This window comes from Saccostrea cucullata, unplaced genomic scaffold (assembly GCF_032062105.1).
Source record: "Saccostrea cucullata isolate Sc308-1 unplaced genomic scaffold, CSIRO_AGI_Scuc_v1 ctg14, whole genome shotgun sequence".
NCBI classification, from domain to species: Eukaryota; Metazoa; Mollusca; class Bivalvia; order Ostreida; family Ostreidae; genus Saccostrea; species Saccostrea cuccullata.
In genome coordinates, this window is record NW_026941090.1 from 317,511 (window position 1) to 375,439 (window position 57,929).

General features: G+C 33.7%; 4 protein-coding genes across 9 annotated transcripts; 3 read left to right on the plus strand and 1 right to left on the minus strand.

Annotated features, from left to right (window-relative positions):
* The first annotated feature begins 256 nt into the window (after window positions 1–256).
* Window positions 257–3,955, plus strand: LOC134257083 (uncharacterized). The gene is made up of 4 exons (XM_062739726.1): window positions 257–1,691; window positions 2,868–3,067; window positions 3,451–3,482; window positions 3,602–3,955. Exons 1-4 carry the CDS (start codon window positions 301–303, stop codon window positions 3,803–3,805), a joined length of 1,827 nt encoding a protein of 608 aa, XP_062595710.1. The 5' UTR covers window positions 257–300; the 3' UTR covers window positions 3,806–3,955.
* A 1,796-nt stretch (window positions 3,956–5,751) lies between these two features.
* On the minus strand, window positions 5,752–13,263 carry LOC134257170 (speckle targeted PIP5K1A-regulated poly(A) polymerase-like). The gene is made up of 12 exons (XM_062739815.1): window positions 13,165–13,263; window positions 10,381–10,490; window positions 10,118–10,187; window positions 9,825–9,943; window positions 9,497–9,587; window positions 8,934–9,139; window positions 8,563–8,628; window positions 8,250–8,399; window positions 7,942–8,139; window positions 6,833–6,996; window positions 6,327–6,535; window positions 5,752–6,100 (listed from the first exon to the last, which is right to left on the minus strand). Exons 1-12 carry the CDS (start codon window positions 13,256–13,258, stop codon window positions 5,772–5,774), a joined length of 1,806 nt encoding a protein of 601 aa, XP_062595799.1. The 5' UTR covers window positions 13,259–13,263; the 3' UTR covers window positions 5,752–5,771.
* Window positions 13,264–13,458: 195 nt separating this feature from the next.
* On the plus strand, window positions 13,459–22,940 carry LOC134257153 (uncharacterized). Its single transcript, XM_062739794.1, has 10 exons — window positions 13,459–13,635; window positions 15,715–15,917; window positions 17,053–17,448; window positions 18,072–18,186; window positions 18,564–18,673; window positions 19,350–19,591; window positions 19,798–20,027; window positions 20,385–20,471; window positions 20,602–20,723; window positions 21,095–22,940. Exons 1-10 carry the CDS (start codon window positions 13,593–13,595, stop codon window positions 22,364–22,366), a joined length of 2,820 nt encoding a protein of 939 aa, XP_062595778.1. The 5' UTR covers window positions 13,459–13,592; the 3' UTR covers window positions 22,367–22,940.
* Window positions 22,941–24,449: 1,509 nt separating this feature from the next.
* On the plus strand, window positions 24,450–57,334 carry LOC134257120 (oxidation resistance protein 1-like). 6 transcript variants are annotated; one of them, XM_062739763.1, is made up of 17 exons: window positions 24,450–24,561; window positions 27,513–27,622; window positions 36,497–36,543; window positions 36,836–37,008; window positions 37,554–37,661; window positions 40,107–40,208; window positions 40,835–41,041; window positions 44,378–44,556; window positions 44,724–45,811; window positions 48,134–48,175; window positions 51,530–51,692; window positions 52,298–52,475; window positions 52,567–52,677; window positions 53,057–53,209; window positions 54,644–54,739; window positions 55,018–55,091; window positions 55,401–57,334. In XM_062739763.1, the coding sequence occupies exons 2-17, from the start codon at window positions 27,558–27,560 to the stop codon at window positions 55,540–55,542; spliced, it is 2,928 nt and encodes a 975-aa protein (XP_062595747.1). In that variant the 5' UTR covers window positions 24,450–24,561; window positions 27,513–27,557; the 3' UTR covers window positions 55,543–57,334. The 6 variants fall into 6 exon arrangements, with proteins under 6 accessions (XP_062595747.1, XP_062595746.1, XP_062595745.1 ...); XM_062739762.1 differs by having other exon boundaries at window positions 24,464–24,571; XM_062739761.1 differs by having other exon boundaries at window positions 24,473–24,567.
* The last annotated feature ends 595 nt before the right edge of the window (window positions 57,335–57,929 follow it).

The window sequence follows — 57,929 nt, forward strand, 5'->3', positions numbered from 1 at the left end:
AGTTTTTTCTACAACTTAATTAGCATGTTAACGGTGAAACTAACAAAAAAATTCACTGAATATTTAATAATTATGCAATCCTGAATCCTTTTTCCGGAAATTTCTTGTTAAACATCATGTCCAAGAAACACCAAAAGAGAACTGCGGAAATGTCCTTATGTCACGTGTTACAAAAAATTCTTTTAATCTGTCAACAATTACAGTTTAAAATTAGTCCAAAACAACAATACATAAAATTTCTTTGTAGGTGTGTTGTGTTAAGAATGCAAATGATCTGATTTCGTGTGAAAAGAGAAATGCATGAACGATAATGATAGAGGCGTTTGTCAGTCCAACGCCAACGCGACAGTGATGCGTAATAAGAATATTTTCGCACTTTTAATATCATTGCAAGTTATAAGAAGTTTGGCACAATATGTGATCGAAACTCGAAATGGTAAGATTCAAGGACTGGCAGACCGATGGGTGACGTCATTTCTTGGAATACGCTACGCTCAGGCTCCTGTAGGAAGCAGACGTTTTGCTCCGCCTGTACCGATACCAGCATGGAACGGAACTTTAGAGGCATTGAATTATGGTCCTATTTGTGTGCAGGCTATGGATATTCTAATGCACAAGTTTTTGAACAATCTGAAAATAAGTGAGGATTGCCTGAATTTGAATGTTTTTGTTCCAGAACAAAAGGATAAGACAAAACGTCCAGTCCTTATTTATGTACATCCTGGCCAGTTCCAGTACGGTGCTGGGGCTATTATTAATGGTTCCTTTCTTGCATTGGAAACAGGATCAATAGTGGTCACAATCAACTATCGTCTGGGAATTTTTGGATTTCCATTGATTCGATCTCTTAATTTTAAGAATTTGGGAATACAAGACCAAATTCTAGCCATCAAATGGGTCAGAAACAACATTGTCGCTTTTGGAGGTGATGAGGACAATATTGCCTTTTTAACAGACTCTGTCATAGCTAAGATTCTTTATTCAAGCACGAAAGAAGCTCTATTTTCCAAAATTGTCTCTCTGCCATTTGATATTCCCTATTCACCTCAGAAAGCAGACACAAGGCAGAATTTTATCAAGGAAACTAAATTAAAAACTCTTTGCAATTCCACTGGTTTACTGACATGTATTAAAGAAATGAGTCCAGATTTTCTGCTCAATGTGAGTTTGAACCAGTCCCCTTGGACCTTACCCCAGTTTCGACCAGTTCAAGATGACGATATTGTGAAAGGTAAGGGCAGTCAAAACCGTAGGTATATTGAACAACTTCACCTTAATGTGGTTGCTCCATCTTACATCTATCGAAAAAAGTCGGTGATAGTTCAACAGCGACAGTACCCATGCACCCAAGAAATTCTTAAGAAGGCCATACATATGGTCTCATCAATGACATCATCTAATGCAAGTACCTTGCTGGAGACATTTTACTTTCCTGATGATGTCACTGCAAATAGTATATGCAACGAAGTTTTACGTCTCCTCTATGATTACACTTCTGTATCCTCTGTAAACAATCTTAACCACCTCAGTGGATCAGTCCTACTGTTTCTAGCTTTGTTGGAGCCATACTATGTGTTACAGGGTGGAACCAGTGATCCATTGTGTATATTCAGTGGAGGAGGAGAGGGGTGCGATTCTGATGCTAAGTCCGTCTTTGTGCTGACAGCTGTTAAAAATTTTTTGCAGCATGGGTTAGTGGGTTTCTATCAAGTTTTTTTCTTCTTTGTGAACTTTATCTTAAATATTTATTCTTTTATTACCAGTTTCATACTGCAAATATGCATACTAAAGTACAGTGTATTTATGCCACAGGTGCTTGGGAAACAACCCCCCTTCGTTCTGTACCCTGACCTTTTTTTAACTAAAATATTTTTCTATGATATATTCACAAAGTATAACAACTGAAAAATCCAAAATTTCAAATAAACAATCATTTTATAAGAATTATTACTCTCTGAAACTAAAATTTTAGTTATATCAGAGAGTACTATGTATTTTTACGGAACAGGGAGGGGGGGGGGGTCCATTCCAATGCACGTTGTTTAAAATTACAAAAATTACAAGCAAGACCACTATGCCTGTTGTTTCTTTCCTTCTTTGACACAGAAAATATCTTTAATTTTTTAACTGCATAATATAAAGTATGTATACAGGTGTCAGTAAGGGGGGGGGGGGGAGGTTATGCAAAAGATTTGTACTTTTTAAAGCTTATTTAACTACCTTGACACAAATTCCATGTTTACATTTGAATAAAATGGTCACCACTTCAGATCATAGAAGGTTAATGCACCATACTTACCATCATGATTTGAAAGGTCCATAAGCCAGAAATCCCCTATTCGACAAACTTGTTTTTCATTTACTCCAGAGAAGTTCAAAGTCCTTTTCCCCCAAATTAGTAGCTATTGATATTGTCATGTCCCTTCTAGGGAAGTGTTTATTTGTGCTCTTAGTATATTAATATCCCCCCCCCCCTAAAAAAATCAAAAAATTATATTATGATAACTCAAAAATTAAAAAAATTATACCGGTATTATGATAACTTTCCTGAAAATTCCTGTAAAAAGAATTCACCCAAAAATGAGCAGACTTGGCTATTTTAAAAAAAATCATAAAGAAAATAACAAGACTAAGTTTAAGTTTCTTTGATCATCTTAACTGATAAGTTGTCAAAACAGGTCAACATCTTTTAGAACCATTCTTATCTACTGCAGAAATATGAACTGAACACATAATTCTTATAGAATCAGGGAGAGAGAGAGAGAGAGAGAGAGAGAGAGAGAGAGAGAGAGAGAGAGAGAGAGAGTTTTATATGGTTTTTAAATAGATAAAAAAAAACAACTGTTTAAAAACTTAATTTTTTCCAGCTATCCCAGTTCAGATATTCAAATAACATGGCGTCCATATACCAAGCAAAGCAAAAATCACTTGATATACAATGGTTACAAGACATCAGCAGCCAATAAAAGCAAATGGCCTCTAGTTCAACAAGAAAATATATGGTTGAATTTAGCACCAGAATTTAAAAAGACTGATTACATCCAAAGAGAGTCCTGTCAATGTGCAGGTAAGATACATGGTTGAGTATACATTAAATCATAGAAAATTAATCTAAACATATATACTTGAAAATCAAAACTTTTGAAATGATGGACATATAACATATGACTGAATTTTGAGTAATGAAATGTCTGAGAATTGTAGCCCAAAGGCCTCTTGTTTTAGATGCAATTGGTTAAATTGGTAAAATGCAAATCCATCTTCAAATTTCAATTGTGCATTATGTCGAATCTGTGAGTCTGTGACAGATGATAAACTATTAAGAGGCAGTTATCATTTCATTGATATGCATTGCAAAAAAAATTGATAATGATAATGATAATCAGATTTCAGAGGAATAGACGATTGATTCATTAAATTTTTCTTTGTTTGATTTGTTTTATTTCACAGCCACAACAGATTGGGGGATGTCAGAAAAACAGGTCAGTATATAATTCTTCCCACAATAGTACCTCCCATTCATATATGTTTCCCCCAATCTTCTTTGACTTGACAATGTTTTGTGTCTACTGATAACCATCAACATCACTTTTTATTGTAGCTGGAGATTTTGCTGTACTGCCTTGTGTTTTGCTGTTTATTTCTGACCTTTGTAACACTGACGTTGACCCGAATTCTGTGCTACATAAACAAAAGGGCAGTTAAAGCAGCGAGAGCTCAGAGAAATCTAAAGCCGGTCAGTTCTGTAGATGTTGGTCATCATAATGGTGCTTGTCACCAAGAAGTGGAGGATTCTAAATTTTAATTTCCCTTCTGTACAATGTTGAAGTTAATTCATGTGGTGCTCACATAGGGAAACTTTTAGTCATTGTTAATAGTAGGCGACAATATTTTCGAAATGAATAAACAATACTTAGTATTTATAAATGTTATAAATAAATACTGATAGATTATATCCCTTCATGTTCTAAGCATTAATTTCTGCAGTAAACAGATAACATTGGAGATATTCTGTGCAGTACGATATATTAAGGTGGAATGCCACACCAACTTTTTATTTTATAGATCTTTGAGTCATCCTTTTTAAACAATGGCAATCAGCATTGAAAGGCCAATATTAGCTCTTGATTATTTTATATGAATTTTTTTGTATTTTTTCGAAGAAAATGAAAAAAAATTATTTACATCCAAATAAGTTGTTTTTGAGTTAAAAGTTTGCTGTAAATGAATGCATCATATGAATATCTAATATAATATGTAAAGAAAGGCTGGTTAGACTTTTTAATTTTTTTTATAAAAAAATTATTTATGAAAATAAAAGACATTATTTGTGAATATTTTTTAAACCTATGGTTAAAAACACCATAAAACTAGTCACAACCGAGGAAAACATGTTTGTCAATCATATTTTAAAAAGAAATTGAAACGAAATTGAGAAATTTTAGAGAAATTAATTTTTTCAATATTTGGACCTAACCCGATCAAAATTAAATTGATCCCGATCAAAATTAATACAAAATGAATTAAATACTAATTTATTGCCTCTTCATGTATTTACAATGAAGAAATCTATTTTATTGTCAAGTTAATAATGTTTTAACCCTTATTACACCCAATCAGACTAGTGTTCTTGGGGAAATATTTTTTCCAATAATTGTACAATTATGGTTGGGATCGGTTTAATTTTAATCGGGATTGGCCAAAATTTAAAAAAATTAATTTCTCTAAAATTTAGCTATTTCGTTTCAATTTCTTTTATAAACATGATTAACGAACATGTTCTCCCCAGTTATGACTGGTTTTAAGAAGATTTTAACCACAAGTTTAAAAAATATTCACAAAGTATGTGTTTTATTTTCATAAATATTTTTTTATTTAAAAAAAGATTAATATCTATAGGGCTTTTCTTTACATACTTTATTAGGTATTCATGTGATGCATTCATTAACAGCAAAATTTTTACAAGAAAGCATCTAATTTTGATGTAAATAATTTTTTCCATTTTCTTTGAAAAAATACAAAAAAATTCATATAAAATAATTAAGAGCTAATGTCAGCCTTTCAATGCTGAAACCATTGTTTAAAAAGGTTGACTCAGAGATCTATAAAATAAAAAGTTGGTGTGGCATTCCTCCTTAATCATTATTGTTTTTTAGGTCAATATTGTATTTTGAAGATGGTTAAATCCAATTCCAAATTTTATTTTGGAATGTAGGGGGAAGTTAGTTTCATTAACAGTGAGTGGTAGCCTTTCAATGAACATTTTATGGTAAATTAAAGGTAAAAATTTACAATTACATGCAAAAGTGTGGGAAGGGGGGCATCCCCCCTTACCCCCCAACCCACCCCATCTTAGATTGTACAATTTTGGATCTCAGCCAATCAATGATCGAGATATGAATTCTTGAATGGTACAAAAAAATCAATTTGCCCCCCCCCCCCTCCTAAACATTACATCTTCTCTGTTCAAAGATTTGTAATCAGACTGACGATTTCCTGTCTCTTGGCTTTGTGTTTATGAAACAAATAAACACTTTAGTTTAATTCTCAGATATATCTATGAAGTACATAGGGCACTGAACAAAGGTACTGTGATATCTTAAACATGACAGATCTGATAAAATAACTGTCATATTTGACTAATAGGATACAGAGTACCCGAGAATGCAGGTTCTACTGACATTTCCTGGATGTGACAGTCATTAATGCTTATGATATGTATCAAACCAAAAACACGGATAAATTTCTTTTAATTTTTTTAGCACAATTTATCATAGATTCCTTCTTTTGCCTAAAATGAAAGAGTTTGGTGAATTTGTTAATACTCGTAGTGATTCCTTCATACTGCTCTGAATACCGCTAATACTGTCTTCATTTAGTCTGCATATAATGTCTTCATAGCTGTTAATCTCACCATTCGTAAAAGGATTCACAATCTTGTTATCAAAGAACACTCTTTTTGGGATGACTGTACCAGTTTCTAAACAGATTTCATTGTGATGGAAATCAAACTGTCCATAAAATTTAAAGTAGCCATAGAGTAAATCTTCTGGTGACACCCCAACATCACATTCCCATTTTCTGGACCCCAATGAAGGTTCTGAAATGTTAAAAGGGAAAAAAAACACTAGACATATCAAAGAAGGGAGTCAATTAATTTTGAGTATTCATCCATCAATCAATAATAATTCTACAAGAGCTCAAATCAAGAATTAATGTTCATAGTTCTTACATATTCCCATCAAGAATCAAAGTACTGATAGATTTTATCAAATGAAGGCTCTTGCCATTCAGATACATGCCACATACAATAGAGAAATAATTACCAGGTTCAATCTTGAGACTTCCTACTGGTGGAATGACCTGGCACTGTTGTAAATAGAACAGAGCTAGGGCCGTGAAGACAAACTTCTGAGGGAACCAGTTCACATAGTGTGTCGCCCATTGCTTGACTGTCAGTATGAATGGTACTACACTCGGTGAAAATACACTAATGGCATTCAGATATATGGATGCATTTATTCCAGTATTGTTCCTGAAAGATAAAATGAAATACTCTTTGCAGCAAAATATGATAAATATACATTTTTCATTTGAACCACATTTGATTTGAGTACATGTATATCTTTGACATGGTAGGCAAAGACAGTTGTTAACAATTCAATGACAGGCTACATGCTGGGTGTAGAGTGGGGCAAATTAAATTTTAGCGGAGTTGCTAAATGTGTGAATTGAGTCTGAGATATTTTTGAGAAATGTTAACCTAGGAAATGAGCTGCAAGACAGGACAATAATGTTTCACAAACACATCTTTATTACATTAGTAACTTACCCATAAGAAATATCACCGTGAACTCCTGTTACAGGATGATGGAATTTGATAATTGGAATTCGAGCATTTAATATAGGATTGATATTCTTATATGAGTGAAGTCTCTTTAATGCTGTATGTATTTTCATCAGAAGTTTGATTCCTTCATCTTTTTTATTATGGCCCTATAATACAAGGAATAAAATAAGTTCCAATTTTATCAACAACATGCACTGTACATACATGTGATATAAATGGATTAATTTACTAGATGACAGTATAAAATAAACTGACAAAATCTGATGTGGGGATATGTAATAATGTAACAGACACTTGGCTAGCAAATATGTACCCATAAATCATTCAGAAAACATAAGTCAAATCTAGTATCTGAAGAAAGTTTTACAATGCACTTTTGTTCAGCCTTATAGTTTTTTGGTAATGGACCTGGTCAGTTCCAGCAATTGAAGCAAACCTGACAGTGTGCATCCTTAGATGCATCATTCAAGAGAGTTTGGTCAATATAGGATTTATATATACATGTACTTGGAAACTTGACCTGCTCTAAAAACCTCAACCTGCTCAAAAAACATTACCGGAAATGTGTTCATTCTTTCACTGAAATTAGAGCATCTGAAAACTTGACTGGTACAATAAAACATACAATAAGCATAATCCATGTTTCTCTGATTAATGTTGGGCAAAGATGTACTTGAAAAGAAAACTGTCCCTAAAACTTTAACCTGAAATGTCAAAGCCAACATTGAACACAAGGTAGTACATGTTTTTACATTAGCCCCCCTCAAGCTTTCTGGCTCGACTGTTCTTGAGAAGACTTTCAGATAACCCAACCTTATATTTGCCTTTTCTTGATTATCTCCCTTAAGAAGAAGGGAGGGGTTGGATGGCCTATGTTTCAAAAAAATCTGAGTACCGGGGTAACCCTTTACCAAAAGATGCATTGTGCTAAGTTAAATTCAGTTGGCGCAATGGATCTGGAGGAGAAGATGAAAACGTGAAATGTTTACACGCCAACAATGATACCAAAGGTGATGGAAAATTAACAAATTTTGATCAAAAAAAGCTTACTAAATCCTTTAGCATGAGCTCATATAATGCGATATCCCTACCTCTTTCACTACAACCAGATCTAAATCACTGTTTTCTGTGGTGAATCCATTGACAACTGATCCAAAAGGTAACACTTGATGATCAGGATGAGTGAGGTCGACAATGTCTTGTATACACTGGGTGATAAAGAACCAGACTCGTTGTCTGTCAGTTATATTACCCCCTCTCTCTCCTAACACTCTCATCTGATCTCCAAGCTGAAAAATAGAAAGTCAAATGTAAGGTAAATTCCAGTGAATCACATGTTCTTAGAATGATACTCTTAGTCAATCATACCATTTCAAAGAGCTAGGTACTGTGTCCTTACGTTTTTATTTTTTAACTTTTCGTAGAGATTTGTTTGTGACAGCTCATTCACATTCTGACATTTTGGCTCCTGATTAGTGGCTTTCCTTAGTGTCTTCTTTGTAACCTTAAATACCCTTTTCTCAAGCTGCATCATATTAAAAGTGTTGGGCTGAAGAAAAAAAACAAAACTGCCTTTAAGGCAAGAGAGAGAGAAAGAGAGAGTTTTTTTTTTTTTATGAAGTGCAAACCAAAGGAAAAATGACAAAAAATTCAGATACATAGATTTTCTTAAATGATTTTTAGATGAAATGAATAGGATACAAATTACTCACATTTTTATTAACTTCAGAAATCATTTTTGTGACATCACTCGCATTTTCATAAGTAACTAAAACAGTCTACAAAAGAAAAGAATATTTATCCTGTTTTTAAATAAAATAATAATAAAATAGTGTATGGCAAAATACTCCGTACAAGTACCTATATTAGAAATAATGTTCAGCTTTCACACTTCAAATTTCATTGAAATTATTAAATTTCTAGGATGAGTTTGATTCTTTTCTTCACAAGTAAATGAAAAAATATGTATACTTGTATCAATGCAGTTTGCTTCAGGTCAATTTCTTTCATGGAAAAGCTCTTTAAGTCTTAAATTTTCTTTAGAAAATGACAAGTTTCATAAATCTGAATTCTTGATACTGACTTTACGGTTTACGATGACAGCCCTGGACACTGTACCCAGTCTCTCACACATTGCTATAAGATGGTAACACGTATCCGGATAACAGTGAATCAAAACAGAGCCCTGGGCCTCGGAGATAAATGTCTGAACTTCACTGGACCTGTAAACATTGGGAATAGACCAGATCTGTTTCACCTGGGGCCTGTTGGTCTGAAAATCTTTACCTACTGAGAGAAGACAAGAAACTTAGAGATCACATTGCTCGATGGGTAACTCCACTGTAATATAATTAAGTTAGTAAGTCCAATGCAGATCAGGGAGCCATAGAATAGTTTTATACTCTGTTTGTATAAAAAAAAACGTGTCAGAAAGATTGAAACAGGGGTGACATAAAAGAAAGTCTTTAAGGAAGTAAGTGAAATATAAATTCACTAAATAGCAACAGGAAGGTTGGTTAGTTTACTTTATATTTTACACCTAAAAGTCAATACATATCAAAATATAGACTAGCAAAATGGTAATCTGAAATTTAAACTAGATTGAACTTTCACAATGTATTCATATTAACTCCTAATTTTACTTACTATCTGTAGAAGCTTCATCAAAAGAAGATGACTGGACGTTCCTTCTGACCCACCTTCCCTGACCATCCAGGACCCAAACTTTCAATGTGTGCTACAAAGGAAGGAAAATAAAAAGCTTTCATTCAAGGCAATTGGAAAGTAAAATTCACAAGAGTTGTTTCCCTTATGAAAGTTGAAAACCATACTGAGTCCAGTACTGAGTATTACCTTACACTTACATAGAATGTGACCTGGCGTGAGGGCTTTTCCTGAGACACAGTTCAATTATTCTAACTGGCATACACTGTGGATTGATGCTGTATCATTGTCTAGTGTGTGATATACTCACTGTTTCTGTATTGGACAGGGAAGAATTTAGACTTTCTGTACCATATTCTTTAGTAGCTTCTAAACCATCTGTGATGCTCATTGACTCATCCATGTCATTTCTGCTTTGTTTAGAAGTTACTGGTAAAGAGATAAATTTATCTTTAGAAATTGAGCATTCATTGGGTAATTTATAATTGATGCAGTAGAATGTCTTAAACTGTCACCATCAAATAGGATGCTCAAAATAGTATAAACTTCATGTTATTGTATGTCACAGTATGAAATCATACCAGTCATATAAAAGATAAATACCTGTAGATTGAGTCTCATTTTTGTTGGCACTTTTCTTTTTCCTCTTTTTTGAGCTAGATTTTTCTGCAGTCTGAAAATAATCTCAATATGTAATTGTTTGAAAAAAATCAACAACAATAAAAAAAAAAATAAATAAAAAACAAAAAACCAACAAAGTAAAAAACAAAAACAATTGCACAACTGAGGACAACCTGTTTCACAGTATGAATAAGCATAATTTAAATATGTCTCATTTACTTGAGAGTCTTATCTTTTTTTTGTACCTTTTTAGAACTTGGTATTTTAATTTTAGAAGATGACTGGTCTCTAACTGTGAAAGCAATAGTCCTAAATGTCACTGTTGTGTTTCTATGAAACAAGTCCATACCATTTTCTACAATAGAAGTAGAACAAATTTTGAAAATCAAATATTTGCCTTTGATGGTGGTTACTTGCACAAAGGCATACTTACATAGGGTCCCGAACTGATGTGGTCTTTTTCCTTCTAGCAATCCTTAAAAATACAAGATGCCAAAGGGTCTTAATTGTCACCTGAGTATCTAATATGCAACGTATTGTACAGGATCCACCGAAGTATCAAACTGGAGGTACGGAGAGTGAGCTCAAAGAATAATACCCCTGGATACAAATGTCCAATTAAATTTTTTGAATTTGCCAAAAAGACCATGGTTGAAAAAAAACACCTCCTCTAGTAATAAGTATTTTATTAGCGAAATATGGACATCTAATGTTTCTCCATTTGCCCCACATGCTCTGACACTGATAGTATCTCTACCTCAGAAGGGAGACAATGTGATATTGTAAAATACATGGCATCCTATTAAGTGTATTAGCCCAAGTTAGTAAGTTTGATCAGCAGAGCACTGGTTTCCCTTGCCAGATATTCTGGGTTTAGATTCATTTGGAAGCACACACTTGTCTCTCTTTATATACACAATATAATTGTGATGTTTTTGGGTTTATCTTGGCAATATCTCTTGGAATTGGTCCCTAATAAGTGACTGGAAATTATTGAAAGTACCAGCTTTACAGGATATTGTGGATCCTGTGTTTTAAATTAAGAACTCTGGATCTTTCATCTTTATAATCTAATACCAAATTTTGATTCAATGAGCATATTAAATGTTTCCAGTCACAGTTTAAATATTGAGTACAAGCTATATCTTTGTTCATTATCTCTCTCCTTATATAACCTGTCTGGAACCTAACATCATAAGGTTCACCTCACTGTATGGGCATTAGACTTCAAAGTTATGGCACCTGTTATCAGTGTAAGGGAATTAGATTACATAGTGAGGGCACCTGTTAAGGCATTAGACTCTGTAATTTAAATTAATTAGAGCACCTGTTAGGGCATACTTAGTCTAACCTTCTAGGCAATAGGCTCCAAGTATTAGCATCACTACAGCATTGTTAGGTGTCAAGGCACCTAATACACTTAAGGCTTCTGTTAGGCTCCAAAATTAGGGCAATAACTGCATGTGCTCCAAGTTTATAGCACTAATCAAGCTCCATGTTAAGGGTCTTTCATACAACTATGGCGATCAGCCAGGTATTGATCGCTGGTGGCCAGAGAGCTCAGTCAGTAGAGCACCTGACTGAAGATTCAGGGAGCCCAGGTTCAAATCCCAGTCTGGTCTGCTGCATTTTTCTCCTCTCCCATTACATTTGGTGCTGTGTCATGCCCTGTAATTGACAGGTGAGAGGCCTGCCGGAGATGTAAGGGTGAAACGATTACACGTGTAAACGGCGACGTTTCGATTAAATGTTCTAAACGTTTACAAACTGAGTAAACGTTTACACGAAGGTTAATATCAATTCTATCAGAAAAAAACCTTTCATCCAAACAAGTTGTTTTATTTCATATTTACCAAAGAAAACACACTCTGTGTCTGTTACAAACATTTTTTTCTGTTATAATCGATACCCGAAACATAAAACAAAACTATCTAGAAACCAATATGGTCTAACATATTTAATTCCGATTTACAAGTAGTGAAAACTAGCGATGTATTATTTTAATTTTTCAAGTATATGTTCTAAAATAAATAACCACTGTTGTTGCTTTTTATTGATTAGGAAATAAAAAGTATCATGCTTATAACGGTATAATGATGAATATAAAGCTTTGAAAAATTGAACGTAAACCGAAAACCCTCAATGTTATCGTATTATATTTTTATATTACTATCGTATCATATTTGTATATTACTATCTCCTTTCAGTTTTTGACACTTCCTACTCTTTCGTCATAAAAACCAACAAATAAACAAAAATGACAACTCATACTTACATTAAAGAGAAAGAATGGTTTATTAAATTAGTGTTTCATGAGTAAGTAGCCATAAAAATTCAACACATAAAATTCTCACGTTTAAACGGTACCGTTTCGTTTACTGCTGTTCGTTTAAACGTTTACAAAATTCAGTAAACGTTTCACCCTTACGGGGATGAGCCTCGGTTGGGGTCTTTGAGGGACCAAAGACCTTTGAGGAGGGAGGAGTGGGATTTCTGGTGGCCAGATAGCTCAGTTGGTATGGGTAGAGCACCAGACAGGAGATTCAAGGGGCCCAGGTTCGAATCTCAGTTATGTTTGCTGCATTTTTCTCCTCTTTCGTTACACAACAAACTTGTTAATCCTAAATTCCTTTGAGTCTATCCCCTGCTTTTTATGTTTTGACATGTGCAGGGGATATCCTACACATGCCACAATATAAAAAGCAGGGCCTGGGGATAGAGTCAGAGGAATTATCTTGGATTACAAACTTGTTAGAGCCATAACATATATTACATAATCTTTTTAGAAGTCTGAACTCTATAAGTTTTATAATTTTTTAAGTTTGACATTAATTAAATACTAACGTCTAAATAAGTCGAAATTCGAAAATACAAAGTGAGAAAATAGAATCTTGATCTTTTGAGGCAATCAAATTGATTATCCTTAACATTGTGTAACTCGAATTTCCTCTATGGTTAAAGGCATAATTTTTTCAATATTTGACAGGGTGTCAATTTGTTTCACTGAAGAATTAGGTATTTTAACGTACTTTTATTGGCCTTTGGTAAACTTTGAATAAAACCTCTCAGGACATGCGGTAAAAGCCATGTCGTTTGACGAACTTTTCCAATGAGGGCCGCCATGTTGCAAATTAATCTAGAATCCAAAAGCCTTTCATAACTTAAAATTCTTAGGTACATAGGCCCCCTATATACTTAGTTGAGGGGATAAATTTGAGGGTATAAGTTGATGTTTTATGAATTCGTCTTATTAGTAATCTGAAAATATGAAATCTGTTTTCAAGAAAAGAAATAAAAATCGTTTGCTTTAAGGATAAATTTGACTGAACATGGCCGCCTGATCATGGCATGAATTTTACTTTTTAAAATTTTACTATTTTAGCCTTAGTGAGGAGTGCAAGTTGCCCTACAATAATATTTAGTCAAGGAGTTTGTGAAAAGCTTCCCTTAATTAGAAATGTTTGTTATTTGCGATATCTGTCAGTGTGAAATTTCGTCAGGTAAGGGGAAACAAGATCCTTTGGTAGAAACTGAAAGTTGATTAGTATTCTAAGAAATCATGTGTAAAATGAGAGTCCAGACTTCTTATTGAGCTTATATTACTTTTTAACACATCATGTGTGATTTGCATTCACACCACAAACTTTTTTGAGAGTCCATTCGGACAAGTGACCAAGATATTTACTTGTCCGAACTTCAACTTCACTTGTCCGAAAATTTTTCAATGAATGTCTTGTTATGTCAACTTGAAAACAATTAAAAAATTAAATGTGCTTGATTTATAAGTGTTGTTATTGATAAATAAGACAAACACATATAAAACAAAATTTTATCTAGACTTCCTGTCCTGACAACAGCATAAATGTTCAAAATGTAATATCAATCAAATATATTACTTTTTAACACAGCGAAATTCAGGTTTATTACTGCTTCCATTGATAAACTTTACAATAGTTGTTTCTATGATTATTATTATTTGGTTAGAAAAATCAGTCAAGTACCCAGCAATATTCACTTGTCCGAAATTTTTTTTCATTGGTACCGGACAAGCGGACAAGCGTTAATGTCGAGCCCTGCACAATGCCAAATAAGTAGCAACAATTAGGAAGTAAATCATGTAAATCCTGTATAAAATCATGTAATATGTTGAAGCTGCGACCTTTAGGGTGAGCACAGATACTAATTCAGTTTAAATTCAAATCAGGCTTGTCAAACAGCACATGACATTTGGTGAGTGTAGACTCTGATGTCACGTGACAATGTATTTAATTGCATTACCAAACAAAAGCCTGGAAAGTGCCGACTTTATCGAACATTTTATTAACTATTTAGGAACGACTTTACTTTACCGGTCCCCAGAAAAACGCGCTAATATGTAGAATCGCCGAAGGCGACTTCAGTATATATATGAGATCGCGTGAGCGATTGAAAAAAATTTAAATACGAGGTTTTTTGGCCTTTTGACCCCAAAATTGAATTCTACGGTTAAAAGTTTAGTTTAAAACTTTGTTTTTAAACAAAGTTTTTAACCTCGTTCATTGAAAAAAATTAATAAATAGTTGTTTGTTCAAGGAAAAAATTGACAAAGAATAATTCTGAACGAAGCGCATGCTTAGTGTCATTTCTTTCGGACTTAGCCAATCTTCCATGTAAACAAACGAAGGAAATGCCTATGAATCTGAATTATGATCTTGGAAAAATTACAGAAACAACTGAATTTCTTAACTTAACTAAAAGAACGATTCACTAACCCTAATCCATCGTATGGTATGCAAGGACTAAGACGTTCAGACGAAATCTCCCGGGCGGATGCTAAAATAACCCTAATCAGTCGAATAATGTGCGAGGACTAACCCTAATCTCTCGGATGGACGCGAGGCTAACCCTAATCAGTCGAATATTAGTGCAAGGACTAACCCTAATCTCTCAGGTGGGTGCAAGACTAACCCTAATCAGTCGAATAGTGTGCAAATTTTTTGAGTTGAGTGACGTAGTTGTTACGTCATAGTCCAATGAGCGCGAGGATCTTGCGGACCTGGGGACCGGTAAAGTAAAGTCTACCCACTATTTATCTGCAATATTTCCATGAAATCAAGGAGATTTTATTTTTCATTGAACTTTTGTTGTTATTCTTGCTAGAACATAACTTAAACAATCCATGCAGGATACTGCGGAAAAAAAAATGTTTGAATGGATGTGCAAATCTGAATTTTATCTTTCACCCAGGTGTTGTCATTAGAGCTCACTATTAAGTATATATTCCGTAGGTCCGTGGTAAATACACTAAACATAATTAATTCACAACTTTATGATGAAAAAACTGATTTAATACCATCAGCAGTTCAACACTCAATTTAATTACTTCTCCTGAAGCTAGGATAAGCCTTACTGTGAGACCATAATAAAGGTTCAAAGATTTAGACAGGGATAAAAAATTTAATTTTCTTTACAACAGCAGGGCCACAGTTTATTTTTATAATAAATGTGTACATGAAAAATCTAAAAATGCTCTCTAAGTACATAAAGGCTTAGATTGTTTTAGAGAATATTTTTTGTAATGGGCCTCTTATTTTTCACAGCTGACCTGTATGACTACCACATCAATGGTAAGCGACATCAGGTTCAGCTCCGACGATACCAGACCCGCAGAGATGAAGCCCTGAGAAGTGTGTATGTCAGGGGATTCCCACCCGCTACACAGGAACATGAGCTGCTCGCTTATTTCTCCATGTTCGGACCAGTGGGAAAAATTATCTATGATGAGAAAAAATCCGCAAAGACGGTATTTACAAAATAATTGCTCTTCAAATTGACTAATAACTGCATAACAGCATTCTTTTATTACAAGAACTTATTTTTTAGCTGTGATGTTAGATAATGCTTATAGAATTGTACTAGTTGAATTCATATTATGATCTTTGAGTGCACTAGTCTGAAATCTGATAATAATGCAAAACTAGCCAGGTTTTCTCTTTTTAAAGGATGATTATATTTGCTTTATTGATACTTATTTCATATATTTATTATTAGTGATGGAACGATTGTCGGCGACAATCAATTGTCGGTCGTTAGAAGCTCTTCGATGCTACTAATCGATTATAAAATAATTGTCACCGACATCGCTAACAAAAATTAAAATTGTCAAACTTTAATTTTATTACCAAATCCAAGTGCAAAGAGCATAAAATTAGTGATGAATGTTGAAAACATGAAAGGATCCCGTGCCTTGTTGATACTTTTACCGCCATGATTAAATATGGGGTTAGACTAATACCAGGAAACGGTAATATTGCAAGTAAAGGAAAACATAATTAGTCTAGTCAATCTTTAAACGTAATTATAATCATAAATACAAGTCTAACATGAGGATAATTACTTTTAACACTTGCAATTTTAACTAATCAAAACTAATTTTAAGAAATAAATACGTACATGTATTAAATGAAAGGTGGGACTAATATCAGTAAAATACCCATTGCATGGACTTTATAAAAAAAATAAATTCCCATTCTGTTTCAATAGTCCTATATTGTTTAAAGTAGACAAAATACTATTTTCCACTTTTTAAAAAAGAAATTTCAATTAAAATTTTTGAATATTTTATGTAAGTAAATGTTTTTTTATGTAAAAGTCTGACAGAAATCTGAATAAGTTTTAACTTTTCTATATTAATTTTATTGAAGTTCAAAATTTCGATTATAATCGATTATTAATCGATTATGCCCAGCCGATTATTACCGATAATCGATTATGATTTTTTTCCGATTCCCCATCACTATTTATTATAGGGATAAATCCATATAAAAAATGTTTATAAACAGATACATGCATTTTGATTATTTCTTTTAGTTTTAGACATGTAAAGATTATGAAAATTTAAAATACATTTATGTTGTTTATTTATTGTTTCATGTTAGAAAGTACCAGCCTTTGCAATTGTGGAATTTGTGTCACCTGATACAGTTAAAACCGTTACAAGTTACGGACAACACGTCTTAAACAGCCAACACGTAGAAATCCGACCCCGAACATTTAAGGAGCTGCGAACAGAACCTTATTTCCCATGGCAGCGCCAAGAGAATAACAAGGACATGCCATGGAATAGGTACCAAAACAATTTTGAAAAGTTAGCAGCCAAGAATATACAGGTGGGTCCATATGAGAGCTACAATACCTACCAGCCCAAAGGGAAAAAAGCCAAAGGTCCCAAGCCAACCAAGCAGGGTAGAGCCAAGGATTCTGAGGGTCAGGAGATAATCCCCATACAGCTGGAGGAGTTCAGGAATTACTTAACAGAACATCAGTGTGTGGGGGTAGGTACACCTGGGGGTTAGTAAACGAACATTCAAAAAATCACAATATAATCTTAGTAATTAAAGCTGTTCATGATCAAATTTGTCAAGTCGTAATGGGCATGATCAGATTTGTTCTGTTGTTATATATCTCCTCTATTTTAGTGTTAAAGTAAAATGATTAAACACTTACAACAAAGTATTTTAAATGTAAGTTTAGCATATTATACTAGATGAATTTCCTTTCGTTTGGATATCCACTCTTGCTTGAACCTTCTTTGGGTGTTGACTTAGTGAAAACTTCTTTGGCATATTGGTGTTTGAAAAGACTGAAAAATTGAACATTCAAGGGAAAAAAACTTTGTCTGTTTTTATATTCCAAAATAAAGTACCATACAGTTAACATCCAATGATCTCAAGCAATCTTTCCTGTCAATATCTGATCATCCAACCATCCACTTGATCTTCCAAGGGTGTGACTTATATTCAGGGCACATTAAAAAAAGATGTGCAAAACACATAAAAAAAATTTAAATGAAAAAAAGGGGGATCTGGTGAAACATTTAAGTTACCACCCCACAGTCTGACTCAGGAGGATCAAGTGCCATGTCCAGTGTTTTATATGTCCTGTTACTCTCTATTAGATTCAGACTCAGATGATGCTGTTAGTCGAACTAACACAGGTTACGGCTCTAGAGTTCCAGTACCGCTATACAATATGTAAAACTCTCGAGGACGCTCTAACACCATTCTTCCCAGGTTTGTTCAACTTGATCAAAGGAGACAAATTTACTTTTCAGCGCATTTGTATAAACATGTATTTACATTGTATGTGGTGCGAATATCGTTCAGGTTTGTTTGTAGTGTCATTGACTAAAAATATTGTTTTCTTTTTAATCTCATTCTGTAGTGCAAAAATAATTTTAAACAAAAATGTTGTTTAAAAAAAAATTAATGAATCTTGCAAATAAATGTATAAATTTAATACAAGTTCATGCAAACAAATGTGGATAGAGGATGTATGATGAAAAAATAAGACAAGAAAGCTACATGAAATTTATTGCTCATTTATATTTCTTTAAAAGAAAAGGATCTTAAATTTTGGAAATAAAATATAACCTGTGTATTAAATGTAGGGATGACAGTAAATCAGTTTGGGTCATCTGTGAATGGATTTGGAATCAAAGGCTGTGACATGGACATCTTTATTGACCTGAGTAAACTCGGAATTCCTTGTAGAACGGGGGTGAGTATGGGAAGAGTGGAACTACTCTAGAGACGCAAATTTTCCTGGGGATCAAATTTGGTTGATATATAATCTAAAACAGTTTCATGGGCAGTAAATTTCATCCATTTGAAGATAACAATATTCAATATATAGTCATTTAAAATTTCGTGTTGGATTTAATTTTGTTGAAAATTGTAAACAACGAAATAAACCAAATTTAATCCCAAATGAATTTTTCTGCTTTTGCAGTATATTAAAATTGACCAGTAAACATTTATTTTGTAATTTTAAGTGGAATTTAATTGTTTATGCTAAAAAAAAAGGAGTGTGTGAGTTATGGTAATTGCTAAAGAAATGATGAAAAGAAGTATTTTTCACTATTTTGATAACATTTAAATACATGTATATAGTCACACCTTGTTATCTCGAATTTGATGAGAACAGGAAAATACTTTGATATATCCAAGGATTTGAGATATCCACGGTAAGATACTTAAGAAATAAGCAGTTAGGACTTCATTGAGGTTCTTTAAATCATTTTTTATTCATGAGAACTTTCTATTTGCACAATTACGCAAGAGAATGTGCAACAGTGTTTGGGAGGAATGAAACATGAGTAGTAATATGGTGATCATGTATATAAATACACAATAATTAACTTTATAGCAATACACTGACAAGTGTTTCCTTTCAGAATGTGACCTTGCCCTTTGTGAAGGATCTGTACACCCTGAAGAAGAAAGCTAAAGCCCCTCTGACCCAGGTCGATGTGGACGGAATGAGGAACCTGGACAAGTTGAAGCTGATCCAGCGGATTCTGACTGAGCATGCTCCTACCTGTATGGAGTCCCAGATTATACCAAGTCAGCGATGTCCCATCTTACGCTTCACCGATTACAACTCCCAAATCAAGTGTGATCTCTCCATTAACAACAAGTACAATATATTTGAAATAAATTTTTATATGCCTTTGATATTTAAACAGTAATATTTAGCTACCTTTAAAGGAGGACGTCAACATGCTGTCAGAAAGGTTCTGTGTAAAAATTGGTTAATATAATCAGTGGATGCGTATCCAATAGATATATCAACCATGTCCTGTCTCTAAAATATAGCAACATTTTTTTGGTTCACTCACACAGATTGGCCCTACAAAACACCAGGTTACTCCAGACCTTCAGTTTGTTTGATGCAAGGATCAAGCCCCTGGTCTACACCATCAGGTATTGGGCCAAGGTCAAGGACGTTGCTGGGAATCCCAAGGCCTCTAACAGACTGTCCTCGTATGCCCTGACCATGCTGGTCATTTACTACCTGATGAATACAACGCCCCCTGTGTTACCCCCAGTGGAGGAACTTGCCCGAATGTGTGGTAGGTATAATCTTACCACTGGGTACTGTAAAGTCATGTGCAAAATGTGTACTCGTATAAAAAGATGCAGGCATAGGGTTTTTGGATGATGTTCCGAAAGAAAAAACCCACCGATCATATGGATAAAATGCATCTGAAAAGGCTATTAAGAATGAAAGTGATTTTTTTAAGAATTTATAATCCTCAAGTGTAAATTATGACAAGTAAAAAAAAAAAAATTATTAAAAAGAAATGTCAGCAATATATATTATGAAATTCATTACAAATATATAAAAACCACAAAAAAAATTAAAGGACAATGAAGGTGAATTAAGATAATATAAATGAGTAATTATAATTGTGTGATATATTTTTCAGGTAGAGAAAGAACTATTATTGACCAATGGGATTGCTCCTTTGTGTCATCTCAGTTTATGCCCCCTACTACCAACATACAAACCATAGGTAAAAGATATTTCTGTATACAAAGTAGGTTACTCTCAGTGCCAGATACATGTACATCTGTATTTTCAGTTTTAGAATTTCATGAAAGCTCTGTGTCCATTATGAACCCTGAAACCTTATTCATTTTCAGAGGAGTTGTTACACGGTTTCTTTCAATACTTTGGTAATTTTGATTTCCTGTCAACCCCCATGTCTGTGAGGACGGGAAAACCCATGACCTTGGCCCGGGCAGTTCTGGAAAAGACCCTCAAGGTAAATAACTGCTTTAACCACTAGAGAGGGAATTAATATCTTGCAGTTTGATTTGAGTCACAGTTACTTAGATATTAATACAAATGTTTTGTTACCTTTCAGTTTTACTCTTTACAAAAAAATTCAAGTACTGTAGATTCCTAATTATACATGAGGAATTAATTATTGAGTAATATCCCGAGATGCATAACTTGCTAAATAAAATTAACTTGTTTTTATATTGTACAAACATTACTTTTACATGTAAATGTTGATATCAGAGAGTTCATATGAAAGTAATAGTTTTTTTAATTTCAAAATATTTCATCCCTGATTTAAAGGATAAATGGGTAAATTTACCCCATTTCACAAGATCATTTACTTCTTTGTAGGTTGGATCCATGATTCTTCAGGATCCATTCGTCCTAGACCACAACATTACACAGAATGTCAATTCAAACATGGTCATCAAAATCATCAAAGAAATGAAGCTTGCCGAGGCTAAAGCACAGCGCTGGTTTGATGTGGCTTGTGCAGAGACAAAAAGCATTATGGACATACTAGATAACGAAATACCCCAGGGGTTTGATATGAAGAAAATAAAACTTAAGAATCCTATGTCGGAGGAGCTTGGTACTTACCAGATGCTCATCAGAATGAACATGGACAAGCTTTCCCGCGCGGATGTCCAGGCCCTGGAGGCCGGGGGAAACATGCAACTCAGCTGGTGTAAAAAGATGATGGTGTTCTTATACCGCCTGATAGAGAGAAGTCTCATGTTTGACTGCGATTTGGCAGACGTTAAACTCCCGGTCAACCTGAAGTCTTCTAGAAACTACACCATCTACAGATGTGTGAACAAACCATTCCGCCCAACAGCTATGGGTGAGGAGGGACAGGAGTCTCAAGAGTATATGGAGGGTCAGCAGGGAGATGGGGAGGGTCAAATGACAGAGGAAACCAGTCAGGCAGCTGGAGGAAGCTTGTCAGAGGGTCAGGATAAACCAAGCACATCGGGGGGTCAGGATAAACCAGGTACATCGCAGGGTCAGGAGAAACCAAGTACATCAGAGAAGTATCATCAGTCTACTGAGTATGATGAAATGGGAGACTATGATGAAGACTACAATGATAATCTAGGCTGGGCACCTGCAGGGAAAGGTCCCACATCTTCCAGCACTGTTGATGGAACAGAATTAGTGGCAGTGAGGGATCCCCTCCAAGAGGATGAGGAGGACGAAGAAGATCGGAGGAAGCAGGAGGAAGAGGAAAGGCTGGCAGAGGAGGAAGACAGGAAGAACGATCCTTCATACATCCAGTACGATTTCCAGGACTCCGAGTACTACATCGACATGGATGTTAAGGTCATGTGCAGGATTTGGGTGGAGAGAAAGAATGTGATGAAGGAGCTGAAGGATAGAGGATTTAGAGAGAATCTGCAGTTAGAACAGACTGTTTCTGAGAGGCTGTTCTATGAAATCCACGGTCCCATGAAGTGGCCTGTCACACAGTTCCGCTGTGTGCTGCGATCCATTGTGACGGACAACGGAGCCTCAGTGTTACTGGACTGTATGGCTGATCCCCGACAGAAGGAGTACGATTGTATTTTCCACTACATGAAAAAGTTCATAATCAAGAGTGTTGATAAGTACTTTTATGCATAGACTGGCAGAAAAAAGGAACATGATATAAACAGTGTTTTTTGTTGTTCCATTTTTTTGTTGTTGTGGTGTTTACAGTTGTAAAATGTTTCTAACAATGTGTTTGGTTATGATTGCATTGCTTTTATAATTGAGATCAACAATTGTATAAAGTACATATACTGAGAAAAAAAAATATTGTTTTTGATATATGGATGTTAGATGATTCTAGATTCAAAATTCTGTTTTGATTTTCTCTACATGTAGTAGTATTTCTAAATGTAGATATATTCACTGAATATTTAATAGTACATATAGTACCGGTACATTAATACATTTGCTTTGTTTTTCTATAGACTAGTTACACAGCATAACAATTCATGGTAGCACAGGTATTCAAGTTGAACTGTGTGAGAGAACTGGATTTTAGTGTGAAGAAACAGTTTAAAACCAGTGCATGTACATCATATGTCCAGTGCTGCAAATTGTTCAAGGAAAACTTTATTTAAAGTACATGTACATATACATGTATTGATTTCATTAAAATTTTGCCTGAAATTGCACTTGACTTAGTTAATTGATAAAAATTTAAAATTGATGGTGTTGTTTTTTGAATGATTTGGTTTGAACATACTGTAACTTTAGTTCCTTATTTTGAATTTTTTTTTTACCCATATGGTTTTGTTTGATGTTTAGCCAAGGTTGTTCCAGCGAGTTTAAGGACACAGGCAGAAAATATCCAAGATTTTGTGTCCAGTCTCAGAACTTTTCTATGAAAAAATGCTGGGAATTCATATTTCAGACAAAGAATGCTTATAAATTACCTGTGTCTTGACCTTGACTGAATTCAATTCATTAGATCAAGTTCTAAGTCACCTTGAGAAAAAATGTATAACTCCTTTCCTGACCAAGTATAACTTCATTCTATCAGGCTTAATAGCCACTATGAAAGGAAAAAAAGTATAATTTGTGTCTGGTCTATAATTTTCATATGAAGAAATGTTGCAAGTTCATAAATCTTGCAAAGACTGCTTGTTACTTGAAGGTAATTTTTTATGACCTTGATCCAAAGTCATTCAACTGTAGAAGTTCGGGCTTTATGGACCATGAATGTCGGCATGGAAAGTTCAATTGTTAGAGCATCTGAAGGGGCTCAGGTTCAATTCCTGGTCCAGCCATACATTTTTTTCATGTGCATTTCTCCTTTCGTACAACATTTGGTGGCCAGAGTGGTGGGGGGGGGGGTCTTGTTCAGGTTACAGTTAAATTAGTAATTCCTGGCAGGGCACTAGAATTTGTGTCTTCGAAGTCGAATCCTGTCTCAGGAGGGAGGAATTTAGAAGTTCAGGCTTTTACGGAGCATGGACATCAGTCTGGATAGCTCAGTAGTAAGAGCACCTGACAAGTAATGCAGGGGTCCTGGGTTCTATTCCTGGTCCAACCATACGTTTTCTTCATGCATTTCTCCTTTCCTAGTACAGAACCAAGTTCAAGTTTTTTTAAATTATATTTTAAAATATGTACGGTATTTATGTATATATAATATAATTCATCTTCTAACCATGTCATATAATGGAGAAAAGGAATGTCATACCTTACACAAGATATTGTTTATAGGTCACTGGAAGAAAAATTTCGTAATTCATGTGTGATACATATCTTTTTTTATTATGGAAAAACTTACTTTGTGTCAAGTTCTAGTCAAATTTTGTCATATATCACCTTGGTCATTGTTTATATAGAGAAAAAAAAACTGTATTTTCAGTTACAAATCTTTCTAATCAGAGACATACAAAAGATGTCTCTGATCTAATGAAGAAATATTTGAAGAATGTATTTGAAATAATTATTACTTATGATCCAGGGTTGTATGATAATCTTGATCCAAGGTCAATTTTGCAAGATCATGCAAGGTCATTGGTAGAAAAAGTGTAGAGGTGTATTGCTGTTTTTCTTATGAAGAAATATTGAAAATTTATGTTGATAATTCAAACAAAAGATTACTTATGATCTGAAATTAATGTATCATGCAGCAACCTTTTTCTGATTTTTTTTTTCAAAATATTTTAATAAAAAAAATCAGTGTTTTTATGACATCAAGAGTTACCTCGCTTTGTCAATAAACGGAAGTAAAGAAGTTGTAAACATGGCCGATGAATATTGGTGGGAGGACGGAGGATTTCTTATCAATTCTTGAAGGAATGCGAACCAGAAGAAATGTAAGAGTAAGTAAGTACTTAAAGAAAAACAAATCAATTATCCATATGAAATCATAACTGCAAATTGGTAAATATTGAAAATTGTAAGAACGCAGAAGCGATAAATGCATTGATTTATTTTTTTTTATGTTCATTTATAACATCTGGTCAGCTGATTGCTGAGTCCATTGGAAGAAGTAATAATTGCGAGGTTTCTCAAGAATGACCCCTTCAATGTTTTCAAAGCTCAATTTTTAAGACTAGTAAGTGTTGTGTCGCAGTAAAGAAAGACACGCTAAAAAATCGAGAATGTTCATCTTGATCGTGTTGATTGTGTCATGATAACTTGAGTAATATCTTTAAATTTTACTTTAGATATTTATAATCTTGTCACAGAATGCAAAAGTCTGTAAAAAGGGGACATCATAATTTGTTTGTAGCATACTGTCACTGTCAGTTCATTTTGAATTTATTTACCATTGAACTTTCAGAGATCCATTTCACATGTTTCAATATGAAATATAGGTCTTATTTGCATTTTCACTGTTGAAATTAGTAATGAGTGCTGAACTTTTTTCTCATGTAGCTCAACTAATGAGAGACAGTACACTGTGTCGTTAAGCAGTCTAAAGCTTATGAAAGGTTTCGTCAAAACCCAGTCCTCTATGATTAAATATAGAGCATCACTGCCTTGACAGATTAAGTTTTTATATATAATATATACAGAGAGATTAAAAAGTTTTTAATATATAAAGCAATTCGATACTTCTAAAAAGTGTTAATCTCAGCAATTTTTGACATGTGTAAAATACACACAATGTTTTCAATTTTCAAAATTCACCATCCTGAAACCAAACATTTTATCATTTTATTTTACTATCATTTGATATCTTGATTATGACAGTTAAGCATATTTAGTGGAAAATGGGTTTTGCTATAAAAATAATTAACATGATTAAAACTTCTAACGCTTAAATGATGGAAATGTAAATGTGAAATCTAGCATTTTCCAAAAAATTATATAACCCTATATGTAAAATGAAAAAAATGCAACAACATGTTCGTTTAAATCAAGGCTGATAATGCATATATAAAGTGGTTAAACATTCAGGAGATGGAGAGATATGTCGTTTTTACTACTAAAAACATGAGTGATTAATAAAATATTAAAACAATGAAATACAGAATTAAATGTGTTGATATATAAACAATATAATTTTGAAAAATATAACTTTAAGAATTGTCTTTTCCATAATGCCATTCTTTGCAATTATAATGTCATTTTGACTACATGCATGTGCATTTCCATAATATGCTTAAATTGAATTAATGCCAGTCATCATAGATGGTTATCAGCAATATAATGGTGCATTATAACAACTTGATCTAGCTATTATAAAGGTTAACATTAGGTAAACTTGAGTTCATTTATTGAGGAGGGATTTACTTTATTTGTACAGTTGCAATACATTGACTACTAAGTGAAAATCACCATATATTTCATGTATATACTAGATGGTCTTTCTAAGTTCAAGATGCATAATTTGTCTTATGGATGTTACTAAAAAATGGGTCAAATATTAATAAGATATTTTACTGTTGGTAGGAGGATGTAGGAAAAATTATATTCAGACCATCAAACCAATGAATTTGAATTTATGTAAAATGAATATATGAGGAAGCTGGGAGATTGAATTTCAGTTCATTGTTGTAAAATAAGAAAGATATCTTTAGGGGATTTTTTTGATATTAAAAGAAAGTTATTGCTGTAAGTTCGTTTACTATGTAGGAATTTACACGGATTTTAAAATCTGTACATATGCTATAGTGGATGCGAAAATTTAACCAATTGCCTATAAATACACTTTGTGGGACCCCTATTACATTTTGATTCTATCATATTACAAATATTGAAATATGTTGTTTCAACTTCCTTACTCCAATTAAACAGAATTACAGTGACAGCAGATTTCTGCTGGAGCAAAGTACATAAAGCCGTAGCATTCCTAATGATATCACATATTGGGTGTGTTGCTGTTCTAATCTTAGGTAGTTCCATTTATTAAGTAGAGGGAGTGGAGAAACAAACATATTTTTTTCTAGGCCTAATGATATCAAATATTGGGCGTGTTGCTGTTCTAACCTTAGATAGATCCATTTATTAAGTAGAGGGAGTGGAGATAGTAATACTTAATAATACTAGAAGACTCTTTTTACTTTTTCAAAAATTTATCAAACTTTGATAAATGAATTTGTTAATTGTTAAATAGCCATCATTACTGATATTGTGATCTGCATGTGTATGCATCTAGTTCGTATGTTAGTCTTCATGTATATGGACAAAGTTTCTAACTACTGATGGGAGAGGGACCTTATTTGTTAATTTGATGTATGAAATTACTTATTGAGATGCATTGGGCAATAGCCAATAGGTATGTAGGTAATTCTAACATATATACATTATTTTTTTTCCACTATGTATTACATGTAATTGTAATACTTTTGACACATAATGGTATTTTACGGGTGTGAAGGGACTAAAAACACCATCAATACAATGTTTTTGCTAATGTTACTTGTTCCATTATGAAAAAAAAGAATAATAAAACTATACAGGAAGTAACATTGTCAAATAAAAAAAAAATCACCCAAATTTCTCTACTTACATGTAACAAGGAATGAATTACACACTGACCAATAAGCCGATATTTAAGGTAATTTATATAGTTATTAAGTCAAGTAATGTATCACAATACTCTTCCAAAAAATAAATTTGAGGGGAGGAGGCAACAAATTTTACTAAAAAATTTTGCTTATTATAATTGTTTATTGATGTAAAGTGTTAATAAAAATGATATGGTGCATGCCATGCTCTATCTATGGGCAAGTGAGGTGGCAAAAAGGCATGAATTTGATGTCTTAAACCTTTAAAGTAATAGCATTCAAACTCATTTTTTTTTCTTTTTTTTCAGATGGGGAAGAGGTGAAGTAAAAGAAAGAATTGCAAAAGTGTTGCCATGGCAACCAAACGACCAAGTTTGAAGGATCGAATGATTGAGAAAATCCACTCTGGTACTGCAAGGTAACACTGACAGCAGACTGATTTATTTCATAATACATGACTGAATTAATTGATATTTATTACATGTAATGACTCTTTGTCATTTGGTATAGTGACTGCCTGATGCCTAGAAATCTATAGCTTCTTTTTATCCACAAGGAATATTGAAGCTTTAACGCTGGAAAAAATGACAAGAATAGAATTGAGACCTTCGACTTGTTTATTATTTCTATAAACAACTAGGTAACAAATTCAATTTAAATATGGACCTGGGGACTGGTTTGGCACTGTGCATGTTAGGTGAAAGACCTATGTGCCAGGATAAACATGGTCCTGACAGAGTTTATAAACTCAGGTAATATAAACATGATAATGTATAATGTTGATGTTCAACAACATCTTATTATTATAGCCTATTAGGCATATATGTGATAGAGCACAATGTAAACTGAATTGGTGTGGCAAAAATTTGGTATCATTAGTGTTATAATTATGTTTTGTTTTTTTTTTGGAAATAGTCCGTTATCCTTTTCCTCTCAATTATCTGTCAAGTGCCATTCATTTTCTTCTTGACATCTTGTACAGTATAATATAAGATGAAATACTTCACACTACATCCAGTTTAAATGTTTCCAATTCTGACACTAGGACTTACTGATATGTTATATGACCATAGGGTAAGCTGATATGTCATCAGGCCTCTTTTTTGTAAGGTTTAAGGTTTTTTCGGTAATCTTTATTATACATGTAGATTGTGTTTCAGATAAACTTCATGACTGTTTCCGGTAGTCAGTGCTTGGTCTGTTGTGTTGTGTAATTGGTTTACTCTGGTAATATTTATTCACGTTATACTGTTGGTCATGTGTATTAGTGGTATTTCAGTTTGTCAGTGGTTGCTTTATACTGTAGGTCTTTGAGTTTTAGTATTGGTAGACATCATATGTACTGCATGTTAATTTATGCTAAAATTGAGCCTTGGTCACTGTAAAACCATGTGTGCAAAGAGGCATAAAATTGAAACCACTAAAAAACACATAATATATGAATTTTTAAAGTGGTTAATGCAACAATTTGAAGGAAGTTTGTCACAAAGTCAAGGGAGCCAGAAACAATTATAGAGAATGGTCGTAGTCAGCAACAATTGCAGATCTGTAAGCTGATGATCATGCAAATTGTACACACCCTATAGAAAATATAGTTACTGTATTAAATTGTGTCATATGATATAACCGTTCTATGTACTATTAGTCAGTATAGCTTTGTGTCCATTATATCCTGTTTTTCTGACCTAAAGACAATTATAGAAATTTAACTCTGTAGATTATCCCTTTGAACATGTTGAAGGTCTTTATTCACATATTAATTTCATTTCCCATCAAATCTCATGAATATTTAAATTTTGAAACTCAACTTCATAATATTTCAAACATCATCTGGTTTTTGAACATCAAAAAATGTCTTTTGTTGACAACTTCTTCCATGGATGTCTGACTGTCTGAGCAAACTACTTTTTTGTTGGTGTGTACAGTAGCTTCATGCAGAAGAGAGTCTCGCTTAATGGAAATAAACCAATGATTAATGTATCCCCTTGCAAGAATATTCAGACTTCAGAGATTATTAGAAATTTTCAGGGCATCTTGTGATTGGTTTTTATCTAATCAATAATCTACAAATTTTTATGAAGTGGGATAATATGTGATACAAGATCTTTGAAAACAAATATACCATATATTCAGACTTCAGAGATTATTAGAAATTTTCAGGGCATCTTGTGATTGGTTTTTATCTAATCAATAATCTACAATTTTTTAATGAAGTGGGATAATATGTGATACAAGATCTTTGAAAACAAATATACCATATAAAGGATTATTGGTCAAATGACCTTGAATTTCATCTTGGCTTATTTTAAGGGAAAATTTTTATGCGCCCAAATCGATAGATCCAGGGCGTATATTGTTTTTGTCTTGTCTGTCTGTTCATCTGTTTGTCTGTCTGTCTGTTGTCAACTTTAAAATTCGCCATAATTTTTGAACCATAAGAGATAAAGACTTCATAATTGGTATGCATACTCCATTATTAAAGTCCTTTTAAATGACATCAAGGTAAATGACCTTGTGACCTTGACTGTGAACTTTATGCTAAAATAGCTTTTTCCACTGTTTGTCATAACTTTTGAACCGTAGAAGATAGGGACTTCATATTTGATATGCATACTCCTCTAATAAAATTCTTTCAAATGACATCAAGTTCAATGACCTTGTGACCTTGACTGTGACCTATATGCAAAAAATAGATTTTTCTACTTTTTGCCATAACTTTTGAACCATATGAAATAGGGACTTCATATTTGGTATGCATACTCCACTAATTAAGTTCTTTCAAACGACACCAAGGTCACCTTGTGACCTTGACTTTGACCTATATGCTAAATATAGCTTTTTCGAACTTTGTTGCCGCCGGGCACATAGTGTTTCACAAACACATCTTGTTTTTTACTACCCTTGTTACTTGTATATGTATATATTTCTAAATGCGAATTAGTGTCAATGCGTATTAGATGTACCGGTCACCTATAATCAACATATGTTACTTTTGATCATATTAAATTACACCTTTGGTTTTCCCCGGTAAGCTATAAGGCCCATGGAATAATGTGTCGGCTCAATAACTAATTCTCAGACAAATTGTAGGATTTTATCATCATATTGAGAAATTGAGCTCTCCAAATTCATTAGTGCTAAGCATAAAAGAGAGAAGATTTACGTACCGATATTGCTTAAATTTGTGATAAATGGTTGTTAATCTCTGAAATTTTCTACAAAATGGACTGTAAAAGATTGACGTGGCAAGTAAAGCGGCTGAAAATTTATCCAGAGATCAAATTTAAGTACAGTGCTCATTTTTGAGGAATTGTATTGATTGTTCCCCCATACTATGCCTATTATCTGTCGAGTTGAGCCTTCTCTCCAAAAACATGGAAGATGGATGTCTTCTCATAACTTGATTAACTCCTGGCCAATTCACTTCATTAGTCATATGTCAGTCAATCTAGCATGAAATCAAATGAAATTGAAACAGCTCTACAACATCTAGATTGCTGGAAACCCAAATCTGGACTAGGCTCTGATAGGGAGAGAATCAGATGTGGGTCTGTTTACTGTGTCCATTGATTCTTATGTTAACTGATGGTGCCATTGGATATTCTTTTGTGAAGATATGCCAGATGAAGTTCAAAGTTGATAAGTATACAGTTATACTTACTTGTAATACCCCCTTTCCAAGACAAGAAACAAGAGAAAGAGAAGTGAGAACCTTGAACCTTTTAGAAAACAAATGTTATTACACTTTTTCATTAATTTGAGGCAAGATTTGTCAGATATTGTAAATTATGCAAAAGTCAAGCACTTCTTAATACATGTTTCTGAAACATTTTTTTTAAAAGGGGAGATAAATGTTAAAACATTAAAGGGGAGATAATTCTTAATTTAAATAAAAAAGTGCCAATAACAGCATTTTCAAAAATTTTTCTTTTTCCAAGAATAAGTAGGACTGTAGTTCCCCACCCCACCAACCTCCTTTCCACATTTGAAGCACCTAGGTGAATTTCCCTAGCCTAACTCCTTTTGACCAATTTACTAAATTTCATTAGCAACATACTTCATATTTCATCTAATTATAAATAGTGGATCAAACTGAGTTGAAGAACCAAAGCCATAAGGAAGAATGAGAATATAGAATTTCATTAAGATGCTGAAATCAACATCTTATTGTCAAAGCTAGGCTTTTTTACAGTCATTTATACATTGTACTAGAAATTATAGCCATCGTTCATGATAGTGGCTGATTTGTTTTGGAGACTCTGATATTAAACCATACATAACATTGCATGCTGTAGTCTATTGACTTAGCTGATGATATATTTAATGGTCACAAGATGCATGTTATGCCTGAAAATTGCATAACAGATAATTTTCTTGACTGGGAAGTGTAGGGAATGGGAGAGTAATTACTGGTTTACTGCATGTGAAATGAAGTCATGTCTTCTCTTGAGGGTTATCACTATGATTATGATTGCAGTTTTATCAGGCTTTATATGCACATTGGTGATTAATGGCTGAAGTGTTAGACAAAACAATAATATCAAATACTCTTTTAGAGGGTAATGGAAAAGAAATCCTGAATACATCTTAATTGTTTCCAAGAAAAGTATTTTGATTTTTTAAAAACTAAAATACAGTGTACACTCACCTATACAAGTAAGATTGAGCTGAACTTTGGTCCAATACACAATGTCAAGCTTATATTAGGCAAGTCTTAGAAAATTTAGTATTTATTTCTGGAAGGGGAAACAAAAATAAGATCTTATATTAATAGAAATTGAAAATAAAAGAATATTAAATGACTGCCGTCACGAGAAAAGGGCCCTTAAGGTCAAATTTTCATAAATTGACTTTTTGGTAAATTTTGATAGCCGGACTCTTTCTAAATGCAAATATACATAAATTTTGAAAATATCTAATTTTTTTCGGTATTCTATGAGCATTTTAGTGAGGCGCTCAAAAAACAACTTTGACGTTACTGGCTGAAAACGTAATGACGTCGCCTGCGTCTTATTCAATTTTTTTTACTCAATTTTTTTGAGAATTAAAAACTTGAGAACGTATATCTTTTTTCTTCCAAGCGACTGGAATGTATCTATTCCTAAGGGATTTCGTATGTTATTACTATTTTCATGCTATTTTAGAGCAGATCTAGTAATTTCGTAAAGGGGGGGGGGGTCTACACAGAATCTAGGTACGGTTTATAACACAATTAGTCGGAAAATAATATTTGTTTTTAAATCCATACAAATTATTCTTTTGATATAAAATATAAAATAATTTGATTCAATTTATAAAATATATAAAGCATTTCTTACACTTAAACATTAAAAGAGAGAGAGAGAGAATCCCAGAAGGACACTGCGCGCAAAACGGGGCATCCCCTCAGAAAAAATGCACTTCGATCCCGATGGAAATAATTTTCTTATCAGTCGTCAAAATTCATCATTCACTCACCATCACATACAAAGGTAACTTTTTTTCCCTATAACTGTTATGATAGGATCAAAACACCATATACATGTATTTTCTTTATCACCGAAAAATGAGAAATAAAGCAGATACGCAAAAATGTTTATTCCGTTTATAAAAAATTATGACTGCATGAATTGAATTCATGTTCGCTACTTCCATGCAAGCGGATTTTTTACCTCTTTGAATATTTCGTTAAAAATGCTAGCTTCAATTGTTTCATCGTCGCAAACCACTGCCAAAATGTACGTTCCTCTCCCATTCTGTAGGAGAGAGCTATATGCGGACCGGACCGTGGCTGGAGACGATGCAATTGTTTATGAAAATCATTTTCTTCGTCTGTCTTATCAGATAGTTACGGTGTAAACATATAATAAAGAGGCAAATGGTGTCAAAGGGTTGTCTTTGAATGGTTTATGTACCGTACCTTAAATTGAAACTTTCTTTGAACTTATACCTAAAATTGAAATTGTATTTTAACTTCTTATTCTTTTTTAAAGTAAATCACGATTAAAATCTGTCACAAATATTTCTGCACATTCTACTTTTTATTTTTAATTTAGAGGCACCATTAATGGCATTATCCCCTGTTCCACTTGAACATAACATTTGTATATTTTTACGGCCAGGAAAGGTCATCTATTCACCTTCCTTTGTGACATTGGCTAATCTGACACCTAATAAAAGCTTTTCACATTTCGTTGCGACTGTAATAATGAATAACGTCCAACACACGTTAATGTATTTTGCATGATGTTATATTGTTATGTTGAGTTATGATCTATAACACTAATCCATTTTTTTCTTATTTATTAGTTCAATAAATACATGTACTACTTTCTCGATATATCGAAATAAAAAAAAAATATTTGACTCGATTTCGCCTGTTCCCTACAACTCAGTGACGTATAGCATCGTTTGAAAAGAGGGTGGAGGACAGCTAGAATAAAAATTCAATTTACCACAACCCCACAACCCCCCCCCCCCCAAAAAAGTGGGGTTTGTCCAAACTCGAATCCAATATCGCCTTTGGGGGGAGGGGTTTAGATCAGACTTTTTTGACCTATTGTGCACTTTAATTTGACTATGCTGCAAAAAAAAGTAGGGGGGACAGGACTTTCAATGCAGCCCCCTTCCCGATGCTACTTGCGTGCGACTGTAATATAGACAGTGTTTTTCTTTCAATGCAGAAGTATTTGAGTTTTTTTATGATTCCTTTCCTTAGAGTCATTTTAGGATTATGATATAAACTTCAGTATTTCGATTTCAACGGAAATTTAATAAATGTCGAGATATGCCGGGTATTTAGATTCATGTACATGTATCAGAGTTGAAGATTTTAACGTAAAACGAGACTTATTTACTTCATATCATGAATTCAGTAGTCAGTGAAATATATTTCACGCTCATTAGTTTTGCACGAATGTCATTTTTTTTCCCACAATGAACATCACAAGTGCTACAATTTATTTTTTCATCATTCTAAAATTAAGACTTCTTTGTTGTCTAAGGTTTGAAGTGAATTATGATTTTAAAAAATTTCATAACTTTTGGAAATTACACCTATAACCACTTGTCACTCATACTTTTTGCTCTATCAGAGATTTTAAAAAAGGTGTCGCCATATCTGACATTAGCCAGAAATTCGTACGTCTTTTCGCTAGCTGCAGAACTGAAGCTCCCCGAATAAAATATTTTGACAGAGAACTACAGTTCAAATAACTGTATATTTATTGCGCACAAAAAAGTGCGTTGTTTCTCTATTTATTTCTCCATGTTTTCAAATGCCATCTCAAAATATTTCGAACTGTGTGCTTCTTACATATTGATTCACTGTTTTCACAACAAAACATCCCTTATAATTGTTGTTAATAGCCCTCCTGGCCCTGATATTGAGATCATCGAAAATTTCGTTTATTTATACTGCCATTTTGGTTTGAGAGATATTCCGTCCACACATTTCGTGCAGATGTCAACTACGATAGCACTTTATAGAGGAGTGAGGTATTTTCTTTTAAATCTATCTTTTTCGCGATTGAGGTAAGAATTTGGAAGAATAAATCCAGAACTAAGCGCAACTTTTTGAACGCAATAAATGTACAGGTTTTACCATGGGTGGCACTGTAGCTCTCCGGTCTTCCGTTTTTTTCGGAAAGCTACACTTCTTCAGCTACCTTTTCGCTTAATCTATAGTTGGTTTTTTCTGGTTTATAAATTAATATCCTCATTCACAATATCACTGTCGATGTAATATTGTTAATTTCTTCAAAATTTGGTATAAAGTTTTTGGGAAAAGTCTACAATAGCTGTATTTAATTCCTAAACATATTGCAATTCAGTTTCGAGTGGGATTTCATTCATTCATTTCATCGAGACAAATTAAGAAAATTGAAACATGTATTTATAGGATCGTTTTAAATTAGTTTTCGAAACAAAATTTATTTTTAGCAAAATTTTCATGGCATCCCCATCCTCCGTATTTTTTCCATTTTTTTTTTCCGTAGCATATTCTCTTACTGTTGATTTAGTAAAGAATTATTTATTGCTGGTTTAGAAGGTTTAATTGTATCTCCCATGTTACCAGAACATATATCCAGTCAAAGAGGGGTTATGTTTTTTTTAGCTTGAACTTTAACCGGCTGTCTTTTTATTCGGAGATTTTTTAGGCTCGTCTACTTATCACTCCCACCCTTTTTACACACATTTTAAAATCGAGAGTTCATAGTGGGCTGGCTATTGGGGTACATCAGTATGATTTACTATGGATTAAAATTAAAATGGCTAAATACATTTTAAATTATGGTATATATTTTTCAGAAAAAAGAAGCGCTTATAAGAACGGTAATACTATAAGTGCATAGACCGCTCACTCACTCTTTCTCTATCTCTCTCTCTCTCTGAAAAAAGTACAATGACGTGTATGGAATATACCTTTTGACATTAAAACTTCCTAACATGAATTCAACTTTAAGCATTTGGAAATTTCTCAAAAACAAATTTGCAGCATCTTTAATTTAGTCATGAATACACTGTATACGCTGTTCCTAGCAAGGTGCATGTCCAATGTCACGTATCAATCAACATCAAGATAAATACATGTACTTAAACAGATTAATGAATAAATTCACGTATTATTAAATAGTAAAAATATCATACTATATACCTATTAAAAATGTCCGCATCAAATTTTAAATTTTTGTCACACTTTGAAATCTAATTTTATTTCTTGATCAAGAAGCGCAGTTGACAATTTTATTTTACTTCCGTGTTTACAATACCACAACTTTGACGTCGTTTTCTGAGCATTGTGACGTCAAAAGATAAGGGCCCTTTTCTCATGACGGCGGTCAAATACTTTAAAAACATATCACACAGGTAACTACAAATAGAATATTAATATGAAATATGCTAAATATTTTTAAAATAAAAGGGTAAATGGCAAATGCTTTAAAAAAATATTGGGAAAAAATTTGCAACTTTTATAAGCAAAATGTTTGTAGTTGTAAAACTTTTTTCTCTGCTAATCTAAATATCTTGATAAATGATTCTGTAATGGTGAACACTGGACAATAAGAAGCTTCATTAACTAGTGCTGTAGCACGGGAGAGTATTTTATTCCTTTTACAGATGTAATTCCACCATTGATCATGACTTACATTGCTTTTAGCGAGTGTGACCTTCCTGGCCTGGATACATTTACTCCTGTCATAAATCAATGTACTCACTCAACAGACGTTAATTTTAATCAATGAAATGTTTTATTTGATTGAGGAGTCCTTGCTGGGCTATCCATTGTCAGTGTGAGTGTTTTATGTTCCAGATTCCGGACTGGCAGTACAGAGGATCTGTCCACCGGCTCTGACTCAGGTGAGATAAGGACACGAAGAGTAAACAAAATATTTTGAAATCTTCACCCAAAATCAATAAAATCCCCTGTTCTTTATCATGTTTTTAGATTTATCTTTTGCACTTAGAGTGTTAGGCATTTTTCTTTGTTCATCAGTTCTATGTTTACTTAAAGGTCATTCCCCTTAACTGAGACAAAAACATTACTCTAAGGAGATTTAAGTGTCAAGTAAATGTTATTTCATTATTTTGAATAAAGAAAAATAAAAGAGAAAACTTTTTTTTTTAAAAATGCTTACATGAAAATTTACAGAAAGAAAAAACCCACACACTACCAAATGGTATACACATCCTCAGTCAGAGGCCAAGACAGGTGAAGGACAGGTTGAGAAGGTCAAGGCCACAATAGAGTCAGTCAGTAGCGATACTGTCAAGAATGGAAAGAAACCAAAGAAAGTGCAGCCTGAAGGCACAGTGGAATATAAGGTGACCTGATTATTTAAAGCATATGGAGAGTAGATTTAGAATTATGCTAATCATTAAGGAATATGTGTCTTGTTTGGTTTTATGATATGATCAAGCAAATGGCTTGCATAATAATTTGCATAAATGCTGAAGGTGTTTATGCATAAAATTATCAAACAAGTCAATTGTTTGATCATCATCGGAGAAAACCAAAACCAAAACAGTTATTCCTTATCTTATATTTCAATCTAGTAGAGCTACAGTCTTGTTAAAAACATGCATGTAGTTAAAAAAAAAAAAAGCAGAATATCCCATTTGAAAGCTGAATAGTTTTTGTTGTAGAATATTGTAAATTTAAGAATGGCTGTAAAAGGAACTTTTTATTGCAATAGGCAATGTATTTCATTGACCAATTGTGTATCCTAATACTTGTATTTGTTTAAAAAAATGCCATGAGTACTTTGAAATTAAAGTGCTAACAGTATTGATTTGTTTATATGGGACACTTTAATATTTTATAAAGCTGTGATGATTAAATGACTGCCATGTTGAGAATTTTGTTGTAGGTGTCAGAAAATGATACTCTGGTCTCCATCGCAGCACATTTTGATACGACCCCTACAGCGCTCCAGAAACTCAACAAGATGTTCACACGAAATGTGTTCGCTGGACAGGTAATGAACATTGTGGTCTCTAATAGTTAATAGATGAAAAAAAAAGGTTTCCCTTTTAAGGTCAAGATCTAGTAAATAACTTTAGACTAATTTTTTGGTGCTAGATCCATTATGACGTCATAATCAATTTCAACTTTCTTTTTCCCACACTTTACGGCTTTAGCAGAATTATGTAGAAAAAAGGGTATTTTCATGACATTCAATTTGAAATCGTATGAAAAGTAAACCGGATACCTATATTAAATTTGATATTGGTTTAAAGAAGAGGCAATGAACATACTAATTACCGTTTTCTGAGAGACTGTAGGCAATCTGGATACATTTCCTTTGTCGAATATGATAAAAACTCCCATATTCATGACTGGTTTTCTTAATTTTTCATTGTAAATGACAATTTAAAATACAGTTTTACATCTTGTTTACCTACAAATTATGCCCCGAAACACCTTATTTGACCAAGGTAAAGTTGTAAAGCATCAATAAAGGAATTTATTTCTCAAATTTGATAAATCTCTAGGCACCTTTCATTTACTAGATCTTGACCTTAACGTTGGTTTATTTCTATTTCGAAATATAATCTCTAATTTTAAAGAATTTGGTATTTTAACCATAGGGAAGGGGTTGGGGAAATTGTTAGTGTGGGACCATAATAGATCAAAGTATACTTATAAATGAGAACAATCTTTAAAATCCTTCCTAACATGAGAAGCAATGCCATGATTAATCACACTGATATACAAACTTTATCAGGTAGTTTCCATTCAAGTTTGTTTAGATCCAGGTCCTATAGAATAGGTTGAGAGTACTATATTGGAATGGAGTTTTACAAGGGAGTAAATGTAGGGGAAAATCTTCTCAAGAGTTGCTAAACTTCTCTCATTCATTGTATACAAGCTTTTAAGATAATAATTGTTTTTAAGTTCTGAGCTTTAGCTGGAGTTAAGATTGGACTGAAATCTTCTCTACGTTGACTGTACATGCATTGATTTCGAAGTATCCTATTAAATGTTGTGGATTCAGCTTAGAATAAAGCATAGCTCCCTAGCTTTTGGCTATAGGTTGGTGCACAATTTGAAGGCATTTTTCCTGAAATTAAAGAGAGAAATAAGCCTGATCTGTTTCATATAAAGGTAGACTTTCATTGATGCATTTTAAGTGATGAGGGCTTACTGTATATACTCGCCTATAAGTCAGTTTTTCGGGAGTTAAATTTTAGTCCAAAGTCTAAGTCTGACTTATAGGCAAATCATAAAAGAATGGTATTTTTCTGGACGGCCAAACGTAATATTCTATAAATATTTTCAACAGTTATCGGTGAACAAAGTCTGGATTTATCATATCATGTTTGTATTCGAAGATTAAACATTAATTACATGTATTTATATAGTATATGTATATGTATTTAATAATTTTATTTGTTAATCTTAAGAGGGCATTATCTATTTTGATCAATAATTTAAAGGTAAAAATATTAATTGAAACCAGGTTAAAATATCAGATCATTCATTTGAAATTGTCATCTGGTTCTGGCAAAAAGTTGTACCGACTTAAAATTATAAGCAGGTCAATGGCAAATTCCTTCAAAATATCCTAAAAAAATACAACCGACTTATAGGCGAGTATATACGGTACTTATGCTAGCAAACGCAAGAGTCAGCATACAAAAGCATTGTCATTTCTTCACAGGAAGAGTGTTATCTATAAATGCTTATAGAATATGCACACTTGATATTATATAATGAAGTGTGTTCATTGCAACATGAAGTGAGAAGAATTGACCCAGTTTTTAAATGGAATGTTTGTGTAAGAGTACCAATGTCTGATTAATGCAAATGGAAATAGCTTGATCAAGTAGTTATTTAGTCCGGCAATAACCATTTACTGGGGGTAATGTTTTCACATTCCACGATCAGTTTAAACAATTACCCACAATGTCTGGTGTGAAAGACTGTAGTTTCATGTGCAAGTTTCACTCCTTCACAGTTATTTAAAGAGTGATGTGATCTGATATTGGTGTTGATTAAAATGGTATTATGAATCCAAATAATGTTTTAAAAGAAGGTATATTTTAATATAGCATCATGCTTAAACATTGTTTTTTAAATTAAAGTAAAACAAATACACCATCCACACTGCAGGATGATGGGAGATTGATTTTTTTTCAGCAGGAAATTTTGTTTAAATAACAATTTTATTGAATAATTTAAAAACAATGATGTAATTAATGAAGACATTAATTTTTTGTTGTAATGAATATATGACTGACATTTCATTGATGAGGAAAATCAATAAAACAGATATCACTGATGAGTATATATCCATTGTTCAAAATGTTTTAATGGTCATTTTTGACTTCATTTGAAAAAATATTAGAAAATCTAGAATAAAAACAATGTCTATATTGCTGTGTGTGGATCAGCTATTACATTTCCTTGACTTTTGTAGACTCTGTATGTACCGGATGGTTCAGTGAGGTCGAAGGTGGAAGAAAGTATAGAGAAGTCACACACTCAAGTGGCAAGTCCTAAAAAAGACCTTCCTAACATGGTAAAATTATATACTGGTAACACAAAAACTGAAAAAAAACGAAGAGAGGATATCTTAAATCACAAAAAAGCAAAAGCAAAATGTGTATAGATAAAGGAAAAGTGATGTTTTTATGTAATATTTTATAGGCATCAGAACTTGGGATGGGAGGGGGGAGGGGCTTAGCCTCCTCACTTGGACTTACCTTTTTTTGTTGGTTTAGCCCCCCCCCCACCCCCTTCAATTTGCTTCTGATGCCTATGATATTTATTGTATATGATAACAATAGCACAATACTACCGAATAAATACCGTATACTAGTATATACCAAAAGTACAGATAAAAAACTGTAATGGGAAAATGTCTAATTCATCACAGTAGCCTAGACAGGAATATACCACATACCATATTCTACTAGCATCATTTGTTCTTCAGCAAATTTGGTTATATCAGTGATGACCATATCATGTGGAAATGCAATTTGGCACTTGAAAGCAGAGAAAAATGTTAATGAATATATATTACATTGTGACATCTTGAGCTGTATTTAATTTATAAACACACTGGAAACTCATATTATTTTATTGGCAGTGATAAGTAATAAAGTGAAGAAGGTACAGATACATGTATGTATGAATTTTGTTTAGGATCTACCCCTGATAAAGATGGCTGATAAACCTCCAGCCCGAGTACCTGGTCACGTGGAGCGAGTACCTACCCCTCTCTCCTCACCCACAGAGAAGGCAGAGTTTGAGATTCCACATAAACTGTCAGAGGAGGAGGCACGGGAACTCGATCAGGAATGTTACGAACGCTTCATCAAAGTCAGCGCCAAACATATTACAGATGGACAGGTTAGTAGGTCAACAGGTTAGTAGGTCAAAGACATCTTACATATCACAGGATATTTAAAATACTCTTGCACCAGGAAACAGAATTACTTGTGAAGCAATTGTCATTACTGGGTGAAATAATGTTTCTTATTATTGGACAGGTTTTACAAAATCGCATAAGTATGATTGATGTCTGTACATGAAACATTCCTAGTAAAGAAATATATTTTGCATATCGATGGTATAGACTATTACAAATTGGATCAGTTTAAATGTATTGCAGTAAGATACAGTTGTATGTTTTATCCTATCTCACTGGCAGTTTATAATGTACATAGCCAATCATCTAATTATTTGTGAACTTTAAAACAACATTCTTCTTGTTTACTGATCCATTAAAACTGCAAAGTGCAGGAAGCTATAAATTGTTCCAAGATTTGCATGAAAGTGAGAGATTGTAAATTGCTCTTTTTATAATGTTTATCATTATCTTGTAAATGTCAAAAAAATTGTTAGTGAAATTAGGCTCTGGGTAATAGAATAGGAGATTGGAATATTCTACTTTCTTGTAAAAATTGTTCAAAATACAGTAGTTGGACTGAAAATAACTTGCAGAGAAAACATTTCAAAATTTTGCTAATAAACTTTTGTCATGTCATTCTTATACTAAAACAAAAAAGTGTCTCCCAACTTATTCACTACTCAAGGGCATGCTGTGGGTACTATCCATTTTTAAACATAGGCAGATTACTCACGCATAAGTTAATGTTACAGTGATTTCAACCTCCTTTTAAGTCTGCATTTGGTATTAAATTCAATGGTCATTATAATGACTGCATTTGCAAATATTACCCATCTCTGAGTGGTATTTTGGCTGACGTGTTTCATACCAGTTGTTAGGCCTTTGTTTTTGTATTAAATTTGATTATGGAGTGTTCCATCTACTTGATCAAATATAGGGCTCATGGCTGGTGTGACCAGACAACAGGGGATGCTTACTATTTTGAGGCACCCGATCCTGCTTCTGGAATTTTCAGCGGTCCTTGTTTATGGCTTTATGCCCTTTTCACATATTTGTTTTGTTTGTAGTTTTTTAGCTCAAGTGAGCTTTTCTGATCAAAATTTGTCTGTTGTCTGTCGTTGTCGTAGTAGTCGTCGTCGTCGTCGTTGTTGTAAACTTTTCACATTTTCATCTTCTTCTCAAGAACTACTGGGCCAATTTCAACCAAACTGGCTACAAAGTATCCTTGGGTAAACGGGATTTTTGTTCAAATGAAAGGCCACACCCTTTTCCAAGGGGAGATAATTATGAATTAGAGAAAAATTAATGGCATTTTTAAAAAATCTTCTTCACAAGAACCACTGGGCCAGGAAAGATGAAACTCATGTGGAATCATCCTCAGGCAGTGTAGATTCAAGTTTGTTCAAATCATGACCCCCAGAGGTAGGACGGGGCCACAATGGCCGACCAAAGTTTTTCATAGAAATATATAGGAAAATTCTTTAAAAATCTTCTTCTCTAGAATAACAAAGCCATGGTTGGTCATATTTATATGGAAGCATCCTCAGTTCGTGTAGATTCAAGTTTCTTCAAATCATGACCCCCGGGGGTTGGGCGGGGCCACAATGGCCGACCAAAGTTTTTCATAGAAATATATAGGAAAATTCTTATAAAATCTTCTCAAGAATAGCAAAGCCATGATTGATCATAATTATATGGAAGCATCCTCAGTTCGTGTAGATTCAAGTTTGTTCAAATCATGATCCCCGGGGGTTTGGCGGGGCTACAATGGCTGACCAAAGTTTTTCATAGAAATATATAGGAAAATTCTTTTAAAATCTTCTCAAGAATAGCAAAGCCTTGATTGATCATAATTATATGGAAGCATCCTCAGTTTGTGTAGATTCAAATTTGTTCAAATCATGACCCCGGGGGGTTGGGCGGGGCCACAATGGCCTACCAAAGTTTTACATACAAATATATAGTAAAATTCTTCAAAAATCTTCTCAAGAATAGCAAAGCCATGATTGGTCATTCATATATTTATATGGAAGCATTCTCAGGTAGTGTAGATTCAAGTTTGTGAAAATCATACCCTTTCCCCTTTAAGGAATGGTTTGGACTACTTTTGGGTTTAAACTTTTCAATAATAAAGTAATTTCTGCTTTTATGCTAGCCACAGTGCTCGGGTGAGGGATGTGGCCCATGGGCCTCTTGTTAAAAAAAAATATATAAAAGCCAGTATGTTTTCTGTAGATCATTCTTCTTTGTTTACATGTACTTCATAAATATTTATTGCTTTAAATCTCCATGCAAGCTGTCATCATAAACATCATATTATTATAACAGGCCTATATCAACTCTGCTGGAGAGAAGGTAAAAAGAGGAAATGGGTTTTAAAATTTCATCTTTCCTGGTTCGTTGCATTCATTAAGCTTATTTTTAGGGAGTCTTAAATTGGACAGAAACAAAAATGGGCATCCATAGTGGGCATGTTTGTGCTTACCAAATAAAACCTTGTTGTTAACAAGACATAGCAAGCTGTTACTGGCAAGATGAATTACCCGATTAACTGAAATCAATTTATCCTCAAATTAAATGCTTGAAATCGTGAAACACAAATGGTCTTGTTTTATGATTACCCTTTGATAACACTACACAGATGTGAACTGTGAATACATTAAAACACACCATTTCTAGTTATTTTTCTATTTAAACAAGCCATTTTTCTCAGACTTCTTTTCTTTTACATTAATATTTTTGTCTCATAACTACAACTAAAACAAAAGTAATTGTTTTGAAATGTTATGAAAATTTGAGAATTTGCACAAATAATAAATGCTGAAAATCTCAAAGGATAGTATATACATATACAAAGTTTTTAAATTTTTATCCATATTTATTGAGAGGGATAAAGAAGATTTGATGCTAACTGTTTTACTTTTAAAATGATATTGGTACAGTGTATTTGTATGTCTTAAACTAACTTCTCTTCATGGCATGGATAAATTGTGAATGTTTATCACCATGAATCACTTGACATTTTTTTGTTGTTTTTTTTAAATCTCATGTCAAAACTTTTCACTAACCATTCAGAAAAGACAAGTCAAAATGTCCTCAAGTACCATTAACTATTTTTTCCTTAATCATAACAGGGGTTTAGCATGATTTTAAAAAAATCAGTACTCGTTTCTGTTGCATGGACATTCAATAAGGTCATTCTCAACAAATTGCTCTATCTCTTTACCAGCATATTCTGAACATCAAAGAAAAAAAGAAAGAATTAAAATAACTTTCAATTTTTTCTTGTCATAACTTGTTGCAGAATTGATTCCCTTTATGGTTCTTTTAAACAGGGAGTTGTGAGTGGAGTCTTGTTGGTGACCCCTAATGCTGTCATGTTTGACCCCAATGTATCGGATCCACTGGTTTTGGAACATGGAGCAGAGAGATATGGCGTGGTAGCACCGATGGATATGGTGATTAGTGCCGCCATGTATCATGACATTGCTGCCATGAAGGCCAAAGGTCTATGGTCAGTGAATTTATTCAAGAACTATAAATTTCTGCACTTGCAGGGCTATTTATGAATCACACAAATATGTTAGATTTATAACATTTAAATACAAGAATGAGTTAAGTTTGTGTACTTTATAAAATTCCAGGGCTTATTTTTTTGAAAACTTTGGTTCATTTTCTTAGTGAAGGGGGAAAGAAGCCTGAAGTATACCATGACAAGAGCTGTACTCTTTTCAAGTCTTGGTGCGAGGGTCATCCAAATTTTGAGGTTGCCAGAGCAGCATCTGATGCTGGATTTACGAGTGACCGATTGACCATATCTGACCATGTGTCCACTCCTACCAAAGTCACTGCGAGTCCTCAATCCGATTCTGCAAGCTTGTGTTCATGTTCTGCTAGTCAGGGAGAAGGAGGGGCTTCAACAACCAGCTCCCCTGTTAAAGGTGACAATGGTCAATCCAGTGCTGTCAGTAACACACCTGGCAGGGATAAAAACAATGAGGGTGAATTTGAAATTACGTCAGCTAACGATTTTGGAGAATTTGTTTCTTCCGAGTCTGATTTGCAAGAATTTGAAAAAGTGAATAGTTCCTCCCCTGGTATTGAGTCAAAGAAAAATGGTACAAATAAGTCAAATAATGTTTCACGTCATTCTGAAAAAGAGAAAGATTTGATAACATTTGGTACAGAATCCGAGTCTAAGCCCATGTTTTTCAGTGGAAATGAGAGTGATAGGATAAATGACCCTAGCCCTGTCCCTGGGACATCACCAAATGAAATGAGAATAGGGAACATTGTGTACCATAACCTCCCCGTGTCGGAAAGTTCTAAAGGGCAGGTAACTGCTAAAGACATAGAAAATGCCCAGGTAGCTCTCTCTAAGTTAAGTGTGGAGGAATTTGAACAGCAAAGGTCTCGATCCACTCCTGTAGATATTCCAGTAGTTCAGCAGCCCAGCCAATTAGAGAGTAGGTCAGCTTCATTTGGTTCATTTAACGTAGCTCCTCACTTGAACGCTTTTGTAAATTACGCAACAGGACTGTTTAAAAATTCTGAAGTTAAAGACATAGGGGAGGTAACTCAAGATAATGAAAAGGGGAAAACTGATATACTGGATATTAAGGGGAAAAGTGACATGATAAAACAGAGGTTGAGGTCCCTGGGTTCCTCGCCTAAAGAGAAGTCAGATCCAATGGGAGCGGATCTTGAAGTGGAGGTGGAGAATGCAGTAAAGCTCGCAGATAAACCCGAGTTATTCCAGTCCTTTGATAGTAAGCTAACTATTGTCTCTCTACTTCGTAGAATAGAATTGCACACTAGAAAAATATTCACAAACCTGTCTCGTGATTTTAAATCTTTGCAACTAAATGATATATTTTTACTTATTCCTTGCAAGTGAAAATATTTATAATCCTGTCTTGAAGTTGATATTTGAAAATATTTGCAACTAAAAAATAATTATTTTTGTTGAAAATATTCAAATAGCTGCATGTTTTGAGGTTGAGGTTGAAATTTGAAAATCTGTGCAATTAACTTTTTGGAACTTATTCCATGCCAATGAAAATACTAATATAGCTGCATGTCTTAACATTAGAGTTGAAATTTGAAAATGTTTTGCAATTAAAATATATATATTTACAATTATTTTCTCTCTTGGTTAACTTAACAAGGCTTGGGTAAGTGTTTTGCTTTTCAGAGCTTGAGTTTTATTTTTCTTGAGTCTTTTTCTTTTATTGACATTTATTACATTTTAAAAAAAATGCCTTTCATATTGTTTAAATCTCTCCAAATTTTGTCTAGTGACTTGCTTCCTTTTTAGCTCACCTGAGCCGAAGGCTCAAGTGAGCTTTTCTGATCAAAATTTGTCCGTTGTCTGTCGTTGTTGTCGTCGTCGTTGTCGTCGTAGTCGTTGTCGTTGTCGTTGTAAACTTTTCACATTTTCATCTTCTTCTCAAGAACCACTGGGCCAATTTCAACCAAACTTGGGACAAAGTATCCTTAGGTGAAGAGAATTCAAGTTTGTTCAAATGAAGGGCCACGCCCTTTTCCAAGGGGAGATAATCATGAATTTGTTAAAAATTAATGGCATTTTTAAAAAATCTTCTTCTCCAGAACCGCTGGGCCAGGAAAGATGAAACTCATGTGGAAGCATCCTCAGGTAGTGAGGATTCAAGTTTGTTCAAATCATGACCCCCAGGGCAAGGGTGGGGCCAAAATGGCCGACCCAAGTTTTACATAGGAATATATAGGAAAAATCTTTAAAAATCTTCTTCTCCAGAACCACTGGGCCAGGAAAGATGAAACTCATGTGGAATCATCCTCAGGTAGTGTAGATTCAAATTTGTTCAAATCATGACCCCCGGGGCAAGGGTGGGGCCAAAATGGCCGACCCAAGTTTTACATAGGAATATATAGGAAAAATCTTTAAAAATCTTCTTCTCCAGAACCACTGGGCCAGGAAAGATGAAACTCATGTGGAATCATCCTCAGGTAGTGTAGATTCAAGTTTGTTCAAATCATGACCCCCGGGGCAAGGGTGGGGCCAAAATGGCCGACCCAAGTTTTACATAGGAATATATAGGAAAAATCTTTAAAAATCCTTCTCAATTATCACTGGGCCAGGAAAGATGAAACTCATGTGGAATCATCCTCAGGTAGTGTAGATTCAAATTTGTTCAAATCATGACCTCCGGCCCTGGGGATAGGGTGGGGTCAAAATGGCCGACCCAAGTTTTACATAAGGATATGTAGGGAAACCTTTTAAAATCTGCTTTTCAAGTATTTCAAATCTATGATTAGTGATATTTATATGGAATCATCCTCAGGTAGTGTAGATTCTAGTTTGTTGAAATGATGAACGCCTGGAAGGGGGGGGGGGTAGTAAATTCAAGCCCGATGTGCTCAGGTGAGCGCTGTGGCCCCTGGGCCTCTTGTTTATATTGTTGGTGAACTTATCTTTTGTAAAATTGTTGTACATTATTTATTTCTTCCAACATTTGTGTTGAGAAAATTCTTTATTTTGATATATGTAATCAAATTGAAAACAAAAGAAATTTTCTGATAAAAAAAACCCTTATCCATTTTATGATTTTATGAAGTATATGATACTAGTTGACAATCAAAACTAAAAGTGTCACTCCGCACTCAGATGGCAGCCTGTCAAATTTAATTCAAGGTAATGATTTATCTCCCCTTTTCTCTCCACCACAGTGCATTTTGTTAACACCAAAACAGATTTTTACCCTTTCACTAAGTTTACCTTCTTGTTTAATTCATATATTACATTAAAAATTTGCTGATTGAAGATAATTTTAAAATTTTTAATGCTTAAATTGTGTAAAAGTTGTCAGTCAAATTTCATAGAAGTTGGTATTCAATGTTAATTTCAGTTTTATTGCCACTGTGGTATTTTCTACTATATCAAGATTAAACCTCTCAAAAAGAAATACAGTATATAGAAGACTAGCTGACACATATAAGTTTTGATTCTCTTGTTGTTCACTGTGTGTCTTCTTACAACCATGTTTTGTCAGTGACCAGTCATTGTTAACCAGTGTGTGTGTGAGTTCATGTGGCGTTATGTTTTATAACAGAGCTTATACAAAGCATTAATGACCAACTTTCATGGAAGTACAGTAAGTTTACTAACCTAGCTATTGCAAGATCTGTGTTAATGCTGCAATACCTTGAAAGCAAATATGCCATTGCATTGATTTCATGCAGGAAAAACTTCCATATAAAAGCAGAAAACTTTGTACAAATGTATAGTATTGAGGTATTTGGCAGTAGATAAAGGCTTGCAAGCAAAAAATAATACTATATGCAGAAACTGCTGTATGATAGTATATACTTGCTGCATTGCAAACAGGCACTGGCATGAGTACATTTTATTATAGTAAGAAATTCCTGTTGGCATGTTTTATCCCCATCTTGCATTTTTCAACACATAGGTTGGCTAATACTACTTGCTTGTTATTATGTATAAATCATGAAGAGAATGTGAACAAAGTGTTCCTAGAGTCAAAGTTTGGCCATATGTGTAAGGTTAAAAATGCTGCATTATTCTGCATTAGCAAGGAGAAATCTCAATAGGTCCTTTATATTCAATATTTGTCATTCAAGTGCATAATATCAATGTGCTGAAAAATCTTCAAACAAAGTTTAAAGCATGTTTTGTTTTGACCTAGGAACACATGCTTAAGTTATAGAGGTTAATATTGTTTTATTTAAATTTAGTACTTTGATTTCTATGCCCCCCTTCGAAGAAGGGAGGGCATATTGCTTTGCTGCTGTCTGTCGGTTCACTTAGTTTCCGTTCATTTTCTTCACAACCGTTGCACGTACTGAAATGAAATTTGGTATGCAGATATATGAGATGAATATCTAGGTCAAGTTCTGTTTTGGATACAATTGCGCCATAGAAAAATTCCAATTATTTGCAGTTTCCATTCATTTTCTTCACAGAGGTTACACATACTGAAATGAAATTTAGTGTACAGATTTATATCCAGGCCAAGTTCTGTTTTGGTTACAATCACACCATTTTTGACACAGTTATGCCCCTTGGATTTAGAAAAATTCCAGTTATTTGCAGTTTCCTTTCATTTTCTTCGCAGAGGTTGCACATACTGAAATGAAATTTAGTATATAGATTTATCAAATAAATATCTAGGTCAAATTTTGTTTTGGGTACGATCACGCCATTTTTGACAGAGTTATGCCCCTTTGACTTAGAAAAATTCCAATTAATTGCAGTTCCCGTTCATTTTCTTCGCAGAGGTTGCACGTACTGAAATGAAATTTAGTATATAGATTTATCAGATATATATCTAGGTCATGTTCTGTTTTGGGTACGATCTCGCCATTTTTATACGCCCATCTTAAGACGGGACGTATTATGTTATAGGCTTCATGTCCGTCCGTCCGTCTAGCTGTCCATCCGTCCATTCTTGTCCGCCTCATAACTTGAATACTATTAGGCCTAGGGTTATGAAACTTTGTCAACTTATACTTCTTGGGTAGACGGTGTGTCGCGCACAAAAAGTAGGTCGCTCTGACCTTTAATAAAGATGCTATAGCCAAATATGGAAAAATCCTGTCCGGCTCATAACTAGAAAACTATTAGACCTAGAGCTTTCAAACTTGGCAAACGTATACATCTAAAGTAGAAGGTGTGTCGCGGCCTATTTCAAGGTCACTGTGACCTTTAATTAAAGTGAATTTTTAAAAAAAACTAAGTCTTTTAAATTCTAAATTTCATTATCCTAAACAATGTAAAAATATAGTTGTATGCTTATTAAGAAAACGTTAAATTAAGTAAAAACTTATTTTTTCATTATATACTTACAGCAATCTGTAAAAAATGTTTATGCTTTGAGAGGAATTCAGTTTGTCCCATGGGCTTAATTATCAAGCACTGGTCAAGAAGAATTTTGATAGCAGAAATTTGCATGTCAAATTAGAGAGAAATTAATGAGTTTATTGTCAGGAGCTAAGAGCATCTCTAGATCTGATGCAGATGTTATCTTAATTTATCTCTTGGGAGTTGGGCAAAAAGAAATGGCCTTATAGTTGCTTGTGCTAATTAAGAGTTCTTGATGGCTAGTCCAGATAAAGATCTTTCAATTGATGTAATGTAATTAAAACAAATTGACGTTTTAGAGTATGATTAAAACTAAATTAGTATTGTATAATATGATTAAAACTAATTATATATGTGTTCATTGAAAAAAAAAATTATATTTCAGTTTTTATATATTTGCAACAAAGATGCTATAGCAAAATATGGAAAAATCCTGTCTGGCTCATAACTAGAAAACTATTAGACCTAGAGCTTTCAAACTTGGCAAAAATATACATCTAAAGTAGAAGGTGAGTCACGGCCTATTTCAAGGTCACTGTGACCTTTAATTAAAGTGAATTTTTTTTAAAAAAACTACAGGTATGTCTTTTAAATTCTAAATTTCATAATCCTAAAAAATGTAAAAATATAGTTGTATCCTTATTAAAAAACGTTAAATTAAGTAAAAACTTATTTTTTCATCATATACTTTACAGCAGTCTGTAACAAATGTTTATGCTTTGAGAGGAATTCAGTTTGTCCCATGGGCTTAATTATCAAGCACTGGTCAAGAAGAATTTTGATAGCAGAAATTTGCATGTCAAATTAGAGAGAAATTAATGAGTTTATTGTCAGGAGCTAAGAGCATCTCTAGATCTGATGCAGCTGTTATCTTAATTTATCTCTTGGGAGTTGGGCAAAAAGATGCTTGTGTTAATTAAGAGTTCTTGATGGTTAGTCCAGATAAAGATCTTTCAATTGATGTTCTAGTGTATGATTAAAACTAAAATAGTATTGTATAATATGATTAAAACTAATTATACATGTGTTCATTGATAAAAAAAAAAAAAAAATTATATTTCAATTTTTATATATTTGCGACAAATTGCAGTCATGTCTCACTAGTATTATTTGTTATAATCAATCCCTACACTGTAAGTCTCTTAGAGATGTATAATAAGAAATGGAAATTAGATAATTGAAATCTGTGTCAATCTGTTAATCAAGGCTACCTGATTTTCTTGCATCCTAACCAATGTATGATTATTGAACAATATTTGACGGGCGTATCATGCTGTGGCGGGGCACTTTATTGACAGAGTTATGCCCTTTTGGACTTAGAAAAATTTTAATTGGGGGGAGGGGGGCATAAGTGTTTTACAAACATCTCTTGTTTGATAAGAAATTCAGTGGTACATGTAGGCTACTAATTTCTGATTTATGGACATTTAACATGAATGTACATGCGAAATATATTGATATTGTTTACAAAAAAAATCCAGCTTTAAACTAAAATCTATCAGTAAATTTATTAAAATTTCTTTCTCCTCTGATTTTCAGGATTGTCAACTTTAAGAAATACATTTCTTAATCAGTGTAGAGAACTTTGACACTAAGCTCTTCTGACACCCTCCCTCCACTATTTCAGAACTGATCCCCCGCCCCGCTGTTGCTGCGGAGGATCCACCCCTGTACCTCTGTCTACATCTTGGTAAACCCGTCAATAAACACGTCTCTGAGACAGCACCGATCCAAGCCTACACAAAAAAGAAAAAGAAGCCCGAGTACTGGTTCTCCATACCCAGAGAAAAGTAGGTCATTTAGGCTGATCTCAGGAGTAAGAGAGGCCAGGATTTACTTAATGAGCTAATGATAAACTGTTATAATGATAATGCTTGTAAATCCTCTCTCATAAAATTGCCTAAAATTTGGAGAATCATAAAATTCAACATTTTTTTTAGCATCTGAATTTTATACAATACCATATATCCGGGTTTTTTTCTCTATTTTTCACTTTTTTGTGATCATATATAATCGCAAGATATAAAACACACAGAAATTATGTCAGCTATAATGTGACATAAAATCATTACCATTTGAAACAAAAGAATCTTCAATCGTAAAAAATAACTTAGGCAAAATAAAAACTGTATGAATCTACCCCTCTTTTGCAAAATTTCCAACTTGTGAAAAAAACGGATACGGTATATGGTTTGCTGACAGTAAGATTGTTATTGAGATTATCATCGTGTCAGCTATCAAAATTATTTTTAAAAATTGCTCTAAATACTAGATATTAGTATGTTAAATTGTAATGCCTAGCTATGTTTGATTTCCTTATATTGCTACTTTCAAGAAAAAAAGGTCATTTAGATAACTGAATAATCTCCACATACTGGTATATTTTGCTTTGTAGGGTAGACCAGCTTTATGCATTCTTCGTCCAGTGGAAGCCAGAGTTGTATGGGGATGATGAGGAGATTTCTGCTGAGAGGAGGGGCTTTGTTGTCCTTGATGAAGATGACCCAGATGAAATGGAAGTTTTTGAAGAGTACTTCAGCAATGGACTGACTGCTTTACAGAAAGACTGGGAGGTAGAGACTATGAAAATTAATTAAAGAGTTAATCTTGATACCTGCAAAACAGAAGTAAAGAAAATGCTATGTCTTACATTTAATTTTTTAGATAATCAGTGCAGAAGAGGCCAGTAGGAGGAAATCAGAACCCGAGGAGACACCCATCTTACCAGAACTTCACGGACAATCCACCATTGTACAGGACTATCATGTACTCATGGTAAGACAGGAAATCGGACCTGAGGGCCATAAAACTAAATGAGCTCACTTTTGATCTTAGTCTCATTTTTTCCAAAGGAATAAAAAAGTGAGACTGAGATAAAAAGTGAGGCTCATCTTAGTTTTATGGCTCTCAGGCCTGATCTCTCAGTGGATCTGCACTCTGCCATTGTAGAGGACTATCATGCATGAATGGTAAAGCAGGAAATCTGAACTTTAAGGGTATATCTGTACAATGAATAAGAAATTATCATATGGAGCTTATTGTTTCCAAAGAGTTTCCTTAGCAGGAACATGAAACTTGATTTAAAAAAAATAAGTTGAGGGCTTCAATTTGCTGTGGTGTTTATGAAACGTAAGATGTATCTTTTGTATTACAGCTCAGTCGCCACATGCCTGCCCGGACTATAGGTTACCCCTGGACTCTGATCTACAGTACAGAACAACATGGCTTTAGTCTGAAAACGCTGTACAGAGATATGCAGGGTGTGGACAGCCCGGTCATGCTACTGGTCAAGGACACTAATGACAATGTAAGTAAACAGGTCAAGGACACCAAGAACAACGCAAGTACACAGAGGTCAGGGACGTTCATTAGAGACCTACATACTAGTATATAGGTCCCTGGTGAAATTCACTTTAATTTTTGACATGACATGAATTTTACTTGAGTGCTGATTTCACATAGATTCTAGTGAACCATATTTGAATTTTACATTATACACTGTACACATAAGCTTGGTTTCCTATCTTGTGAAAGCATAGTGTACTCTGCAGCACAAGGGGTAGATGGACTAAAAATGATACAAGGCCATGTATGATTTCTACTAAATAAAATAACATTGACATTTTACTGACAACAGGGTATTAGGTTTTTAGCTCACCTGAGCCGAAGGCTCAAGTGAGCTTTTCTGATCACATTTTGTCCGGCGTCCGTCTGTCCGTCTGTCTGTCTGTCTGTCTGTAAACTTTTCACATTTTTGACTTCTTCTCAATAACCGCTGGGCCAATTTCAACCAAACTTGCCACAAAGTATCCTTGGGTGAAGGGGATTCAAGTTTGTTCAAATGAAGGGCCACGCCCTCATTCAAGGGGAGATAATTGGGAATTAATGAAAATTTGGTGGCATATTTTAAAGATCTTCTCCTCAAGAACCACTGTGCCAGGAAAGATGAAACTTATGGGGAAACATCCTCAAGTAGTGTAGATTCAAGTTTGTTCAAATCATGACCCCCGGGGGTAGGGCAGGGCCAAAATGGCCGACCAAAGTTTTACATAGAAATATATAGGAAAATTCTTTAAAAATCTTCTTCTCAAGAATGACAAAGCCATAATTCATCATATTTATATGGAAGCATGTTCAGGTAGTGTAGATTCAAGTTTGTTCAAATCATGACCCCCCGGGGTAGGTCGGGGCCAAAATGGCCGACCAAAGTTTTACTTAGAAATATATAGGAAAATTCTTTAAAAATCTTCTTCTCAAGAATGACAAAGCCATAATTCATCATATTTATATGGGAGCATGCTCAGGTAGTGTAGATTCAAGTTTGTTCAAATCATGACCCCCGGGGCTAGGGCGGGGCCAAAATGGCCGACCAAAGTTTTTATATAAAGATATATATAGGAAAATTCTTTAAAAATCATTTTCTAAAAAATAGCAAATCCATGATTGGTCATGGGACTACTTTTGGATTTAAACTTTACAATAAAAAGCCATTTTCTACTTTTTCCTACCCTTAGTGCTCAGGTGAGCGATGTGGCCCATGGGCCTCTTGTTAGAAGTGGTTCCAGAATTTTGTGACATACATGCTCATACCATTCCTTTGCTTACAAGAGTGCTTAAAATTACACGAGTTTGAGTTATCTTCCTTTTTACATTGAATGAATTTGAAGTAGTCTCGGAAACTCTTGGTTATACAGTTTATGTAGAAATTTTGAAATGATGAGCTATTTCCTTTGTTGTATAGATCTTTGGAGCAGTGACATCCTGTGAACTGAAACCAAGTGACCATTTCTATGGAACAGGGGAATCATTTCTATTCACTTTTTATCCAGAATTCAAGGTATGTAGAGATGTCTTAATACTCTCTATATATGTATCAGAAGCAAATAATATTTTACAAGAATCTTGTTTCTACATTTACAGTGCTAAAGTATTACATTAGGTTAGGCATTGTATAGATTAATGACATTTATGCTAGCCATGCTTTTCCTCAACTTTCTTTTGTTAACCCACTGTCCAAGTCCTTTTTGATATTTGTAAACTATAAACAATATATGTGTTAGAATAATTTAATATTATTACCTAAAACTTTATGTTGTTGTATTTTAAAATTTTCAGGTATTTAGGTGGACAGGTGACAACAATTTTTTCATCAAAGGCAACCAGGAGAGTTTATCTATAGGAGCAGGCCAGTTAGTATATATACTTGTCTGATTTAACCAGGTTTGATAAGAAATAAAACAATACAGGTCTTCTAGGACATATTGATTGAAAACTTTTAATAAAGGATTATTTCCTCCCTATTGATAACTATTTTGGAAACTATCAAGGATTGCTTTATAAAATATTTTTCATGCATGAGTAGTTCATCAGGAAAATAATTGTGATTTTTCCCATTTAAGTACATCCTGTTGATATTTCTAGAGGCCTGTTTGGTTTGTGGTTTGACGTTGATCTGTAAGCTTGTCCTGTTTTTAGGTATAGTTTATTTTTATTTTTAGAGGCCTGTTTGGTTTGTGGTTTGACGGTGATCTGTACCACGGTCAGACTCATCACTGCGATACCTACGACAATGATGTCCTCACCTCATCAGAAGATTTCATCGTCAAGGTGCTGGAGGCCTGGATATTTTCTCAGGATTAGCTCAGTGTGGCTCCTAGTCTGGTAGACGTTTTATGTCTCTCCGATTCAGCAATAATTACAGAGAAGACTTCACCAGTTGTTGATGTTTGTACTGCTGAAGCGTCAACTTAAAATATTGACATGTCTACAATAAACCTGTCATGTCTCAATGTATATAGATCTTCATTGACTCCAGTCTCAAGGTCGTTCACTCAAGATGATACAGATTGATTGTGATGTCATTTGCTTAAGGTTGCATTATTTGAACTTTTATGCCAGAGAGGAAAGAGAAATTGACACTTCATCTGAAGTCGTTTTCTAAAATATGAACTTTTTCCAGAAGAGTGAATTAATTTGCTAGGTATTCAATTTATGGTATTTGATTGATTCATCAATAAGTGTGTAATTTATATATGCTTAATGTCTATATGCAATAAAGTCACCAATTTTAAATAAAGTCAACTTGGTAATAGAGAATCAGAGATAAATTTTGTGTTCAGTTAATTGTGCTTGATTATATAGAACATGATATCTAGTCATATTATGTAGGCTTCCTGTGTTAATATTATACATTTGCTTAGAAAATAGTGCTTGTTTTATTGTTGACCACAAATATTGTGATACACTAGTTATAAACTTATAGCGATGTTTGTGATTGAGTATGTATGAATTTGTGATGATATAACTTTGTAAAGAACAAATAAGCAGAGAATTATTTACAGTGAAACCTGTCTAATCCAACATCCATTGGGAGATTCACTCTTTGTTGTAATAGACAGGGTGTCAGATTACAAAGTGTAAAGAACAAGGAAAATAGTGAAGGTCGGAATTCACAATGAAACCGATTACACAGATGTTGGATTAAACAGTTTTCCCTGTATTTATGTTCTCTTTTCTGGATATTTAGTTATACTGGTTCCTAATGTGTTCAATGAAAGGGGTAAATTCTGTGAGAAATAAAGTGCTGTTTTGAACATAAATGTAGTTTTGTTTAACTCTAAGTGATTTTCTAAAACATTTCATTAAAAGATATACATGTATCAATCAACTAACGTTTCAAATAAGATGTAAAATCAGAGGAAATGCTAAGTGTGCATGTGTGTATGTGTGTTATGTGCAAATAGAATAAGAAAGAATGGTGCAAAATCGAATTTATGTATCAAACTTTGTCAAAAAAAAGTGCTTCAGTATGTATACATGTATATGTTTTATGCTTGCAAGTTTTTTTTGTATTGATTAATATTAAAATGTTGTTCAGAATGTTATTTCATCCTGGATTCTGTGATATAACACAATGTATAAACCACTTAAAATGTCAGCATTTACATTACGTTATCTTTGTTATCAGTACTAAAAGTATTGTATGTAATTGTAAATCACTCTGTGTTTTTGTGATATTGAGTACACAGGCACTTCACATTTTAGAGATGTTGTTTTTCAGACTTCATCCTTGTCAATTTGCAGGCAAGGAGAAATTATGTGTTTGTGTTGAGAAATGCTCATACATTCAAGTGTGATAGAGAAATTGTGCTTATTGTTTATCAGACTTGTTGTTTGTGATACAGAATATTGATAAACTGTAGGATTGTATTAGGTCACATTAGAATCTGACAAAGGAGAGAGTACTGGGGTGTTTTTCTTTCAAAAATTATTGAAAAATTCCATGCATTTTTTTTTTCTTGGAAATAATACACTGTAATTTTAAACATTCCTCATTTAGGGTTTTAAACTTGTAAGACATAATGTTTTATATGAGTTAATATTGAATATAGTATGTTATTTGAGAAAATAAAGAATTTAGTAAGAAATGTTTTATGCTGTTTCATATTTCATTAATCCAGAAGTAGTATTTTGCTTCTTTTGGTAAATATTTTTACTACCTTGACCTGTCCAGCAAGTCTCAGAAAATAAATCTTTGAGTAATTTGAGGAACTTTGACCTTCAACAAAAGTTGTCACACTGGGGCATCAGTTTTTCACAAACACATTCTTTAATAAAAGTGTTCAGACCAGTGTGAAAGTGCCATTTATAATTGGTTTTGTAAAGTAGATGTCCTAAGATGGCTAAAAATAAAAAAAGAAAAAAAGTCTGGTAGCAAGTTTTGTAATAAATTGACACTTCGCCCCAAGACAGTGCACATTTGCACATTCCAAATCCAACCAGAAATAATTACGAATCGTTCAGAATGAAGAGAATAAAAAACGACTTTTCTTCCTTTTGTGGCTCTACTGATCAGAGACCAGAAGGGCTTTTTTGATAGTAAGGTGTCCATCTGTCTGTCTAACTATCCACCTGTAAACAATTTTTCAAAAAGGATACTCCTACAGTTTTGACCTGATTTCAGTTTAACTTGCCATCAAGTAGACTTCACTTCTCTAATTCTTTTTAATAGCTAGGTACAAACAAGT

What these genes read in the sequence shown, in the direction of transcription:
- LOC134257083 (XM_062739726.1), top strand. Translation starts at nt 301, where the DNA reads ATGAACGATAATGATAGAGGCGTTTGTCAGTCCAACGCCAACGCGACA. An exon ending in AAAAATTTTTTGCAGCATGG is followed by an intron (nt 1,692 to 2,867) that starts GTTAGTGGGTTT and finishes AATTTTTTCCAG; the next exon opens with CTATCCCAGTTCAGATATTC. An exon ending in GGGGGATGTCAGAAAAACAG is followed by an intron (nt 3,483 to 3,601) that starts GTCAGTATATAA and finishes TTTTTATTGTAG; the next exon opens with CTGGAGATTTTGCTGTACTG.
- LOC134257170 (XM_062739815.1), bottom strand. Translation starts at nt 13,258, where the DNA reads ATGGCGGCCCTCATTGGAAAAGTTCGTCAAACGACATGGCTTTTACCG. An exon ending in AAATGAGACTCAATCTACAG is followed by an intron (nt 9,944 to 10,117) that starts GTATTTATCTTT and finishes TCTCTTTACCAG; the next exon opens with TAACTTCTAAACAAAGCAGA. An exon ending in TTTCTGAAGTTAATAAAAAT is followed by an intron (nt 8,400 to 8,562) that starts GTGAGTAATTTG and finishes TTTTTTCTTCAG; the next exon opens with CCCAACACTTTTAATATGAT.
- LOC134257153 (XM_062739794.1), top strand. Translation starts at nt 13,593, where the DNA reads ATGTTTGTTATTTGCGATATCTGTCAGTGTGAAATTTCGTCAG. An exon ending in CAGAACATCAGTGTGTGGGG is followed by an intron (nt 17,449 to 18,071) that starts GTAGGTACACCT and finishes ACTCTCTATTAG; the next exon opens with ATTCAGACTCAGATGATGCT. An exon ending in GATCTCTCCATTAACAACAA is followed by an intron (nt 19,592 to 19,797) that starts GTACAATATATT and finishes TCACTCACACAG; the next exon opens with ATTGGCCCTACAAAACACCA.
- LOC134257120 (XM_062739763.1), top strand. Translation starts at nt 27,558, where the DNA reads ATGGCAACCAAACGACCAAGTTTGAAGGATCGAATGATTGAGAAAATC. An exon ending in GTCCACCGGCTCTGACTCAG is followed by an intron (nt 36,544 to 36,835) that starts GTGAGATAAGGA and finishes GAAAATTTACAG; the next exon opens with AAAGAAAAAACCCACACACT. An exon ending in AAGGCACAGTGGAATATAAG is followed by an intron (nt 37,009 to 37,553) that starts GTGACCTGATTA and finishes ATTTTGTTGTAG; the next exon opens with GTGTCAGAAAATGATACTCT.